Below are 72,089 nucleotides of genomic sequence, written 5' to 3'. Positions count from 1 at the left end.
AAATCTGACACATTGTAGGTGGCCAATCCAAAAGCTTGGGAGATGGCAAGTTGAGAGGCTCCCAGTGAAAGCATTAGCAATCAAGGTGAACATAACTTGTGAGCATGGTGCTAAATCTAAATTCCATTCATAAGTAATCTTAACTTCGCACATGAGTATCTCCAACTTTACACATGCCTTTGAAAGGATGAGGCTCTCCTATTTATACAAAAACAGAAGAAACTACCTTGTTAATGGAGGTACATTATTCTCTCCCTAGATCCCTAGAAAATCTCATAGAGTTACAACTCAAATAGGTAATGATGAGACACATATCCTCTTTGACCTTTATCCAAATCTTCTTCTATATCTTCAAGGAAATTGGAATTTGAGGATTGGAGGCCACATAATGGTTCTTTGGAAGCTTCCAAATGACTTACACGTGTCATGAAACTCAAGCCACTTTTAACTATTAGCAAGTATATGTATTTTTTCTAAGTGTTAACCATTTAATTCACTTCTAATACTAGAAATCATTAACTTTAGGAAAACACAAATGGAACCCCTATAATTATGAAAATGGAGGCTAATGAAAGGTTATATGGTCATGGAGTTGTGACATGTGAGTGAAATGGTGGCAATAAAGGTGAAAGTGGATGATATTTTGAATACATTTTGCAGGCTCTATAGTATTTATCATAATAAATGTTTAAAAATGTTAATTAATTGTTTTTTTGGTAGGGTGATTTTTTTTTTTGTTTTTTTTTTCTCAAGGGACATTTTAGTTGTAGAGATAACCAAGTCAGCAGTTGATAGTTTCTCAGTCTAGACCTCATCTAAATGTTTATGTATTACATCCATGTGGACCTAGAGACATGTAAGGTCATCGTTCAACTTTGAATTCTTCTTAGCTAAAGCCACTAATCCTGCTTCAGCAATATCAACTCTGCTTTCTTCAACCACAAGTTTTCCTTGAAGGTTTTGTAGTACATTTTTCATATCAGACAACTTGCCATACAATACCTGCAATTCATCCCCCATTTCCATAGATGATACATCAAGCTAATGAGTAGAGAAAATGGTCTAAATATGGAATTAACACCTTAACTTATCAACTTTAATAATTGCAGGTAGTTGGGATTTAGAATCTAAATTTAATACCAACTTGACAATTGTTTGTAGGTGGAACCAAAATCAATCCCATTGAAGGAGTAGGAGTAAGTAGCTTTTAAACAAACCTTCATTATTGTTGGCCTTACCTAGTATGTTCATCTCTATTTAGTCTTAACACCAAATTGCAATCAAAATTGGTTAGATCCCTTGGGCATGCACATTGCTGAGAAATACCATTAAGTGTTATTCGATAGGGTGATTTATTTATTTATTTATTTTGTCTCAGGGGACATTATAGTTGTAGAGATAACCAAGTGAACAGTTGATTGTTTCTCACCCTAAACCTCATCTGAACACTTTTGTATTTCATCCATGTGGACTTAGAGACATGCAAGTTCATCATTCAAATTCAAATTTTGTTTAGCTAAAGCCACTAATCCTGCTTCAGCAATATCCGCTCTGCTTTCTTTAGCCACATGTTTGCCTTGAAGGTTTTGAAGTACAATTTTCATCTTAAACAACTTGCCATACAGTACCTGCAATTCAACCTCCATTGCCAAAGATGATACAACAAGCTAATGAGCAGAGAAAATGGTCTAAAAAGGGAATTAACATCTTAACCTATCAACCTTAACAATTGGAGGTAGGTGCAGTTTAGAATCTAAAATTAATACCAACTCGACAATTGTTTGTAGGTGAAACTAGAATGAATCCCATCCGAGGAGTAGAAGTAGCTTTTAAACCGACCTCCATTGGTGTAAGGGATCACTCGTGCTCTTAGTATCCCCATTGCTAATGTTTTGAAAGATGAAGGCAAGGTGTAATTTAAAAAGAAATTGTAGACAAATACTTGGAAATGGATTGCATTTCGAGTGCGGAAAAACTTTATGAGCTATGCTTTTCAAAAACAAATGTGTTTGCCTAATTTCATGGTTCCTATTCAACCAAATTTGTACATGATTGGATTCTAGTTACTATTCAAACAAATTTGTACATGATTGGATTCAAACTTTTAGTTAAACTGATGATAATGAAATTGTCACTATTCTATGATAATCAAAGATACAAGAATGGGAAAATTCTCATTATTTGATTTTCTTTTTGTTGGTAAATATGAATCTCTATCACACCTCACGACAAGCTGGCTAACTACCAAAACCGCCTATGTCTTGATTCTCTCTCTCTGAGCTCAGAGCTCCACCTTTGGCTATCCTTAACTCCTCACTATTGAGCTACTTGATGGTGTCTTTGAGTAGACATGTCTATGCCTTTTTCACGCTTTGATCCTCTGTGAAATCCACTCCTCATAGTTGACTGTATTGATTGGGTTAAATTCCTTACCAATCATTATCTCTCAATGTATAAGTATATATGTTATGGTCTCTTTGCTCATTATTAATCACTTGGAATGGAAGCATTAACATAGATACATCAAGTTGCATTTTGATGAAAATTTATTAGTACTATAAAAAATATATAATTTTGATTTTTGTGAATAATGGAGAAAGGTTATGCATTCTTTGCTAACATTAAAGATCTGAACTTTTTTGTTTCTATTTTTAGTAACTAATTATTATCATGATGTGGCACACAATTCCATCCTGAACGGTTAACCTCGGAGTAATACAAGTAATGTAGTTGACTTACAACTGTCGAACTGAAATCCTTCAGTGATGAGGCCATGAGCAGGGATTTGTTCTGTGAAAGTCACCAAGGACTTGCACATGGACCCAAATGCAAGCATAAGCACATGTTTCCCATGAGGGGAAAACATGTTTCTAGGGAGATATGAACCTTTTTAGGGACAAAATTGGCTACCTACTTTCATTAAACAAACAACCCTCCATTGACTAATTTGTAGCATCCAAAAATACATGTCTCCTTATTATGTATATGTATGTATGTGGAAGTTCGGAGTTTGATTTGAGGGGAAATAATTTTAGCGCCTGAAATACTTAGTCAATGCTTGCTATTCATTTATAAATTTGTTTGGAATAGGTTTTTGGGAATAAAATCCATAGAGAATAAGTAACACTACTTATAGGGTCCTGGTTCTAATCTGACTCATTCTTCAAGTTCTAGTTGTAATAGCAAAGGTAAGGGCCCTATGATTGGGGAAGTTGCTGGTGGGATTATAACACTAGCATTTCTTCTTGTTATCTGTTGCTATGTTCATCAACGTCGTAGTGGGTTAGCTAGTGACAAGAAACTTGGATGGTTTCCCCTACCATTCTATGTTGGTAATTCACACATCATTGGGAGAAAAATTTCAACTACTTTTGGAAAGAGCGGTACTGGGAGTTATGTGTCATCTACACCTTCCAGTTTTTGTAGACATTTTACCTTTGCAGAGATACAAGAGGCTACCTAAAACTTTGATGACTCACAGATTCTTCGTTTTGGTGGTTTTGGGAAAGTTTATGAAGGAGTGATTGATGGTGGTGGTGTCAAGGTTGCAGTTAAGATAGGAAACCCGCTAGCAGAACAAGGTATCCATGAATTCCAGACTGAAATAATGATGCTTTCTAAGCTCAGGCATCATCATTTGGTGTATCTTATTGGTTACTGCGAAGAAAATTATAGCTTATAAAGAATCTCTATTTCTATTTGGAATTCATGTATACCTTGTTCTTCTATCGGGTTTCCTCTCTTAACTACAACCTTGATAGCACCACCATCAATCTCTCCTTCATAAACATTCCCAAAACTACCAACACCAGGAATCTAAGATTCATCAAAGTTTTTGGTAGCCTCTTGTATCTCTATAAATGTAAAATGTCTACAAAAACTGGAAGGTGAAAATGACACATAGCTCCCAGTACTACTCTTTGCAGAAGTAGTTGAAACATTGCTCCCAATGGTTTGTGAATTACCACCATAGAATGGTAGGAGAAACCATCCAAGTTTCTTGTCACTGGCTAACCCACTACGACGTTGATGAACAAAGCAAGAGATAACAAGAAGAAGTGCTAGTGTTGTAATCCCTCCAGCAACTCCCCCAATAATAGGACCCTTACCTTTGCTACTACAGCTAGAACTTGAAGGAGTCACATTAGAACCAGGCCCCTGTAAGCAGTGATACTTATTAGATTTGGATTTTATTCCCAAAAACCTATTCCAAACATATTTATAAATGAATAGCAAGCATTGACTATGTATTTCAAGTGCTAAAATTATTTCCCCTTAAATCAAACTCCGAATTTCCACATACATACATATACATAATAAGGAAACATGTATTTCTAGAATGCTACAAACTAGTCAATGGAGGGTTGTCAGTGCAGTGAAAGTATGGAACCATTATTGTCCCTAATAGGGTTCATATCTCCCTGGAAACATGTTTGCCCCTAATGGGACACATGTGCTTATGCTTGCATTTGGGGCCATGTGCAAGTCCTGGGTGACTTTCATAGAACAAATCCCTGCTCATGGCCTCATTGCTAAAGGATTTCAGTTTGACAGTTGTAAGTCAACTACACTACTTGTATTACTCTCAAGTTGACCATTCAGGATGGACATGTGTGCCACATCATGATAATAATTAGTTATTGAAAATAGAAACAAAAATGTTCGTATCTATACTCCTAGCAAAGAATACATAACCTTTCTCCATTATTCACAAAAATCAAAATTATATATATATATATATATATATATATATATATATATATATATAACTAATAAACTTTCATCAAATTTCAGCTTGATGTCTTTGTGTTTATGCTTCCGTTCCAAATGTTTAATAGCGAACAAAGAGACCACAACATAGAGACTTATACATAGAGAGTTAATGATTGGCAAGGAAGTTAACCTATTTAATACAATCAACTATGAGGAGTGGCTTTCACAGAGGATCAAAGCCTGAAAAAGGCATAGGCATGTCTACTCAAAGACATCATGAAGTAGCTCAATAGTTAGGAGTTAAGGATAATTGAAGGCGGACCTCTGAATTTTAGCTGAGAGAGAGAATCAAGACTTAGCCAGTTTTGCTAGTTAGCCAGCTTGTCTTAGGCCTGATAGAGCTTCATATTTACCAACAAAAGGAAAATCCAATAATGAGAAATTTCCCATTCTTGTATCTTTGATTATCATAGAATAGTGACCATTCCATTACCATTAGTTTAACTAAAAGTTTGAATCCATCATCCATCATGTACAAATTTGGTTAAATAGGATTGCCAGTTGCCAGGGTTGCCAGAGGAGATATATCAAGAGACATTGATAAAAGGTTTCTACGTGTTGATTTTCAATGAGAGAGAAGGAAGAAATTGGAAACAGGAGATTGGTTAGACTAAACAGTGTTTGCCCAGCCAAGCCAACTCAACTCTATAGATAAAACGCCAACTCTATAGGAAAAAAAAAAAAAAACCTTTTTGACGTAATGATAATTAATCATTAACTTATTTCAATGTGCTTAATATTATTTTACAAATATATACAAATATGCAAAATAAAAACAATAACAATAACAAAAAAACAAAAACACAAGGTTGTCTTTTTAAAGTGCAAGTGTGGATAAACAATTACTTTAAAAGAAATTGGTGCTTACACTCGGATGTAGAATCGTTTGAATTTGATCCCCATCATGGATCTATATATCCGCGTTTAAAATGAATCTTTGAATTTGATCCCTATCATGGATCTATATATCTGCGTTTAAAATTAATCTATGCTGGTGTATTCGGGGAAAATAAAATGACATTGCAGAAAACTGAGCCTTATCACTTGAATATTCATGAAATGCTTATTATAAAGGTGGATGAAATGCCTATTGTAAAGGATGATGAATCTGATCAATGCATAAGTGAGTAATTGTGTTATGTACTGCACAAACAATAATTACCTGTCTACCATTTCAACTACTCGTTGAGGCTCTTTCACGTATTTCGTTGAAGGGTGTTGCCCATGTTTTGTCTTAGGTACCACCAACGGCTGTCCAAGAGCAGCGCCTGTCAAATTCTTGACAATTCGAAAGCTCCTGCCTGCTTCGCATCGAATGCAAAAAATCCAAAGCAAAACAAACAATGACAGTACACTTCGATAGCCACACATTTTGGTTACAGAGGGCATTCGACCGTTCAACGCTATAACAGTCCGCATATTATAAGACGATTCAGCTGTGATCGTATCTATATCACTTTTCACTAATACGGGATCTCTGAGCAAATATTAAGCAAGATATGATTCTGTACTTCAGGGTATGAAAATGCAAGAAGAGTTGCAGAAGGTCATAGATGAAATGTTGCGAGGTTAATTCTTACAAATTAAATTATAACTGCAGCGAGGAATCTCGCCTACAGTCGACTGCACATGGCAAGACCATGACCAAGTTTGTATAGAACTCAGGTCGTGTTCAGTGTGCACAAATATGCATGAGTGCTTGGCCCCTTTCTATATAAGAAACAAATTGTTATTAAAAGAAATAAAAAGCAGAGGTGGGGATTAATCTTCATACATAGTCAACTCAATTAACTGTGCCAACATGTGGGTGAGAGCACGTTACAAAGAAAACGGTAAACGATAACTATTTGATGAATGAGATAGCCTAAAATCACAGCTGTCCAGAACCACCATTGCTGATGTGGAAAAAGTCTGAACTCTTGCATAGTTATAGGAATCATAATATATCAAGGACTTTACGAAGGTAAGTAGGTTTCCTCTGGTGCTAAAGCCTTTTCCATATCTACCAACAATACAAACAATTGTCATGGCCTTTTCCACCGTCTGAATCCTTCGTCCAGACTGAACAGAATGTATATATACGTACATTCGCCATCCAATCCTTGAACAGAATGTGTATATACATACATTCGTCGTCCAAACCTTGAACGTCAGAATGTGTATATAGATACATTCGCCATCCAAATCTTGGTGAACATTGCGGGGTATCTTTATATAGATTATAGATTTCTGAATCATGATAGATCCTAAAATTATATCATGATGAACATTGTGGTGGTATTTTTAGATGGATTATAGATTTTTAGAGTATTTCAGAATTGAATAGATATGAGTGCGTCAATTGTTTAACTTCACACTCATATTTATTAGATTTTAAAATATTTCATAAATTTACAATCAATTTTAATTTAAAAAATAAAAATTCACAACAAAAACAAGAAATCACAATCAATTTAAACAATCAACTTAAAAGAAATTATGGTACAATTATAGTACAGTGCACAGAATTGAAATTACATGAAATGAAAGCAAAAACAAAGAAAATAAAAACAATTGCTCTTAACTTCTAGGTAGAAAGCAAATAGAAACAATCATTCTTAACCTCTCACACGAGAAAATGTATGAAAGAAATAAAAACAATCACTCTTTACCTCTCATAAATCTTAATCTATGAAAGCAATAAATCTTAATCTATGAAAAACAATAAAGCTCACACATTGTAGGTGGCCAATCCAAAAGCATGATAGATGGCAAGTTGAGAGGCTCCCAGTGCAAGCATTACCAATCAAGGTGAACATCACTTGTGAGCATGGTGCTAAATCTAAATTCCATTCATAAGTAATCTTAACTTTTGACCTGAGTATCTCCAACTTTACACAAGCCTTTGAAAGGATGAGGCTCTCCTATTTATACAAAAACATAAGAAGCTACCTCATTAATGGAGGTCCATTATTCTCTCCCTAGATCACTAGAAATTCTCATAGAGTTACAACTCAAATAGGTAATGATGAGACACATATCCTCTTTGACCTTTATCCAAATCTTCTTCTATATCTTCAAGGAAATTGAAATTTGAGGATTGGAGGCCACATAAGGGTGCCTTGGAAGCTTCCAAATGACTTACACATGTCATGCAACTCAAGCCACTTTTAACTATTAGCAAGTATATGTATTTTTTCTAAGTGTTGACCATTTAATTCACTTCTAATACTAGAAATCATTAACTTTAGGAAAACACAAATGGAACCCATATAATTATGAAAATGGAGGCTAATGAAAGGTTATATGGTCATGGAGTTGTGACATGTGAGTGAAATAGTGGCAATAAAGGTGAAAGTGGATGATATTTTGAATACATTTTGGAGGCTCTGTAGTGTTTATCATAATAAATGTTTAAAAATGTTAATTAATTGTTTTTTTGGTAGGGTGATTTGTTTTTGTTTTTTTTTCTCCGGGGACATTTTAGTTGTGGAGCTAACCAAGTCAGCAGTTGATTGTTTGTCAGTCTAGACCTCATCTAAATGTTTATGTATTACATCCATGTGGACCTAGAGACATGCATGGTCATCGTTCAACTTCTAATTCTTCTTAGGTGGGATTATAGCACTACCACTTCTTCTTGTTATCTGTTGCTATGTTCATCAACGTCGTAGTGGGTTAGCTAGTGACAAGAAACTTTGATGGTTTCCCCTACCATTCTATGTTGGTAATTCACACATCATTGGGAGAAAAGTTTCAACTACTTTTGGAAAGAGTGGTACTGGGAGTTATGTGTCATCTACACCTTCCAGTTTTTGTAGACATTTTACCTTTTCAGAGATACAAGAGGCTACCAAAAACATTGATGACTCACAGATTCTTGGTGTTGGTGGTTTTGGGAATGTTTATGAAGGAGTGATTGATGGTGGTGGTGTCAAGGTTGCAGTTAAGATAGGAAACCCGCTAGCAGAACAAGGTATCCATGAATTCCAGACAGAAATAAAGATTCTTTCTAAGCTCAGGCATCATCATTTGGTGTATCTTATTGGTTACTGCGAAGAAAATTATAGCTTATAAAGAATCTCTATTTATATTTGGAATTCATGTATACCTTGTTCTTATACCAGGTTTCCTCTCTTAACTACAACCTTGATAGCACCACCATCAATCTCTCCTTCATAAACTTTCCCAAAACCACCAACACAAAGAATCTATGATTCATCAAAGTTTTTGGTAGCCTCTTGTATCTCTATAAAGGTAAAATGTCTACAAAAACTGGAAGGTGCAAATGACACATAGCTCCCAGTACTACTCTTTGCAGAAGTAGTTGAAACTTTACTCCCAATGGTGTGTGAATTACCACCATAGAATGGTATGGGAAACCATCCAAGTTTCTTGTCACTCGCTGACCCACTACAACGTTGATGAACAAAGCAACAGATAACAAGAAGAAGTGCTAGTGTTGTAATCCCTCCAGCAACTCCCCCAATAATAGGACCCTTACCTTTTCTACTACAGCTAGAACTTGAAGGAGTCACATTAGAACCAGGTCCCTATAAGCAGTGATACTTATTAGATTTGGATTTTATTCCCGAAAACCTATTCCAAACATATTTATAAATGAATAGCAAGCATTGACTAGGTATTTCAAGCGCTAAAATTGTTTCCCCTTAAATCAAACTCCGAATTTCCACATACATACATATACATAATAAGGAAACATGTATTTCTAGAATGCTACAAACTAGTCAATGGAGGGTTGTCAGTGCAGTGAAAGTATGGAACCATTATTGTCCCTAATAGGTTTCATATCTCCCTGGAAACATGTTTGCCCCTTGTGGGACACATGTGCTTATGCTTGCATTTGGGGCCATGTGCAAGTCCTAGGTGACTTTCACAGAACAAATCCCTGCTCATGGCCTCATTGCTAAAGGATTTCAGTTTGACAGTTGTAAGTCAACTACACTATTTGTATTACTCTCAAGTTGACCATTCAGGATGGACATGTGTGCCACATCATGATAATAATTAGTTATTGAAAATAGAAACAAAAATGTTCAGATCTATACTCCTAGCAAAGAATACATAACCTTTCTCCATTATTCACACACACACACACACACACACACACACACACACACACACACACACACACATATATATATATAACTAATAAACTTTCATCAAATTTCAGCTTGATGTCTTTGTGTTTATGCTTCCGTTCCAAGTGTTTAATAGCGAACAAAGAGACCACAACATAGAGACTTATACATAGAGAGTTAATGATTGGCAAGGAAGTTAACCTATTTAATACAATCAACTATGAGGAGTGGCTTTCACAGAGGATCAAAGCCTGAAAAAGGCATAGGCATGTCTACTCAAAGACATCATGAAGTAGCTCAATAGTTAGGAGTTAAGGATAATCGAAGGCGGAGCTCTGAATTTTAGCTGAGAGAGAGAATCAAGACTTAGCCAGTTTTTCTTGTTAGCCAGCTTGTCTTAGGCCTGATAGAGCTTCATATTTACCAACAAAAGCAAAAACCAATAATGAGAAATTTCCCATTCTTGTATCTTTGATTATCATAGAATAGTGACCATTCCATTACCATCAATTTAACTAAAAGTTTGAATCCATCATGTACAAATTTGGTTAAATAGAATTGCCAGTTGCCAGGGTTGCCGGAGGAGATATATCAAGATACATTGATAAAATGTTTCTACGTGTTGGTTTTCAATGAGAGAGAAGGAGGAAAATGGAGCGAGGAGATTGGTTAGACTAAATAGTGTTTGCCCAGCCAAGCCAACTCAAGTCTATAGAAAAAACGCCAACTCTATAGGAAAAAGAAAAACCTTTTTAACGTAATGATAATTAATCATTAAATTATTCCAATGTACTTAATATTATTTTACATATATATACAAATATGCAAAATAAAAAACAAAACAATAACAAAAAAAACAAAAACACAAGGTTGTCTTTTTAAAGTGCAAGTGTGGATAAACAATTACTTTAAAAGAAACCAATGCTTACACTCGGATGTAGAATCGTTTGAATTTGATCCCCATCATGGATCTATATATCCGCGTTTAAAATGAATCTTTGAATTTGATCCCTATCATGGATCTATATATCTGTGTTTAAAATTAATCTATGCTGGTGTATTCGGGGAAAATAAAATGACATTGCAGAAAATTGAGCCTTATCACTAGACGATTCATGAAATGATTATTATAAAGGTGGATGAAATGCCTATTGTAAGGGATGATGAATCTGATCAACGCATAAGTGAGTAATTATGTTATGTACTGCACGAACAACAATTACCTATCTAGCATTTCAACTACTCATTGAGGCTCTTTCACGTATTTCGTTGAAGGTTGTTGCCCGTGTTTCATCTCAGGTACCACCAATGGTCATCCAAGAGCAGCGCCTGTCAAAATTTTGAAAATTTGAAAGCTCCTGCCTGCTTCGCATCGAATGCAAAAAATCCAAAGCAAAACAAACAATGACAGTACACTTCGATAGCCGCACATTTTGGTTGGAGAGGGCGTTCGACCGTTCAACGCTGTAACAGTCCACATATTATAACCCGATTCAGTGGCGATCGTATCTATATCACTTTTCACTAATACGGGATCTCTGAGAAAATATTAAGCAAGATAGGATTTTGTACTTCACGGTATGAAAATGCAAGAAGAGTTGCAGAAGGTCATAGATGAAATTCTGCGAGGTTAATTCTTACAAATTAAACTATAACTGCAGAGAGGAATCTCGCCTACAGTCGACTGCACATGGCAAGACCACGAACAAGTTTGTATAGAACTCAGGTCGTGTTCAGTGTGCACGAATATGCATGAACGCTTGGCCCCTTTCTATATAAGAAACAAATTGTTATAAAAAGAAATAAAAAGCAGAGGTGGGGATTAATCTTCATACATAGTCAACTCAATTAACTGTGCCACCATGTGGGTGAGAGCACGTTACAAAGAAAATGGCAAACAATAACTGTTTGATGAATGAGATAGCCTAAAATCACGGCTGTCCAGAACCACCATTGCTGATGTGGGAAAAGTCTGAACTCTTGCATAGTTATAGGAAGCGTAATATATCAAGGACTTTACGAAGGTAAGTAGGTTTCCTCTGCTGCTAAAGCCTTTTCCATATCTACCAACCATACCAACAATTGTCATGGCCTTTTCCACCGTCCGAATCCTTCGTCAAGACTGAACAGAATGTGTATATACGTACATTCACCTTCCAAACCTTGAACAAAATGTGTATATACATACATTCGCCGTCCAAACCTTGAATGTCAAAATGTGTATATAGATACATTCGCCATCCAAATCTTGATGAACATTGCGGGGTATCTTTATATAGATTATAGATTTCTGAATCATGATAGATCCTGAAATTATATCATGATGAACATTGTGGGGGTATTTTTAGATGGACTATAGATTTTTAGAGTATTTTATAATTGAAAAGATATGAGTGCATCAATGGTTTAACTTCACACTCATATTTATTAGATTTTAAAATATTTCAAAAATTTATAATCAATTATAATTTAAAAAATAAAAATTCACAACAAAAACAAGAATTCACAATCAATTTAAATAATCAACTTAAAAGAAATTATAGTACAATTATAGTACAGTGCGCGGAATTGAAATTACATGAAATGAAAGCAAAAACAAAGAAAATAAAAACAATTTCTCTTAACTTCTAGGTAGAAAACAAATAGAAACAATCATTCTTAACCTCTCACATGGGAAAATATATGAAAGAAATGAAAACAATCACTCTTAACGTCTCAGAAATCTTAATCTATGAAAGCAATAAATCTTAATCTATGAAAAACAATAAATCTCACACATTGTAGGTGGCCAATCCAAAAGCATGAGAGATGGCAAGTTGAGAGGCTCCCAGTGCAAGTATTACCAATCAAGGTGAACATCACTTGTGAGCATGGTGCTAAATCTAAATTCCATTCATAAGTAATCTTAACTTTTCACCTAAGTATCTCCAACTTTACACATGCCTTTGAAAGGATGAGGCTCTCCTATTTATACAAAAACATAAGAAACTACCTCATTAATGGAGGTCCATTATTCTCTCCCTAGATCCCTAGAAAATCTCATAGAGTTACAACTCAAATAGGTAATGATGAGACACATATCCTCTTTGACCTTTATCCAAATCTTCTTCTATATCTTCAAGGAAATTGGAATTTGAGGATTGGAGGCCACATAATGGTTCTTTGGAAGCTTCCAAATGACTTACACGTGTCATGAAACTCAAGCCACTTTTAACTATTAGCAAGTATATGTATTTTTTCTAAGTGTTAACCATTTAATTCACTTCTAATACTAGAAATCATTAACTTTAGGAAAACACAAATGGAACCCCTATAATTATGAAAATGGAGGCTAATGAAAGGTTATATGGTCATGGAGTTGTGACATGTGAGTGAAATGGTGGCAATAAAGGTGAAAGTGGATGATATTTTGAATACATTTTGCAGGCTCTATAGTATTTATCATAATAAATGTTTAAAAATGTTAATTAATTGTTGTTTTGGTAGGGTGATTTTTTTTTTGTTTTTTTTTTTCTCAGGGGACATTTTAGTTGTAGAGCTAACCAAGTCAGCAGTTGATTGTTTCTAAATCTAGGCCTCATCTAAATGTTTATGTATTACATCCATGTGGACCTAGAGACATGCAAGGTCATCGTTCAACTTCAAATTCTTCTTAGCTAAAGCCACTAATCCTGCTTCAACAATATCAACTCTGCTTTCTTCAACCACAAGTTTTCCTTGAAGGTTTTGTAGTCCAGTTTACATATCAGACAACTTGCCATACAATACCTGCAATTCAACCCCCATTTCCATAGATGATACATCAAGCTAATGAGGAGAGAAAATGTTCTAAATATGGAATTAACACATTAACTTATCAACTTTAATAATTGTATGTAGGTGGGGTTTAGAATCTAAATTTAATACCAACTTGACAATTGTTTGTAGGTGGAACCACAATCAATCCCATTGAAGGAGTAGGAGTAAGTAGCTTTTAAACAAACATTCATTATTGTTGGCCTTACCTAGTATGTTCATCTATGTTTAGTGTTAACACCAAATTGCAATCAAAATTGGTAAGATCCCTTGGGCATGCAACATTGCTGAGCAATACCATTAAGTGTTATTCGGTAGGGTGATTTATTTATTTATTTATTTTGTCTCAGGGGACATTTTAGTTGTAGAGCTAACCAAGTGACCAGTTGACTATTTCTCAACCTAAACCTCATATGAACACTTTTGTATTGCATCCATGTGGACCTAGAGACATGCAAGGTCATCATTCAACTCCGAATTTTGTTTAGATAAAGCCACTAATCCTGCTTCAGCAATATCCGCTCTGCTTTGTTTAGCCACAAGTCTGCCTTGAAGCTTTTGAGGCACAATTTTCATCTTAAACAACTTGCCATACAGTACCTGTAATTCAACCCCCATTGCCAAATATGATACAACATGCTAATGAGCAGAGAAAATGGTCTAAAAATGGAATTAAAATCTTAACTTATCAACCTTAACAATTGCAGGTAGGTGGGGTTTAAAATATAAAATTAATACCAACTCGACAATTGTTTGTAGGTGAAACTAGAATCAATCCCATCTGAGGAGTAGAAGTAGCTTTTAAACCGACCTCCATTGGTGTAAGGGATCAGCCGTGCTCTTGGTATCCCCATTGCTAATGTTTTGAAAGATGAAGGAAAGGTGTAATTTAAAAAGAAATTATAGCCAAATACTTGGAAATGGATTGCATTTCGAGTGCTGAAAAACTTTATGAGCTATGCTTTTCAAAAACAAATGTGTTTGCCTAATTTCATGGTTCCTATTCAACCAAATTTGTACATGATTGGATTCTAGTTCCTATTCAAACAAATTTGTACATGATTGGATTCAAACTTTTAGTTAAACTGATGATAATGGAATTGTCACTATTCTATGATAATCAAAGATACAAGAATGGGAAAATTCTCATTATTTGATTTTGTTTTTGTTGGTAAATATGAATCTCTATCACACCTCACGACAAGCTGGCTAACTACCAAAACCGCCTACGTCTTGATTCTCTCTCTCTGAGCTAAAATTCAGAGCTCCACCTTTGGCTATCCTTAACTCCTCACTATTGAGCTACTTCACGGTGTCTTTGAGTAGACATGTCTATGCCTTTTTCACGCTTGGATCCTCTGTGAAATCCACTCCTCATAGTTGACTGTATTGATTTGGTTAAATTCCTTACCAATCATTATCTCTCTATGTATAAGTATATATGTTATGGTCTCTTTTCTCATTATTAATCACTTGGAACGGAAGCATTAACATAGAGACATCAAGTTGCATTTTGATGAAAATTTATTAGTACTATAAAATATATATATAATTTTGATTTTTGTGAATAATGGAGAATGGTTATGCATTCTTTGCTAGCAGTAAATATCTAAACTTTTTTGTTTCTATTTTTAATAACTAATTATTATCATGATGTGGCACACATTTCCATCCTGAACGGTTAACCTCAGAGTAATACAAGTAATGTAGTTGACTTACAACGGTCAAACTGAAATCCTTCAGTGATGAGGCCATGAGCAGGGATTTGTTCTGTGAAAGTCACCAATGACTTGCACATGGACCCAAATGCAAGCATAAGCACATGTTTCCCATGAGGGGAAAACATGTTTCTAGGGAGATATGAACCCTGTTAGGGAAAAAAATGGCTACCTACTTTCACTAAACAAACAACCCTCCATTGACTAATTTGTAGCATCCTAAAATACATGTCTCCTTATTATGTATATGTATGTATGTGGAGGTTCGAAGTTTGATTTGAGGGGAAATAATTTTAGTGCCTGAAATACTTAGTCAATGCTTGCTATTCAATTATAAATTTGTTTGGAATAAGTTTTTGGGAATAAAATCCAAATCTAATAAGTAACACTGCTTATAGGGGCCTGGTTCTAATGTGACTCATTCTTCAAGTTCTAGTTGTAATACCAAAGGTAAGGGTCCTATGATTGGGGGAGTTGCTGGTGGGATTATAGCACTAGCACCTCTTCTTGTTATCTGTTGCTATGTTCATCAATGTCGTAGTGGGTTAGCTAGTGACAAGAAACTTGGATGGTTTCCCCTACCATTCTATGCTGGTAATTCACACATCATTGGGAGAAAAGTTTCAACTACTTTTGGAAAGAGTGGTACTGGGAGTTATGTGTCATCTACACCTTCCAGTTTTTGTAGACATTTTACCTTTGCAGAGATACAAGAGGCTACAAAAAACTTTGATGACTCACAGATTCTTGGTTTTGGTGGTTTTGGGAAAGTTTATGAAGGAGTGATTGATGGTGGTGGTGTCAAGGTTGCAGTTAAGATAGGAAACCCACTAGCAGAACAAGGTATCCATGAATTCCAGACAGAAATAAAGATGCTTTCTAAGCTCAGGCATCATCATTTGGTGTATCTTACTGGTTACTGCGAAGAAAATTATAGCTTATAAAGAATCTCTATTTCTATTTGAAATTCATGTATACCTTGTTCTTCTACCGGGTTTCCTCTCTTAACTACAACCTTCATAGCACCACCATCAATCTCTCCTTCATAAACTTTCCCAAAACCACCAACACCAAGAATCTATGATTCATCAAATTTTTCTGTAGCCTCTTATATCTCTATAAAGGTAAAATGTCTACAAAAACTGGAAGTTGCAAATGACACATAGCTCCCAGTACTACTCTTTGCAGAAGTAGTTGAAAATTTGCTCCCAATGGTGTGTGAATTACCACCATAGAATGGTAGGGGAAACCATCCAAGTTTCTTGTCACTCGCTGACCCACTACGACGTTGATGAACAAAGCAATAGATAACAAGAAGAAGTGCTAGTGTTGTAATCCCTCCAGCAACTCCCCCAATAATAGGACCCTTACCTTTGCTACTACAGCTAGAACTTGAAGGAGTCACATTAGAAGCAGGCCCCTGTAAGCAGTGATACTTATTAGATTTGGATTTTATTCCTGAAAACCTATTCCAAACATATTTATAAATGAATAGCAAGCATTGACTAGGTATTTCAAGCACTAAAATTAAATCAAACTCCGAATTTCCACATATATACATATACATAATAAGGAAACATGTATTTCTAGAATGCTACAAACTAGTCAATGGACGGTTGTCAGTGCAGTGAATGTATGGAACCATTATTGTCCCTAATAGGGTTCATATCCCCCTGGAAACATGTTTTCCCCTCGTCGGACACACGTGATTATGCTTGCATTTGGGGCCATGTGCAAGTCCTGGGTGACTTTCACAGAACATATCCCTGCTCATTGCCTCATTGCTAAAGGATTTCAGTTTGACAGTTGTAAGTCAACTACACTACTTGTATTACTCTCAAGTTGACCATTCAGGATGGACATGTGTGAAACATCATGATAATAATTAGTTATTGAAAATAGAAACAAAAAACTTCAGATCTATACTCCTAGCAAAGAACACATAACCTTTCTCCATTATTCACAAAAATCAAAATTATATATAGATATATCTATATATATATATATATATATATATATATATATATATATATATATATATATATATATATATATATATATATAGATATATATATATAGCTAATAAAATTTCATCAAATTGCAGCTTGATGTCTTTGTGTTTATGCTTCCATTCCAAGTGTTTAATAGCGATCAAAGAGACCGCAACATAGACAGTTAATGATTGGCAAGGAAGTTAACATATTTAATACAACCAACTATGAGGAGTGGCTTTCAGAGAGGATCAAAGCCTGAAAAAGGCATAGGCATGTCTACTCAAAGACATCATGAAGTAGCTCAATAGTTAGGAGTTAAGGATAACCGAAGGCGGAGCTCTGAAATTTAGCTGAGAGAGAGAATCAAGACTTAGCCGATTTTCCTAGTTAGCCAGCTTGTCTTAGGCCTAATAGAGCTTCATATTTACCAACAAAAGGAAAAACCAATAATGAGAAACTTGTCATTCTTGTATCTTTGATTATCATAGAATAGTGACCATTCCATTACCATTAGTTTAACTAAAATTTTGAATCCATCATCCATCATGTACAAATTTGGTTAAATAGGATTGCCAGTTGCCAGGGTTGCCGGAGGAGATATATCAAGAGACATTAATAAAATGTTTCTACGTGTTGATTTTCAATGAGAGAGAAGGAAGAAAATGGAGCGAGGAGATTAGTTAGACTAAACAGTGTTTGCCCAGCCAAGCCAACTCAACTCTATAGAAAAAACTCCAACTCTATAGTAAAAAAAAAACCTTTTTGATGTAATAATAATTAATCATTAACTTATTTCAATGTACTTAATATTATTTTACAGATATATACAAATATGCAAAATAAAAAACAAAACAATAACAAAAAAACAAAAACACAAGGTTGTCTTTTTAAAGTGCAAGTGTGGATAAACAATTACTTTAAAAGAAACCGGTGCTTACACTCGGATGTAGAATCGTTTGAATTTGATCCCCATTGTGGATCTATATATCCGTGTTTAAAATGAATCTTTGAATTTGATCTCTATCATGGATCTATATATCTGCGTTTAAAATTAATCTATGCTAGTGTATTCGAGGAAAATAAAATGACATTGCAGAAAACGGAGCCTTATCACTTGAAGATTCATGAAATTCTTATTATAAAGGTGGATGAAATGCCTATTGTAAAGGATGATGAATCTGATCAATGCATAAGTGAGTAATTGTGTTATGTACTGCATGAACAACAATTACCTGTCTACCATTTCAACAACTCGTTGAGGCTCTTTCACATATTTCGTTGAAGGTTGTTGCCCATGTTTCATCTCAGGTACCACCAACGACCGTCCAAGAGCAGCGCCTATCAATTTTTTGAAAATTCGAAAGCTCTTGCCTGCTTTGCATCGAATGCAAAAAATCCAAAGAAAAACAAACAATGACAGTACATTTCGATAGCCGCACATTTTGGTTGCAGACGGCGTTCGACCGTTCAACGCTGTAACAGTCTGCATATTATAAGATGATTCTGCTGCGATCGTATCTATATCACTTTTCATTAATACGGGATCTCTGAGTAAATATTAAGCAAGATAGGATTCTGTACTTCAGGGAATGAAAATGCAAGAAGAGTTGCAGAAGGTCATAGATGAAATGCTGCGAGGTTAATTCTTACAAATTAAACTATAACTGCAGCGAGGAATCTCGCCTACATTCGACTGCACATGGCAAGACCACGACCACGTTTGTATAGAACTCAGGTCGTGTTCAGTGTGCACGAATATGCATGAACGCTTGGCCCCTTTCTATATAAGAAACAAATTGTTATTAAAAGAAATAAAAAGCAGAGGTGGGGATTAATCTTCATACATAGTCAATTCAATTAACTATGCCAACATATAGGAGAGAGCACTTTACAACGAAAACAACAAACAATAACTGTTTGATGAATGAGATAGCCTAAAATCACGGCTGTCCAGAACCACCGTTGCTAATGTGGTAAAAGTATGAACTCTTGCATAGTTATAGGAATCGTAATATATCAAGGACTTTACGAAGGAAAGTAGGTTTCCTCTGCTGCTAAAGCCTTTTCCATAACTACCAACAATACAAACAATTGACATGGCCTTTTCCACTGTCTGAATCCTTCGTCCAGACTGAACAGAATGTGTATATACGTACATTGGCCGTCCAAACCTTGAACAGAATGTGTATATACATACATTTGCCGTCCAAACCTTGAATGTTAGAATGTGTATATAGATACATTCGCCATCTAAATATTGATGAACATTGCGGGGTATCTTTATATAGATTATAGATTTCTGAATCATGATAGATCCTGTAATTATATCATGATGAACATTGTGGGGGTATTTTTATATGGATTATAGATTTTTAGAGTATTTCAGAATCGAATAGATATGAGTGCGTCAATTGTTTAACTTCACACTCATATTTATTAGATTTTAAAATATTTCAAAAATTTACAATCAATTTTAATTTAAAAAATAAAAATTTACAACAAAAACAAGAATTCACAATCGATTTAAACAATCAACTTAAAAGAAATTATAGTACAATTATAGTACAGTGCGCAGAATTGAAATTACATGAAATGAAAGCAAAAACAAAGAAGATAAAAACAATTGCTCTTAACTTCTAGGTAGAAAGCAAATAGAAACAATCATTCTTAACCTCTCACATGGGAAAATGTATGAAAGAAATAAAAATAGTCACTCTTAACCTCTCATAAATCTTAATCTATGAAAGCAATAAATCTTAATCTATGGAAAACAATAAATCTCACAAATTGTAGGTGGCCAATCCAAAAGCATGAGAGATGGCAAGTTGAGAGGCTCCCAGTGCAAGCATTACCAATCAAGGTGAACATCACTTGTGAGCATGGTGCTAAATCTAAATTCCATTCATAAGTAATCTTAACTTTTCACCTAAATATCTACAACTTTACACATGCCTTTGAAAGGATGAGGCTCTCCTATTTATACAAAAACATAAGAAACTACCTCATTAATGGAGGTCCATTATTCTCTCCCTAGATCCCTAGAAAATCTCATAGAGTTACAACTCAAATAGGTAATGATGAGACACATATCCTCTTTGACCTTTATCAATATCTTCTTCTATATCTTCAAGGAAATTGGAATTTGAGGATTGGAGGCCACATAAGGGTGCCTTGGAAGCTTCCAAATGACTTACACATGTCATGAAACTCAAGCCACTTTTAACTATTAGCAAGTATATGTATTTTTAAGTGTTAACCATTTAATCCACTTCTAATACTAGAAATCCTTAACTTTAGGAAAACACAAATGGAACCCATATAATTATGAAAATGGAGGCTAATGAAAGGTTATATGGTCATGGAGTTGTGACATGTTAGTGAAATGGTGGAAATAAAGGTGAAAGTGGATGATATTTTGAATACATTTTGGAGGCTCTATAGTATTTATCATAATAAATGTTTAAAAATGTTAATTAATTGTTGTTTTGGTAGGGTGATTTTTTTTTGTTTTTTTTTTTTCTCAAGGGACATTTTAGTTGTAGAGCTAACCAAGTCAGCAGTTGATTGTTTCTCAATCTAGACCTCATCTAAATGTTTATGTATTACATCCATGTGGACCTAGAGACATGCAAGGTCATCGTTCAACTTCGAATTCTTCTTAGCTAAAGCCACTAATCCTGCTTCACCAATATCAACTCTACTTTCTTCAACCACAAGTTTTCCTTGAAGGTTTTGTAGTACAATTTTCATATCAAACAACTTGCCCTACAATACCTGCAATTCAACCCCCATTTCCATAGATGATACATCAAGCTAATGAGCAGATAAAATGGTCTAAATATGGAATTAACACCTTAACTTATCAACTTTAATAATTGTAGGTAGGTGGGGTTTAGAATCTAAATTTAATACCAACTTGACAATTGTTTGTAGGTGGAACCAGAATCAATCCCATTGAAGGAGTAGGAGTAAGTAGCTTTTAAACAAACCTTCATTATTGTTGGCCTTACCTAGTATGTTAATCTCTATTTAGTCTTAACACCAAACTGCAATCAAAATTGGTTAGATCCCTTGGGCATGGAACATTGCTGAGCAATACCGTTAAGTGTTATTCGGTAGGGTGATTTATTTATTTTTTCTCTGGGGACATTTTCGTTGTAGAGCTAACCAAGTGAGCAGTTGAGTGTTTCTCAACCTAAACCTCAAATGAACACTTTTGTATTGCATCCATGTGGACCTAGAGACATGCAAGGTCATCATTCAACTCCGAATTTTGTTTAGCTAAAGCCACTAATCCTGCTTCAACAATATCCTCTCTTCTTTCTTTAGCCACAAGTTTGCATTGAAGGTTTTGAAGTACAAACTAAAATATATATAGAGTACAAATAAAAATTAAATAATAATAATAATAATAATAATAATAATCATAACAGAAACCTATAACACAAATGTTATATAAAAAAACACTTCATAAAAAAAATAAAAAAATAAAAAGTTACGTGAGTTGAAGGAGATCTTGTCAGACAACTCAACAGGAGAAGGCTACGTCTTGGGTAAAGAAGTAAGACATTGAATATCAAGAATCTCTATACATTTCCTAAAGTCTGAAGGATGTGATAAAGTTCGATGCTTCCCCCGATTCAAGGAAGGCAATTGCATACCTTCAACTCTCCTCCATCTGTAACTATTTGAATAATGAGAAATCGTATAAAAGATGACTCAAGCTAATTTACGAAAAAAAAAATATCTCGGTGAAGAGGTACATAAGTATATGTAGGGTTCACATCTTGTGAACATTAAAAAAAATGAAGATCACATTACTGAAGCTATTTGATCTGTAGAAGACACCTCTTGCAAATTTGTGGAGAATTCTTTTGAACTAGTGGCGATTATTTGAATTTCGGAACTAAAAGAAGTTGGAACAATAACAACTTGGTCCTATGATTTATTCACAAAAATATCGATACATTTCAAGGGAAAAGAATGATGAAGATAATGTTTTCTGGTTAGTATTATGTGGTGACATTTGTGGCAATGCAATCTCAGATACTCAAATTTCTATATTTAGTTCAAAACTCATTGTGCGGACTTGTGGTAAATGATTTTTCCAGGCCAGTGATCATTTGTGCTCTCTTTTGTGGATCTATTGTAGACTACAAGAGGCTCAGAGAAATAAAAACAAAGACGCATTAATGAAGCAAATCTACCTCCTGTAAATCAAGAAAATTGGATCAGGGCCACAACTGTTGTCTATGTATTAACTGAAAATTGTTTTTTTCTCAACTAATTTACCAAGTAAGGCTCTAGAGAACCTAGAATATCTCCCAATCGGTTACGATTTTGATAAAATCGTTCTTGGGTTTTATAATTGACCTCCTTCTGAGAGAAACTCACATTTGGGTTTTTTGAAATTTATTTTCATTTGGTCATAAATAATGTTTAAAAAATGACGTTTTTAAGCTGCTACGCATTTGTAGAAAATGCTCAAGTATTTCTTCTAGAATGATTGCTAGATCTAGAGATTTGGCATGAAATGAATACTCCTCAGCAACTAACAAAGGTGGCATCCCCAATCCGTTCCTTCATGATCGATCTATCAGCAGGATGCCAACAATTGTGCCAAATGCATTCAGACAGCAACAAAAGAATTCATGGCTCCACTATGGCTATTTCGAACTGGAGATATGTGTCATCGATCATCACAATTTTGTTGCAAATGCATATTGAATTGTAGGCAGAATTTGAGCTACAGATGATTAGCCAAATATGCAACAATTTAAAGCAAGATCTAATTTTTTTTTTAATGATGAATTTTGGATTTTGATTTTTAAGCTAATGCAATTTTTATTTCTTTTACAGATCGCATGAGAGCCAGTTATTAATTTCTCAATTTCTCATTCTCTAAAAAAAATTGAAAATTTTTATTTAAAAATTTACATTTCCCTTGTTCAAAAACATGATTTTTATTTTTGTTTTGTTATTTTTTTATTGAAAATCTAACATGATTTTTTTATTTTAAAATTATTTAAAATCAGAAAATGAATTTTTTGTTGAAAATATTTGTGATGTTAATGAAAAAAATGCAAGAAAATAAATAAAAATCTAAAATATTTTAAAGTCTAAAAACTTAAAAAAAAAATGCAATGAAGCTTGATGTTATTTCCTAGTTTATCCTACTTGAAAGAATATATATATATATACATATATATATATACATATATATATATACATATATATATATACATATATATATATACATATATATATATACATATATATATATACATATATATATATATATATATATATATATATAATTTTTTAAGTATATGAATCTTTCCAATGGATCCATTTACGGATTAGACTTTCCAAAATGTTCATATCCAAGTTTGCAAAATTTACCTGATTGTATATAAGGACATGAGAAGTCATTTTGACCTTTAGATTTGCTCCAAAAATCTCTTGAAGAACGGATGATTGTCATGGCACAATCTCTTTGCGATACCATTCCTCAATGTAGTCCTTGTGCTCCAAAGAATGTTTGATCTGCATTCTAGATCCTTTGTCCATAAATGGTTAATATCGATTTTTTTTATAAACTTGATATGAAGCTAAATGATTCATGCATCTAGAAAAAAATTGAAAAATATGAACTCTAGACTGAAAGCTAGCTCCTATGCACACTTCCCAGGCAACGATGCCAAATGTTTAGGCAAATTAATTACCTATTATTTAATTGTCAAGCTGGGGGTTTCGTAAAACTTGTGAAGCATGCATGCACTATATATGCTATAAATTAACTTTCAACTTAGATCAATCTAACTTCGAAACCAAATAATGACAAACCAAATTCACCTATTTTAATTCAACAATCAACTCAAAAGAAATTATAGTACAATTATAGTAATGCGCAGAATTGAAATTACATGAAATGAAAGCAAAAACAATCATTCTTAACCTCTCACACAAGAAAAGATATGAAAGAAAATAAAAACAATTGTTCTTAACTTCTAGGTAGAAAGAAAATAGAAACAATCATTCTTAACCTCTCACACGGGAAAATGTATGAAAGAAATAAAAACAATCACTCTTAACCTCTCATAAATCTTAATCTATGAAAGCTATAAATCTTAATCTATGAAAAACAATAAATCTCACACATTGTAGGTGGCCAATCCAAAAGCATGAGAGATGGCAAGTTGAGAGGCTCCCAGTGCAAGCATTACCAATCAAGGTGAACATCACTTGTGAGCATGGTGCTAAATCTAAATTCAATTCATAAGTAATCTTAACTTTTCACCTGAGTATCTCCAACTTTACACATGCCTTTGAAAGGATGAGGCTCTCCTATTTATACAAAAACATAAGAAACTACCTCATTAATGGAGGTCCATTATTCTCTCCCTAGATCCCTAGAAAATCTCATAGAGTTACAACTCAAATAGGTAATGATGAGACACATATCCTCTTTGACCTTTATCCAAATCTTCTTCTATATCTTCAAGGAAATTGGAATTTGAGGATTGGAGGCCACATAAGGGTGCCTTGGAAGCTTCCAAATGACTTACACATGTCATGAAACTCAAGCCACTTTTAACTATTAGCAAGTATATGTATTTTTTCTAAGTGTTAACCATTTAATTCACTTCTAATACTAGAAATCATTAACTTTAGGAAAACACAAATGGAACCCATATAATTATGAAAATGGAGGCTAATGAAAGGTTATATGGTCATGGAGTTGTGACATGTGATTGAAATGGTGGCAATAAAGGTGAAAGTCGATGATATTTTGAATACATTTTGGAGGCTATATAGTATTTATCATAATAAATGTTTAAAAATGTTAATTAATTGTTGTTTTGGTAGGGTGATTTTTTTTTGTTTTTTTGTTTTTCTCAGGGGACATTTTAGTTGTAGAGCTAACCAAGTCAGCAGTTGATTGTTTCTCAGTCTAGACCTCATCTAAATGTTTACGTATTACATCCATGTGGCCCTAGAGACATGCAAGGTCATCATTCAACTTCGAATTCTTCTTAGCTAAAGCCACTAATCCTGCTTCAGCAATATCAACTCTGCTTTCTTCAACCACAAGTTTTCCTTGAAGGTTTTGTAGTACAGTTTTCATATCAGACAACTTGCCATACAATACCTGCAACTCAACCCCGATTTCCATAGATGATACATCAGGCTAATGAGCAGAGAAAATGGTCTAAATATGGAATTAACACCTTAACTTATCAACTTTAATAATTGTAGGTAGGTGGGGTTTAGAATCTAAATTTAATACCAACTTGACAATTGTTTGTAGGTGGAACCAGAATCAATCCCATTGAAGGAGTAGGAGTAAGTAGCTTTTAAACAAACCTTCATTATTGTTGGCCTTACTTAGTATGTTCATCTCTATTTAGTCTTAACACCAAATTGCAATCAAAATTGGTTAGATCCCTTGGGCATGCAACATTGCTGAGCAATACCATTAAGTGTTATTCGGTAGGGTGATTTATTTATTTATTTATTTTGTCTCAGGGGACATTTTAGTTGTAGAGCTAACCAAGTGAGCACTTGACTATTTCTCAGCCTAAACCTCATATGAACACTTTTGTATTGCATCCATGTGGACCTAGAGACATGCAAAGTCATCATTCAACTCCGAATTTTGTTTAGCTAAAGCCACTAATCCTGCTTCAGCAATATCCGCTCTGCTTTCTTTAGCCACAAGTTTGCCTTGAATGTTTTGAAGTACAATTTTCATCTTAAACAACTTGCCATACAGTACCTGCAATTGAACCCCCATTTCCAAAGATGATACAACAAGCTAGTAAGTAGAGAAAATGGTCTAAAAAGGGAATTAACATCTTAACTTATCAACCTTAACAATTGTAGGTAGGTGGGGTTTAGAATCTAAAATTAATACCAACTCGAAAATTGTTTGTAGGTGAAACTAGAATCAATCCCATCCGAGGAGTAGAAGTAGCTTTTAAACCGACCTCCATTGGTGTAAGGGATCACCCGTGCTCTTGGTATCCCCATTGCTAATGTTTTGAAAGATTAAGGAAAGGTGTAATTTAAAAAGAAATTGTAGCCAAATTCTTGGAAATGGATTGCATTTCGAGTGCTGAAAAATTTTATGAGCTATGCTTTTCAAAAACAAATGTGTTTGCCTAATTTCATGGTTCCTATTCAACCAAATTTGTACATGATTGGATTCTAGTTCCTATTCAAACAAATTTGTACATGATTGGATTCAAACTTTTAGTTAAACTGATGATAATGGAATTGTCACTATTCTACGATAATAAAAGATACAAGAATGGGAAAATTCTCATTATTTGATTTTCTTTTTGTTGGTAAATATGAATCTCTATCACACCTCACGACAAGCTGGCTAACTACCAAAACCGCCTACGTCTTGATTCTCTCTCTCTGAGCTAAAATTCAAAGATCCACCTTCGGCTATCCTTAACTCCTTACTATTGAGCTACTTCATGGTGTCTTTGAGTAGACATGTCTATGCCTTTTTCACGCTTTCTGTGAAATCCATTCCTCATAGTTGACTGTATTGATTGGGTTAAATTCCTTACCAATCATTATCTCTCTATGTATAAGTATATATGTTATGGTCTCTTTGCTCATTATTAATCACTTGGAATGGAAGCATTAACATAGAGACATCAAGTTGCATTTTGATGAAAATTTATTAGTACTATAAAAAATATATATAATTTTGATTTTTGTGAATAATGGAGAAAGGTTATGCATTCTTTGCTAGTAGTAAAGATCTAAACTTTTTTGTTTCTATTTTTAATAACTAATTCTTATCATGATGTGGCACACATTTCCATCCTGAACAGTTAACCTCAGAGTAATACAAGTAATGTAGTTGACTTACAACTGTCGAACTGAAATCCTTCAGTGATGAGGCCATGAGTGTTGAAAAGTGTGCAACAAGAAATGCTTGTTGAGAATGCAACAAGATGATGGAGCTTAGTGGAAAGGAGTCGCCTTCACTAAGTGGTACCACAGGCAAATTATGCCGCAAAGTCTATTTTTGGATCACAGCAGGGGTGATAACAGCAGGGGTGATCACAGCATGAGTGATCACAGCAGGAATGATCACAGCAGGAGTGATCAGAGTCTATTTTTAGACTGCTAGTAAAAAATACAAAAGTCAAATATTATTGTCTCATAATAATATTTAGACTATAAACTTTATCTTATCCTCTTGGAGCACTTCAGTTTGAGCTACATATGTGGCACATGCAGCTGTCAGAAGGAAATATGTTTTTCTTATGAGTCAGTTGAGCTATTGCATGCATGACATCAGTTAGAACTCATGTTGTTGAGTTCTGTGGAGTTGGATGTGGAGTTAATGGAGTTGTGTTCAGTTTGACTTAGTTGAACTAGTTGTATTTAGTCTAACTGATCAATAGACTAAGTGATGAGTTGTGTGAATTAGCTATTAATTAATTCACTAATTATTAACTCATAATGCAACTGAAGAATACATCAGTTAACTTAGTGCATGTACAGTTTAGTGGAGACAGGTGTTAGAGGTTGAGATTGCTATCAGTTGTGCATGAGATTGTGCACATGCATGGGATTGAGTTATGCCAATGATCTATGTGTAGTGTGGGCCAATACCAAGTGAAATATAGCTTGTTCTCACATGATTTACAGTGTGGGTGACTTTCACAAGGTAAAAACGAGTTTGGATCAGCCATTATCATTCATTCTCTTGCAAGATTGTGCAGAGGAGGCAGGCAAAGCAGCGAGGGAGATTTGGAGATCAAATCTGAGCTAGTTTTGTGTGTAACAGGTGGAGATAGTGCTAGATACTTGTGAGGAGTATTGTACTATGTAATGTTACATGTTCTCAATCATTAATATACAAATAGTGTGTGGTTTTTAGTGGTAAGCTTTCCCCAGGTTACATACTGTGTTAATGTGTGCATGCGATTGATGTTTCATTGTTTTTGATGCTGCTAAATTGATGATCAAAGTAGAGGAGATTATGTATTGTGCATGTATTCCGCAATAGTGTATAATTGGGATAATCTCTGTTGAATAAGTGTTTATTATTCAAAATTTCTACATGGTATCGGAGCTATTGATCATCACATCTACTATTCAGGAAGTGTTTACATTCTATTTCTTCAGGAAGAGTCTGTAATCGGGCCAGGTAGCCTCTGGATTCATCCTTCCTTTGGAAGGTGAGATATCTAGTGAATGCCCATACAGTCAATCTCTGTACGAGAAATATTGTGTTCTCACGAATTCTAGATCAGAGGCGGTTGAGTTTTTGAGCTGGTGGAATGGAGCTCAAGGATAAACTCAGAAACATTAAGTGTGAGAATGGAGACAGTATGCCCCAATATCTCAGGAAGTTCACCCAATGCCAGGATGAGCTAGGAAGTGTGGGGGTAACTGTTGAGGATGAGGATATGGTGAGTCTAGCACTCCTTGGCCTTCCTAAGAGTTGGCATAGCTACCAGGACTCGGTGAATGAAAGGGAGAAATTGCCAGGATGGGAGAGACTTTGGTCGGATCTTGTGCAAGAGGAGATTAGACGGCGCACCAGAGACAGTTCTTTATCTATGCATGATGAGGAGAACTATGCCTTAGCGAGTAAGGCGAAGAAGGGGAAGGGGAAGGTTTCTCTTTCCAAATCCAGTTCTTACAAAAATGGGAAGAAGGTTGACAAGTCAAAGGTGAGATGCTTTCTTTGTCATGAGTTGGGCCATTATGCTACTAATTGCCTAAAGAAGAAGTCTAAGAAGGGATCCGGGGAAGGATCTGAAGGTGATGCACTTGCTTCACAATTTGAGTTGGATTTCACACTCTTAGCATGCATGGTTTCATCCATGGTGGGAAGTGGTTGGTTTCTTAACAGTGGAGCTTCTTTCCACATGACCGGTGACAAGAGTTTGTTCAGTACTTTGGAGGAGGAAGATCTCCAGATACTCATAGCGATGGGTAATGATGAGAAGTATAGCGTCTCAGGTGTAGGCACAGTTATTTTTCAGAGGGAGCATGGAGCTGGCCTTACCTTGACCGATGTCAAGTATGTACCAGGACTGAAGAGAAACTTGGCGTCGATCACGATGCTGGAAGACAGAGGCTATGATGTAGTCTTTAGTAAGGGAAAGGTTTTCCTTAGTCACATCGTCACTAGACAGGTGAAGCAGATTGGTTCACGGGTCAAGAACCTGTATGCTCTTGAGGTTCAAGATGCATGCAAAGCCTTGAACAGCAAGGCAACTGATGGAGACTTGGTGGTTGAGAGGGAGCGTATATTACCTCTCAACATGCAGAGCCAGAAGAAGTCTCAGACGATTGTGGAGGAGCCACAATTGGTGCAGCAGCTTCAGGAGGTTGCGGAGCAGCCACAACAAGTGAAGCTGAGTGGAGATCGAGTAGAGACATATACTCATGCAGAGACCTCCAGTAGGGGGAAACTTCGAGCCAGGTGGGCTGAGGGATCACATGTAGCCATACCTCTAGGTAGGAGGTGGGGCGATATAGAGTGATCATTCCAAAGAGGAGGGGCAGCATCCTTGAGTTACCCAACCTCTTGGATGAGACCTTGCTACGGGAGCCCCAATGTGTAGTAGCAGGAACTAACTGATTTGGTAGAGACAGATGCGGATGGAGCGGTAGAGAGAGTGACAGTGCAGGGAATCCCAGGACACCGCATAACATGCAGGCTGTAGCAATGCGAGAGGCACAAGTGTTTTGCACAGTGCTAGGTGGCACAGAGAGGTGTGCAATGGTGCGAGATGCATGTAGATGTTGCAGTAGCGCAGATGTCAGAGAGGGAGCACTTGTCATCAGCAGGTAGAGCTTCAGCATCAGAGGGTGTTTCTAGCTCAACAGGGAGGTCAGTTGGGAGGTGCAATGCGGATGCAATGCTGGGAGATAGAACCAGCACCAGCACGGATGCAGTGAGAGATCAAAGTGACAGAGGCTAGAGTAGTCAAATACTAAAGAGCACAGAGATGCAGAGTTTTTAGTCGACAAAAGCAATAGCAGTCAGAGACTTTGATGACAGAGCAAGTGGACCGGGCAGATGTGTTGCATGCAGAACATTCCAGAGTTATAGGATCGGGTTTGAGAGGAATCCTTTCTTGTTGAGAGGGAGTGTTGAAAAGTGTGCAACAAGAAATGCTTGTTGAGAATGCAACAAGATGATGGAGCTTAGTGGAAAGGAGTCGCCTTCACTAAGTGGTCTCGCAGGAAAATTATGGCGCAAAGTCTATTTTTGGATCACAGCAGGAGTGATCACATCAGGGGTGATCACAGCAGGAGTGATCACAGCAGGGGTGATCACAGCAAGAGTGATCACAGCAGGAGTGATCAGAGTCTATTTTTAGAATGCTAGTCAAACATAGAAAAACCAAATATTATTGTGTCATAATAATATTTAGACTATAAACTTTATCTTATCCTCTTGGAGCACTTCAGTTTGAGCTACAGATGTGGCACATGTAGCTGTCAGAAGGAAATACATTTTTCTTATGAGTCAGTTGAGCTATTGCATGCATGACATCAGTTAGAACTCATGTGGTAGAGTTCTGTGGAGTTGGATGTGGAGTTAATGGAGTTGTGTTCAGTTTGACTTAGTTGAACTAGTTGTATTTAGTCTAATTGATCAATAGACTAAGTGATGAGTTGTGTGAATTAGTTATTAATTAATTCACTAATTATTAACTCATAATGCAACTGAAGAATACATCAGTTAACTCAGTGCATGTACAGTTCAGTGAAGACAGGTGTTAGAGGGTGAGATTGCTATCAGTTGTGCATGAGATTGTGCACATGCATGGGATTGAGTTATGCCAATGATCTCTGCGTACTGTGGGCCAATACCAAGTGAAATATAGCTTGTGCTCACATGATTTACAGTGTGGGTGACTTTCACAAGGTAAAAACAAGTTTGGATCAGCCATTCCCATTCATTCTCTTGCAGGATTGTGCAGTGGAGGCAGGCAAAGCAGCGAGGGAGATTTGGAGATCAAATCTGAGCTAGTTTTGTGTGTAATAGGTGGAGATAGTGCTGGATACTTGTGAAAAGTATTGTACTATGTAATGTTACATGTTCTCAATCATTAATATACAGATAGTGTGGGGTTTTCAGCTGTAAGCTTTCCTCGGGTTACATACTGTGTTAATGTGTGCATGCGATTGATGTTTCATTGTTTTTGATGCTGATAAATTGATGATCAAAGTAGAGGATATTATGTATTGTGCATGTCTTCCGCAATAGTGTATAATCGGGATAATCTATGTTGAATAAGTGTTTATTATTCAAGATTTCTACAATGAGTAGGGATTTGTTCTGTGAAAGTCACCAAGGACTTGAACATGGACCGAAATGCAAGCATAAGCACACGTTTCCCATGAGGGGAAAACATGTTTCTAGGGAGATATGAACCCTGTTAGGGACAAAAATGGCTACCTACTTTCATTAAACAAACAACCCTCCATTGACTAATTTGTAGCATCCAAAAATACATGTCTCCTTATTATGTATATGTATGTATGTGGAAGTTCGGAGTTTGATTTGAGGGGAAATAATTTTAGCGCCTGAAATACTTAGTCAATGCTTGCTATTCATTTATAAATTTGTTTGGAATAGCCTTTTGGGAATAAAATCCAAATCTAATAAGTAACACTGCTTATAGGGGCCTGGTTCTAATGTGACTCATTCTTCAAGTTCTAGTTGTAATAGCAAAGGTAAGGGTCCTATGATTGGGGGAGTTGCTGGTGGGATTATAGCACTAGTACTTCTTCTTGTTATTTGTTGCTATGTTCATCAACGTCATAGTGGGTTAGCTAGTGACAAGAAACTTGGATGGTTTCCCCTACCATTGTATGCTGGTAATTCACACATCATTGGGAGAAAAGTTTCAACTACTTTTGGAAAGAGTGGTACTGGGAGTTATGTGTCATCTACACCTTCCAGTTTTTGTAGACATTTTACCTTTGTAGAGATACAAGAGGCTACCAAAAATTTTGATGACTCACAGATTCTTGGTGTTGGTGGTTTTGGGAAAATTTATGAAGGAGTGATTGACGGTGGTGGTGTCAAGGTTGCAGTTAAGATAGGAAACCCGCTAGCAGAATAAGGTATCCATGAATTCCAGACAGAAATAAAGATGCTTTCTAAGCTCAGGCATCATCATTTGGTGTATCTTATTGGTTACTGCGAAGAAAATTATAGCTTATAAAGAATCTCTATTTCTATTTGGAATTCATGTATACCTTGTTCTTCTACAGGGTTTCCTCTATTAACTACAACCTTGATAGCACCACCATCAATCTCTCCTTCATAAACTTTCCCAAAACCACCAACACCAAGAATCTATGATTCATCAAAGCTTTTGGTAGCCTCTTGTATCTCTATAAAGGTAAAATGTCTACAAAAACTGGAAGGTGCAAATGACCATAGCTCCTAATATTACTCTTTGCAGAAGTAGTTGAAACTTTGCTCCCAATGGTGTGTGAATTACCACCATAGAATGGTAGGGGAAACCATCCAAGTTTCTTGTCACTGGCTGACCCACTACGACGTTGATGAACAAAGCAACAGATAATGAGAAGAAGTGCTAGTGTTGTAATCCCTCCAGCAACTCCCCCAATAATAGGACCCTTACCTTTGCTACTACAGCTAGAACTTGAAGGAGTCACATTAGAACTAGGCCCCTGTAAGCAGTGATATTTATTAGATTTGGATTTTATTCCTGAAAACATATTCCAAACATATTTATAAATGAATAGAAAGCATTGACTAGGTATTTCAAGCGCTAAAATTATTTCTCCTTAAATCAAACTCCGAATTTCCACATACATACATATACATAATAAGGAAACATGTATTTCTAGAATGCTACAAACTAGTCAATGGAGGGTTGTCAATGCAGTGAAAGTATGGAACCATTATTGTCCCTAATAGGGTTCATATCTCCCTGGAAACATGTTTTCCCAATCCCTGCTCATGGCCTCATTGCTAAAGGATTTCAATTTGATAGTTGTAAGTCAACTACACTACTTTTATTACTCTCAAGTTGACCATTCAGGATGGACATGTGTGCCACATCATGATAATAATTAGTTATTGAAAATAGAAACAAAAAAGTTCAGATCTATACTCCTAGCAAAGAATACATAACCTTTCTCCATTATTCACAAAAATCAAAATTATATATAGATATATATATATATATATATATATATATATATATATATATATATATATATATATATATATATATATATAACTAATAAAATTTCATCAAATTGCAGCTTGATGTCTTTGTGTTTATGCTTCCATTCCAAGTGTTTAATAGCGAACAAAGAGACCACAACATAGAGACTTATACATAAAGAGTTAATGATTGGCAAGGAAGTTAACCTATTTAATACGATTAACTATGAGGAGTAGCTTTCACAGAGGATCAAAGCCTGAAAAAGGCATAGGCATGTCTACTCAAAGACATCATGAAGTAGCTCAATAGTTAGGAGTTAAGGATAACCGAAGGCAGAGCTCTGAATTTTAGCTGAGAGAGAATCAAGACTTAGCCGATTTTGCTAGTTAGCCAGCTTGTCTTAGGCCTGATAGAGCTTCATATTTAGCAACAGAAGGAAAAACCAATAATGATAAATTTCCCATTCTTGTATCTTTGATTGTCATAGAATAGTGACCATTCCATTACCATCATCTTAACTAAAAGTTTGAATCCATCATCCATCATGTACAAATTTGGTTAAATAGGATTGCCAGTTGCCAGGGTTGCCAGAGGAGATATATCAAGAGACATTGATAAAATGTTTCTACGCGTTGATTTTCAATGAGAGAGAAAGAAGAAAATGGAGCGAGGAGATTGGTTAGACTAAACAGTGTTTGCCCAGCCAAGCCAACTCAACTCTATAGAAAAAACACCACTCTATAGGAAAAAAAAACCTTTTTGACGTAATGATAATTAATCATTAACTTATTTCAATGTACTTTATATTATTTTACAAATATATACAAATATGCAAAATAAAAAACAAAACAATAACAAAAAAAACAAAAACACAAGGTTGTTTTTTTAAAGTGCAAGTGTGGATAAACAATTACTTTAAAAGAAACCGGTGCTTACACTCGGATGTAGAATCGTTTGAATTTGATCCCCATCATGGATCTATATATCCGCGTTTAAAATGAATCTTTGAATTTGATCCCTATCATGGATCTATATATCTGCGTTTAAAATTAATCTATGATGGTGTATTCGGGGAAAATAAAATGACATTAATCACTCGAAGATTCATGAAATGATTATTATAAAGGTGGATGAAATGCCTATTGTAAAGGATGATGAATCTAATCAACGCATAAGTGAGTAATTGTGTTATGTACTGCATGAACAACAATTACCTGTCTACCATTTCAACTACTCGTTGAGGCTCTTTCACGTATTTCGTTGAAAGGTTGTTGCCCATGTTTCGTCTCAGGTACCACCAACGGCCGTCCAAGAGCAGTGCCTGTCAAATTTTTGAAAATTGGAAAGCTCCTGCCTGCTTCGCATCGAATGCAAAAAATCCAAAGCAAAACAAACAATGATAGTACACTTCGATAGCCACACATTTTGGTTGAAGAGGGCGTTCGACCGTTCAACGCTGTAACAGTCCGCATATTATAAGACGATTCAGCTGCGATTGTATCTATATCACTTTTCACTATCTGAGCAAATATTAAGCAAGATAGGATTCTGTACTTCAGGGTATGAAAATGCAAGAAGAATTGCAGAAGGTCATAGATGAAATGTTGCGAGGTTAATTCTTACAAATTAAACTATAACTGCAGTGAGGAATCTCGCCTACAGTCGACTGCACATGGCAAGACCACGACCAAGTTTGTATAGAACTCAGGTCGTGTTCAGTGTGCATGAATATGCATGAACGCTTGGCCCCTTTCTATATAAGAAACAAATTGTTATTAAAAGAAATAAAAAGCAGAGGTGGGGATTAATCTTCATACATAGTCAACTCAATTAACTGTGCCAACATGTGGGTGAGAGCACTTTACAAAGAAAACGGCAAACGATAACTGTTTGATGAATGAGATAGCCTAAAATCACGGCTGTCCAGAACCACCATTGCTGATGTGGGAAAAGTTTGAACTCTTGCATAGATATAGGAATCGTAATATATCAAGGACTTTACGAAGGTAAGTAGATATAGGAATCGTAATATATCAAGGACTTTACGAAGGTAAGTAGGTTTCCTCTGGTGTTAAATCCTTTTCCATATCTACCAACAATACAAACAATTGTCATGGCCTTTTCCACCGTCCGAATCCTTTGTCCAGACTGAACAGAATGTGTATATACGTACATTCGCCGTCCAAACCTTGAACAGAATGTGTATATACATACATTCGCCGTCCAAACCTTGAACGTCAGAATGTGTATATACATACATTCGCCATCCAAATCTGGATGAACATTGCGGGGTATCTTTATATAGATTATAGATTTCTGAATCATGATAGATCCTGAAATTATATCATGATGAACATTGTGGGGGTATTTTTAGATGGATTATAGATTTTTGGAGTATTTCAGAATCGAATAGATATCAGTGTCGTCAATTGTTTAACTTCACACTCATATTTATTAGATTTTAAAATATTTCAAAAATTTACAATCAACTTTAATTTAAAAAATAAAAATTCACAACAAAAACAAGAATTCACAATCAATTTAAAGTTAAAAACACGTTATATGTATATATATTTTGTTAATTCAGGTATGAAATGTATAATCAATGAGTAATTTGTACAAGGTAATTTTCATTAAGTTTTCTGATGAAAAAGGTTGCCTATGAAAATCACTGTGAAATATAAAAACTATATCATCAAATATCAGATTAAAAATTTCACACTTCAGCATCTTGATCCTGGATCATAACATGTCAACTTCATTCCCTCCAACATTGAAACTCAACTCTCCCTTGACACATCTGCCTCACATGCAAGTCCAAAATTCCATCCAACATTGAAACTCAACTCTCCCTTGACGCATCTGATCCTTGATCATAACATTTCAACTTCATTCCATCCAACATTGAAACTCAACTCTCCCTTGACACATCTGCCTCGCATGCAAGTCCAAAATTCCATCCAACGTTGAAACTCAACTCTCCCTTGACACATCTGCCTCACATGCAGGTCCAAAATAAATGGACTTTGTCTTTAGACTCATGTAACTTCCTTGTGAAGATATGCGGTTATTGCGGCCGAATTTTGACCCGAGAGCCGCTGTTCGTACAAATTTTGACGACACGCACTTCACGTGTTTGTCTTATATCTTCTATCAAAATATCTTATGGAAATTGGAACTGCCTTCATATCATGAAATGTCAGTCTCAGGCTGACCCGTTAACGGAGGCGATTTTTATTCATCATATATGAGTCAGAATTTTGGAAAATTTCTTCATGAGTGGACAATTATGTAGACTTGTAACTTGCACAGCTGAACATGGTTGTCAATATATAATTATAGATGATTATGGTTAATCATTTTTTAAATATGGTTGACCATTGTCAATCATAAATATATTAATATTTTTATGTGCTATTAAACTAACAATATAACATTAATTTGAAAATTGATCATGTGGGCTATTGTTGAACATGGTTGACCATGGTTAATTATGTTGGTCTTGTTAACCATGGCCAGGCATCCTTTAAACAAGTTCATCATCGTTGACCATGTTTTATGTGGATGTTTATAGCTGATAATGGATGAAATGTTGAACTCTTAAACCATGGTCAAACATTGTTGGCCATGGTTAACAAAGTATGTAAGGTCGTGGTGACTATGGTTGACTATGGTTGAATGGCTATGGTTAATCATATTTACCATCATTAACCATCGTGAACCATAAATATAACAATCTTTTTATGTGGCATTAATATAACAATGTAACATTAATCTTAACAATTGACCTTGTGGGTTATGGTTGGAGATGGTTGACCATGGTTGATTATGTTGTCCATGTTAACCATGGTGAATCATCCTTTAAACAAGTTCATCATGGTTGAGGAAGTTATGTATGGATACTTATAGTTGATAATGAATGAAAATGTTGACCTCTAAAACATGGGTCAAACATGCTTGGCCATGGTTGACCAAGTAGTATGGCCATGATGAGAATGGTTGACTATGGTTACCTATGCTCTATTATGAGTGAACATGGTTGTCAACATATAACTATAGATGACTATGGTTAATCATTAATTTACCATGGTTGACCATAGTCAATCATAAATATAAAAATGTATTTATGTGACATTAATCTAACAATATAACGTTAATGTTGGCAATTGTTAGATTGTTGCACTAATGCTGACCATGGTCGATGTTATAGTAATGTTAACATTAATATTACATCGATGTTACAAAAAAGGTTACATTAATGGTTGAAGAGGGTTGAACATTGTTGCTCAAGGTAGCCCATGGTTGATTATCGCTACTTATAATAGATCATGGTTGAGCTTTGTTTATCATGGTTACTTATGGTTGACCCCCCTTTACCATGGTCGAATTGTGTTGACCATTGTCAACCATTGTTGACCACGATTACCGTGTTCAACCATGGTGGCCATAAGTCAACATGGTTCACTATCTTTAACCATTTTTTTCATGGATGACCATGGTCATGTTAACTATGGTTTACCAGTCTCACCATGGCATACCTTGGTTGTCCATGATATCTATGGTTGAATATGGTCGTCTATAATTGACCATGGATACCCATGTTTAGCCATGTTTCCTCGTGGTTGTGATATCCCCTGGTTAATATTTCACTCTTGTTAATCATTGTAATTATTTAAATAGTTGAGAGAGGGACACAAACTCCATTACTTGAGGAAGGAGATTGCTTGAGGGAATGGTTGTTTTAAATATCAGTCCTGGTTTGCTAAGTGGTTTTAAATGGGCTTACTAGGAAATAAATTAAACTGAAAGAAGATGACAAGCCCAGGTGTTTCTTGAGCTCCAACCATAAGTAAGAAAACGATATAAACTTAAGACAAGCACGGGCTATGCTATGAAACAAATGATTGCGTGGAGCCTTGGAAAAGGATAGACAAGTGGTATGTTAGAAGAATGAAAACAAGTTGGCAATTTACGGTGAATTCACTCAGAGATTTTCTTTTGTATGTGCAGTGGAAGAGAACATGGGCGAGAGCACTACGAAAATTCCTTGAAGAGTCAAAGGTGTCATAGAGAGTCGCATAAGACCTAAACTCTAGAAAAGAGCACCATTTGAGGAATCCTTATTATGTAACACCCTCCTCCCACATCTACCCAAGCAACTGGCCAACTGAGGTAAACATGCGACGAGAGTCCATTATGATATGATTCGACCTCCTAAGTCACGTTAAGGAAGTGGAACCAACGGAAACACACCATACAAACATTCAACATCAGCCTCAGGAGCCTCAGGAACCAGCCCAACACTTCAGACAACTTGCCCTTGGGTCCCACTAAACTTTTGGAAAACTTAAGCCTCAACCGCTCTCATTCTATATGCATGACAACATCCAGAAACCTAGAGTCACTCTCATAGGCTTGCCTGCCAGCATCCAGAGACTCATTTGATCAGTTCTATGCCAGTGTCCCCGAGATTTCAACCACTTTTTCAGGTCGAGAGCCCACATCACTATCCAAAATTTCCTTATACCTTCAGAACACTAAAATAACATGGAAATGATAGTACTAAATAAAATGCTTTTTTAAGACCTTGAATAGACCCCTACTAGCCATGACAGACATTCTGTCAAACATATCATGAATATGTAAACTACAGGTGTAAATAACAAATTTGAGCATATGGGTCTCAAACTTATCCGCGATTCGCCATGAAGAATATATTCCTTATCACATTAACTACCATTTCATCCATTAAAGCATAGATACATTGTTCATTCATATACAAGGAGAAGCATGATGAGAGCTATACATAACTGTTGTGATAAAACATATACCTAACCATCATAATAGGAACATAAATGCCAATGAACACGTTGCCATATAAACCTCATATAATCCAATATAATGATCATAGAAAAGCAAGGAGAAATAACCTCTTATTGATGACGCAAAATCCAATCTTGGGATGGGACTTCAACATTCCACCCAACCATAGAATGGCCGAGTTAAATATTTCTTTAGCCATTCATCCCCGTGCAATATTCCAAAAATGAATGTGGGATCTCATCTACCACATTAATCAAAACTCATCAAGGGTTTATAGAGTCCATCCACCTCAACCCATCAAATAGTGATTCCACCTCATGGTTAGACATCAAAAAAACATCAACAGATTGGTCTCCATCCAAGCCTTCTAGGGCTTCTAGAGTGTTTGTCAAACCAAGGCTTCTTGGACTAGTAACTCAACCTACATCTTATACAGGGCTTCCAAAGCATTTGTCCAACCAGGGCTTCCAGGACTAGTAACTCAACCCACCAAGGGCTTCCAGAGCATTTGTCCAACCAATGCTTCTAGGACTAGTAACTCAACCCAAGCTATTACAAGGATTCTAGAGTGTTTGTCCAACTAGGGCTTCTAGGACTAGTAACTCAACCCAAGCTAAGGAAACAAAAGAACCAACCAAAAAAACCAATGAAAGTAAACCCACAATCACCATGGCTATCCAAGAAATGGAAAGGCTAGGGAATCCACTATCAATATAAGAAATCATCCATGCCAATGACAAGCCATGCCCAAGAATCCAGATGCAAATGCCATGCATGCCAAAACTAGTGAAGGAAATATAACTCGGTGCCTGCAAGAAAATCCCGCTATAGTTGTTAATCCTCATGCCTTCTTGCACTTTCCTACTCTTCATTTTCCTTCTTGCTTCAAGAACCCATGTATGCCACACCCTCTAGGAGTTCTCCAAGAAAACTCTAAGTATCCAAGAAAATGAGAGAGAGAAGAGAGAGAGAGGGCTTAAAAAATAAACTGACCAAGTCTGAGCCAAGAGATTACACTGATTAAGAGCTTCCCAATTGATCCTTAGAAGCCTTCTTATTAATGAGGCCTCTACTTTCTTCATTTACCATTATTTTCCTTCATTTTCCTCCTCACATGAAACCTGTGACCTTTCACCTTCCTTTTCTCCTAATTTCCTTTATTTTCATAAATAAATGTGCCAAAAATTCCATTTTTCCTTTTCCAAAGCCTTAGATATTGTCTTTGCCATTTTCCTTAGCCATAATAAACTGAATCAACACCCACTAGGATGTTTCTCCCACCATTCAGCTTGGAATACGTTTCCCATCAACCGTGGCCTTATCTATTTTTACACCGAATATTGATCAGGGTTGTTACAGAACCCTCCCCCTTGGGGGAACACCATCCTTGGTGTTCAATGACACCTATAACCAATAAGACTGCTGAAAAAGAAAACATCTCCACCCTCAAAGTAATACCAGGATTCACCTCCTTCCCAGGAAGTCTAGAATCTACTGCAAAGTCAAATCTTCTCACCTCCTTCCTCACGCAACAATCCATCACCACTTGTCCTCTCAATGAACAATTATCAACTCATTGTTCCAGGGCTCACTCCCAATGTGTATCTGATTCCATCTGGCAATGCTAATGACCAAAACAAATCCGTAATGACCTTCCCTTCTCTACTATATAGTTCCTCGGGAAATCTGGTCACCCCATTTTGTGCAATCACTAACCTTCCAAGTTCTACTGGTACCCCCATCTCGGGCAGTCCATCCCTTGGCAAGGCTTCCTTGTGTCGGAAGATACAAAACCAAAGCATATACCTGCCTCAAACCATCATACTGGTTATATCATGGTCATGGAAATCATTGGACACTATTGGGTACCAGTGTCCCATAATGACGTTGCTTCTGAAGTGTTTTACTAGCATATTGTTGCATCTTCTAGTTTCTTTTGCTGACGTTGCTAATTCTTGTAGTCAATTTCAACCACTCAACCGGGCATGCTAATGCATTCCTGCACCAAGAACATAATTTCCATTAGATTCAAAATAAATTGAAATAACTTCAAATCGTACCTCATTGGTAGCTCGTCAATAAGGTACATTTGTAATTTTGTTCGCTTCCTATCACAACAAGTCAAACTAACATCTTTGACCAAATCATCATGTATAACATATCAAATTAGGTTAGCTAGAAACACAACCATCATAGATAAAAATCATAAATCACACGTAACCATCATAAATTAGAATCATAGATCACATGTAATAACCATAGACCAAAATCATAAATCACGTGCATAATAAAATTGAAATAAAATATTGAAATTTATCCTTTAATCAATCCTTGTCTTCCACCTTGTCTTTATTCCCTACACACTCCAGATCGGTTGCCAGACTCGACAAACACTAAGTGCCTTCTCCTAAACCGTTTGCACGTACACATAGTGTGCATCACACCCATACCACCACACACGACATACAACACCATGTGATACATCCATCTACACCTAATGTACAACACAAGACAATACATACTCATACGTCTAGTGTAAGACACAACACAACACGTCTAGTGACTATGGTTGACCATGGTTAAAAGGCGTTGATGAGGTTGACCATAGTTGAAGAGGGTTGATGAGTTTGATCATGGTTGACGTGGTTGACTATGCTTAGATAAAGGGGACCAAGATTGATAATGGTTGACCATGATTAACTATTAATGTAACAATGTATTAATGTTACAATAATCTAATAATCTTACGTTAATGTTGACCATTATTACATTATTATATTAATGTTGACCATGGTTGACCATTGTTAGCCATGGTTGATAATGGAAGATGTTAGATTAATGTTAATGTTAATATTACATTAATGTTACAATTTCTTTTGCATCAATGGTGGAAGTGGGTCGATGGGGTTGACCATGGTTGAAGAAAGTTGACCATTGTGTGTCAAGGAAAACCGTGTTTGATCTCAGTTGACCATGATTGATGATGAGTACCGTGGAGGGATTTAGAGGAAATAATATGGTTGATCTTAGTTTAAATGGTTGACCATTGTTACATTGTTACAATAATGTTACAATAATGTTGACCATTGTTAACCATGGTTGATGTTACAATAATGTTATTTCTAATGTTACATTAACGTTAGAAAAATGGTTACGTTAATGGTTGAAGTGGGTTGACAAGGTTGACCATGGTTGAAGAGATTCGACCATGTTGGTCAAGTTAGACCATGGATAATGTGAGTTGAACATTATTGATAATTATTACCATGGTTTACCTTAATTTACCATGATTGACAATGATTACTATGGTTGATCACAGATTAAGGAGAAGATTATGGTTGACCTCAATTTACCATGGTTGACCAAGGTTGACCAAGTAAAGTATGTATGGCCATGGTAACCATGGTTAACTATTGTTGAGATGGTTTTATTAGGGTTCAACTTGTTGTCCATGTTTGATCATGGCGATAAATTTTTCCCATCACTAAGCTTGTTTGACCATGGTTGATTATGGTCAATACCTATGCTTTACTATGAGTGAACATGGTTGTCAACATATAACATAGATGAAAGTGATTAATTATTCTCTTACCATTATTGTCCATGTTCAACCATAAGTAAATGGTTGACCATGGTTAACCATGGTCACCCATAAATATAACCATGTTTTTATGTGGCATTAATCTAACAATGTAACATTAATGGTGGCAATTGATCATGTGGGCTATGGTTGAACATGGATAACCACAATTTATTATGTCGGCCATGTTAACCATCGTGAAGCATCCTTTAAACAAGTTCATCATGGTTAACCATGTTGTCTATGAATGTTTATAGTTGATAATGGATGAAAATGTTGACCTCTTAAGCAATGGTCAAACATTACTAGTTATGGTTGACCAAGTAAAGTATGTATGGCCTTGGTGACCATGGTTGACTATAGTTGAGATGGTTTGGCCACGGTTGAACACCTTGTCCATGTTTGACCATGTTGAGTGTGTTTGGCTATCACTAAGCTTATTTGACCATGGTTGACTATAGTCACCTATGCTTTACTGTGAGTGAACATGGTTGTCAATATATAATTATAGATGATTATGGTTAATCATTTTTTAAACATGGTTGGCCATTGTCAACCATAAATATACTAATATTTTTATGTGCCATTAAACTAACAATATAACATTACTTTGAAAATTGACCATGTGGGCTATTGTTGAACATGGTTGACCATGGTTAATTATGTTGGTTGTGTTAACCATGGCCAGGCATCCTTTAAACAAGTTCATCATTGTTGACCATGATGTCTGTGGATGTTTATAGTTGATAATGGATGAAATGTTGAACTCTTAAACCATGGTCAAACATTGTTGACCATGGTTAACAAAGTATGTAAGGCCATGGTGACCATGGTTGATTATGGTTAATCATATTTACCATCGTTGACCATGGTGAACCATAAATATAACAATCTTTTTATGTGGCATTAATATAACAATGTAACATTAATGTTAACAATTGACCCTGTGGGCTATGGTTGGACATGGTTGACCATGGTTGATTATGTTGTCCATGTTAACCATGGTAAATCATCCTTTAAACAAGTTCGTCATGGTTGACCAAGTTATGTATGGATGTTTATAGTTGATAATGAATGAAAAGGTTGACCCCTAAAACAATGGTAAAACATGCTTGGCCATGGTTCAACAAGTAAAGTGGTATGCCCATGATGAGAATGGTTGACCAAGTAAAGTATGTATGGCCATGGTTGACTATGGTTACCTATGCTCTATTATGAGTGAACATGGTTGTCAACATATAACTATAGATGACTATGGTTAATCATTATTTTACCATTGTTGACCATAGTCAACCACAAATATAAAAATGCATTTATGTGACATTAATCTAACAATATAACATTTGTTGACAATTATTACATTGTTACACTAATGCTAAACATGGTTGATGTTATAGTAATGTTAACATTAATATTACATCGATGTTACAAAAAATGTTACATTAATGGTTGAAGAGGGTTGAACATTGTTGCTCAAGGTAGCCCATGGTTGACCTTGGTTGATTATTGCTACTTATGATAGATCGTGGTTGACCTATGTTTATCATGGTTAATTCTAGTTGACCCCCCTTTACCATGGTTGAATTGTGTTGACCATTGTCAACCATGGTTGACCATGATTACCATGTTCAACCTTGGTGACCATAAGTCAACATGGTTCACTATATTTAACCATTTTTATCATGGATGACCATGGTCATGTTGACTATGGTTTACCAGTCTCACCATGGCATACCTTGGTTGTCCATGATATCTATGGTTGAATATGGTCGTCTATGATTGACCATGGATACCCATGTTTAGCCATGTTTCCCCATGGTTGTGATATCCCCTAGTTAATATTTCACTCTTGTTAATAATTGTAATTATTTAAATTGCTGAGAGAGGGACATAAAATCCATTACTTGAGGAAGGCGATTGCTTGAGGGAATGGCTATTTTAAATATTAGTCTTGTTTTTCTAAGTGGTTTTAAGTGAGCTTACTAGGAAATAAATTAAACTGAAAGAAGATGACAAGCTTGAGCTCCAACCATAAGTAAGAAAATGACATAAATTTAAGACAGGCATGGGCTATGCTATCAAAGAAATGATTGCATGGAGCCTTGGACAAAGACAGACATGTGGTATGCTAGAAGCATGAAAACAGGTTGGAAAGTTAGGGTGAATTCACTCAGAGATTCTCTTGTGTATGTGTAGTGGAAAAGAACATGGGCGAGCACTGTGAAAATTTCTCGAAGAGTTAGAGGTGCTGTAGAGAGCCGCATAATACTTAAACTCTAGAAAAGAGCACCAGTTGAGGAATCCTTTGAGAAAACCTTATTTTGTAACATCCTTCTCCCACATCTACCCAAGCAACCGGCCAGCCGGGGCAAACATGTGACGAGAGGCCATTATGATATGATTCGACCTACTAAGTCATGTTAAGGAAGTGGAACTGATGAAAACACACCATATAGACGTTCAACATCAGCTTCAGGAGTCTCAGGAACCATCCCAACACTTCAGACAACTTTCCCTTGGGTCGCACTAAACTTTTGGAAAACTTAAGACTTAATCGCTCTCATTCTATAGGCATGAAAACATCCAGAAACCTAGAGTCACTCTCACAGGCTTGCCTGCCAGCATGCAGAAACTCATTTTATCAGTTCTATGCCAGCATCCCCAAGATTTCAGCCACTTTTTCAGGCCAAGAGCCCAGGTCATTGCCCAAAATTTCATGATACCTTCATAACAATAAAATAACATGGAAATTACAGTACTAAAGAAAATACTTTTTTAAGACCTTGACTAGACCCCTACTAGCCATGACATGAATTTTGTCAAACATATCATGAATATGTAAACTACAGGTGTAAATAACAAATCTGACCATATGTGTCTCATACTTATCTGAGATTCACCATGAATAATTGATTCCTTATCACACTAGCTACAATTCCATCCTTTAAACCATAGATACATTATTCATTCATATACAGGGAGAAACATGATGAGAGCCATACATAGTTGTTGTCATAAAACCTATACAAAACCATCATAATAGGACAAAAATACTAGTGAACTCGTTGCCATATAAACCTCATATAATCCAATATAATGCTCATAGAAATACAAGGAGAAATAACCACTTATTGATGATGCAAAATCCAAGCTCGGGGTGGGACTTCAATGTTCCACCCAACCATAGATTGGTTGCACTAAATCTTTCTTCAACCATTCACCCCATACAATATTCCAAAAATGAATGTGGGATCTCATATACCACATAAATCAAAACTCATCTAGGGTTTCTAGAGGCCATCCACCTCAACCCATTAAACAGTGATTCCACATCATGGTGAGTCATCACAAAACCATCAACAAATTGGTCTCCAGCCAAGCCTTCCAAGGCTTCCAGAGCATTTGTTAAACCAAGGTTTCTAGGACTAGAAACCCAACCCATAACTTATACAGGGCTTCTAGAGCATTTGTCCAACCAGGGCTCCCATGACTAGTGACTCAATCCACCAAGGGCTTCGAGAGAATTTTCCAACCAAGGCTTCCAGGACTAGTAACTCAACCTAAGCTATTACAGGAATTCTAGAGCGTTTGTCCAACCAGGGCTTATAGGACTCGTAACTCAACCCAAGCTATGGAAACAAAAGAACCAACCAACAAAACAATGAAAGTAAACCCACAATCACCATGGCTATCTAGGAAATGGAAAGGCTAGGAAATCCACTATCAATCAAAGAAATCCTCCATGCCAATGACAGATCATGACCAAGAATCTAGATGCAAATGCCATGCATGCCAAAACTAGTGAAAGAAATATACATGCAACTCGGTACCTACAAGAAAATCCCACTATAGTTGTTCATCCTAATGTCCTCTTGCACTTTCCTACTCTTCATTTTCCTTCTTGCTCCAATAACCCAAGTATGCCACACCCTTCAAGAGTGCTCCAAGAAAACTCTATTCCCCTTGGACCTTGTTTCTGAGAGAACTAGTGTCTACTCTTTAGGCACACTGATAGGGATAGACTCAACATCTCCAACACTTTGAAGAATTGGAGGAAAAACTTCTCAGGAAATGAAATCATTAATAAAGCCTGGACTTTGGTTCCATGCTTTATCATCTGGGATGTTTGGAAAGAATGCAATAGTCGGATCTTCAAGAAGAAATCAAGCAAGCCCCAGCACATAATTGACCAAATTTTAAGGCAGCTCAAAGACACAGTCAGAAGCTTGTTGAGGAAAATTTCTAAGGACCCTCCTCTGCCCCAAGATGTGTGTATTCTACTGCATTTGGGTCTCTAGTCTATAGGCCCACAGAGCATAATCAAGGGTGTGAGCCACACAAATTTAGATATAAATATTTGGAAGCCTCCTCCACATTGTTTCTTAAAGGTCAATATAGATGGAGCATCTAAGGGCAACCCAGAGTTAGTTGGTCGTAGGGGTGTTATAAGAGATGAACAGGGTCAAATAAAGGAGATCTTCCATGGCCACTTGGGGAAGGCCACTAATAACATGGCGGAACTCATGGGCATAGAGCAATGCTTGGAAATCTTGGTGGATTCAAATTCACACAATGTCATCATTGAAGAATATTCGGAATTGATTATTAAAGTGGCCAAGAAAATATGCAATGGTACATCACCAGATAGAGTGTCAAAACACTAGAGGCTATCAAAGGCCTTTCACCGTATCTATACATACCTGCAAACCTTAAAAACTATAAGCTTTGTCCATGTGAAAAGAAAAGCTAACATGTTAGATGATCGTCTGCCGAATGGAGTGATTAATAAGGAAAGGGACACTCATCATGTTTGGGAGTTGTTACCCCCAGGAAAACTATTAGAGGATTGTCTCTGTCAGGCTGCCAAAGATAGGGATTGATGTATTGATAGGATGGATCGAAGAGGCTCAAGACACAGGCGGGAGGATAGGGAAGCCTAAACTATTTGCTTGTTGTTTGGCAGCAGTCCGCAGATTGTATTGGAATTAGTATTCCATTGGATCTGAGCGGATGGTTGAGATTAGCGGAAGAAGACCAAGGATGCAGTGGCATGAGGACTGATTCTGGATCGATAGATCTCGGTTGAGATAGATCTATGGTGTTCGGGCGAGGAAGTTACCTAACAGTTAACGAGCAGAAACGGGTTGGAGAAAAACACAAGTCGATTTTGGGCGGAGCAAAGTCCATAAACGGTATTTCCTTGTTGGCTCTGATTCCACTCACACAATGACAAGTAGCAGTGAGGTGAGAGAGGGAAACCGCTTTTTTTGGGCGAACTTAGAGTGCACAAGTTAACCATGCAAAATACGTGTGAGAAGTTAGATTTGGGGGAGCAAGATCGATGGTTGAGAAACGAGGAGAAAGTATTGAAGTTGGGAAGTGCTGTGACTGTTGGATCTTGAATAGATCAACGGTGGAGAAGTGTCGATGTTTCTTTGGTGGGGCAGATTTAAAACTTTGTTGAGAACTATGGAGAAACCCATGAGTGGATTTTGGGTGGAGGAATGGCAGTAAGTGGTATTTCCCCTTTGGGTCTGATTCCACTCACATAGTGACATGTAGCAACAAGGTGAGAGAGGGAAACCACTTTTTGGGCAGATTTGGGTTGCGCAAGCTAACCGTGTGAAAAACATGTGAGCTGTTAGATTTGGTGGATTGAGATCGACGGTTGATAGAGGAAGGCAAGTTTCGAAGTCGGGAAGTGATGTGACCGTTGGATCTTGAAATGATCAACGCCATAGAAGAGTCGACATTTTTTCAGAACGACGTACTTCAAACATTTTAACTGAGGTTTGTGTTACTGTCAGGTTTGGAGCAATGGTCTAGAGCTTAGCAGATGCCCTTCATTTTTCTGTGGATGACAAAGAGGCCTTGGGAGTTTAACACTCCTTCCTATTTAATAGGTTTTGAAAGTCTGAGGGAATTGGTTTGTTTCCTGTTGTTGACATTCCCACAACAGGCTAGTTCTTGTTTTGGTCTCTACACTTGCATAGATGTGTAACATATGTAATGTACTAGTTCGGTTAATAGAAGGCTCCATTCTTACTTGACCAAAAGAAAAGATAAAAAGAATTAATATATAAATTAAACATATATGCATTTTAAAAATATATGTAACAAGATTCTTACTCATGAAGATTCTTAATCTATAAATATAGTTTGTTAAAATACCTAAGGCCAATACATGGCTTATCAATATCACATGTCTAAAAAACCATAACTCATTTCATTTGACATTTGTTCATATAACATTTTTTTAATTAATGAATTTTATTAAAAGGGAAAAAAATACAACTAGTTTGGAAATAAATCTTAATCTTTGATATGTATATAATACTAAAATATTTTGTAGAAATTAAATCTGTATCATCTACCTAATAATCTGTAAAATTCCTATTCCATAATATAATAAAGATATCTATCCACATCAAGATACAAAAAAAATTACACTTACCAATTCTAATTAATGACTCTTTTGATGATTACTCAACTTATATTTATAAATAAAAATCAATATCGGGTCATTCTAAACGGAGTATTTTTTTTTCTTATAATTAATCAATATAAAAATTAATAATTGGCCATTTAATTATGATAAATTCTAGCATGTTTAAAGCTAAGAGTAGCCTTTAAATGGAAGAGTAGTGTAACCTAATTGGTTTGTGCACCCAAATTTATAAAACTACATGTGTAACTCTCTCTTCGATGCAGGATTACTATATGGAGTGATTTGAAATCTCTTGGTGATGAATGTCATGATTATGAACGTGTTGTATCATAAAATGGTTTCTACAACTTTATGGCTTGGTAACAAATATCAGAACCGGGATTATCTATGGCTATCTAGGGTTTTGGTAGCAAAGATCCTCAATAGGATTATGTCATGGCTAGCTAGTAGAAGCCTTGATAATTCAAGGTTAATGTCGGATGCTTAAATTTCCTGGAGTGCTCATAGATATGAAATTTTAGGTACCTATTGAGATTAATGATGAAATGTATTAATGGAGCAACAGTTCAACCGAACCTTAGATTAGGAGTTTTTTTATGATTTCTAGGGTGTTGTTTCAACTTCCCTAATTCTGTGTAAATTATATATTTCTCATGTAATGATTCTAATGGCAAAGTGTGTTCTGCAGAGGCAGTCTCCAGGTGGTGTCCCACACTTGTGAACTACTCTGGTTTAATACAATTAATTTGATTCTTTTGTTTCTTACATGGTATTAGAGCTACAGGGTTGAGGACTTCTTGTAACCCGCAATGGAGGAGTCATAGTGAAGGCTGGGAGGAAAATCTATGTGCCCAGGAGGCAGATCTAGGAGGCGCGTTTTTTAAGGGCAATTGGGTACGCGTTGATCACTGCACGATCCAACTCCATACTCGCGCTAATACAGTCCTACCTTACGTGATTTAATTTTTCTTGACGGTGCAGCTCTACTGCAGTCAAAGGGCACCGACCATATGAGAAGTTTCTGTTGGTTTCGCCGCCATGTGAGAAGTTTTTGTGCTATGATAGGCACTTGTGAGAATTTTCTATTGGTTTGGCAGAGGCTCGAGTAGGCATGCAACATATGAGGGGAGGTGTTGAAGGAGCGTTTAAGACAGCACACAGGTCGTAGGTTGAACGCAAGAGCGCCTTAGGTGGAGCCTGCGATGGAGTCTGTGGTGAAGAGGACGTCAGCCTTTGCAATTGAGCTGGTTCTTGGTGTGTGGAGTTCTGTGGAGGCTGTGGTGAGCTGAAGAAGGAGGTTTCAGGAAAAACCTCTGTGATTGGCTAAGTTTTTTTGCTGCCATTGAATCCAACGAATTCTAAGGAGATCTATTGCTATGATCGGTGACTGTGTGTGAGAAGAGGACGCAGTGAAGAGGAGGCCTCTGTAAATTAACAACAACAACCCTCTGTGAATTTGGTGAGTTGGCAGGTGAGTTAACGTCAATAGTGGTTGATTTATCTTCTTCATTGATCCTTCACGATTGTCGTATAAGAAGAGGATGCAGGGGCGGATGCAGCCGAGTCTACCATGAGAGTTAGATGCTACAAAAGAGAAGATAATCACAGAGATAAAGGAAAAAAAAGTGAATTTCTCGTCAGAAAATGCAAACCAATTGAATTTCCACAATGCGAGTTCGCACCTTAATTGATTTTCGAGCTTGGATAGATGCTTTGTCGATGAAGACAAAGAGGCCATTTCGTCTTCCAATTTTGGGCGAGTTCAATCAGAAAGCGATCTCCGGAGCCTAAGCCAAGTTAATCTTACCCCAGCAAAGGTCAGACTGTAAACTCTTTCTGGAAATGAGAAAGCCCCACTACTGGTTTATGTTCACGGAGGGGAACATTGGAATTTTTATAAAATTAAAAGTTTTTTTTTTTTAAATTTAATTTTTCAATTAAAAAAAGGGGGCTCATTATTTGATAAGAGGAGCGAATTTTTTAAAGAAGGAATTTGCAGTATTGGCGAAAGGATTTGGAATTTGTAGTATTTTTAAGATCTGGGGTTGTTTTTTTAATTTGCTGGGGTTGAAGTTTTCTTTTTTATTCAAGATGAATAATCAGTTAGTAGAAGCATACCTCAATGAGAATAACAGGCTGGATGGGTCCAATTATTTTGGTTGGAAATCTAAGCTACAAACCCTGCTTGAGGGACACAATGCATGGGAAATTATGAATAATGATGAGGTGAAGTCAAACGTTCTTAGAGGAGGAACAACAGTAACAATACAAGACTGGGATAAGTGGGAGACTAAGGAAAGAATGCTCTTGAAATTATCGATAAAAGATTGTATTATTCCCCATGTCCATGATTGCAAGTCTGCACCAGAAATCTGGAAGACGCTCAAGGATCTCTATGAGGTCAAGAAAACCAATTGATTGTTGTTCTTGAAGAGAAAGATTCTCTCCATCAAAATGGAGAAGAATGAGACAATTGTAGCATTTATTTTGTGGATCAAGGAGCTCAAGAAAAAGCTAGGTGACATCAGTGAAGCTCTGTCAGATACATAATTGGTGATGATTACCATGAATGGTATGACTGATGAGTATCAGATTTTCATCACTGGCTTGAATGCAAGAGAAAAATCCCCCATGTTTGAAGAATTGATAGGCATCCTCATGCAAGAGGAGGAAAAGCGGCTAACTCATAAACCTCAGAGTTCAGATCTGGCTTTAATGGCGAAGAATAAGCCCTTCAGAGGAAAGCGAAATGTAGCACAGAAGAGTAGTTCAACCCCACAGAGAAAGACTCCCCCACCATAGGGTACGTCTTTCAATAGAAATGACTCTACGACCAAATGTTTTTATTGTGGTAGAATCTTCATATAGCCAGATATTGAATGAAGAAGAAGTGTGATGAAGGCCAGAAGAGATGCAAACAACATGCAGGTCAGTTTGCTGATGAGGAACAGAGTCAGAGCCTCAGATTGTTCATATCTGACTCTGTGTTTCAGCTAAGGATGATGAAGAAGATACCTGGTTTGTGGACTCAGGTGCATCCATCCACATGATAGGGAACAAACAGTGGTTTGAAGACTTCAAAGAGATCAACAATGGAGCAAACATCTATCTTGGCAATGATAGAGGGTACAAAATCAAAGGTTATGGTAATATTCCTATTGTTTTCCTGATGGAAATATTAGACATATTCATAATGTAATGTACGTACTCTGGATAAAAAGGAATCTGATCTCTGTCTCTATGATAACTGATCAGAATCTCAAGGTAGAATTTTATAAATCATCTTCTGTTATTAAAGACCTGTTGCATCATATGAAGCCTATTCCATCAAGTATTCGTGTGGGAGGATTGTACAAGCTAAATGTCAAAAGTGCAGCACATCAGGAATTGACATCATCTTCCATGACTGCAGTGGACTTATGGCATCAGAGGTTCGGCCATATTAACTTCAATGATCTACTGCTATTACAGAAAAGATGTATGGTCAGAGGTCTTCCTATTTTAAAGCCTGTCCATATTGATTTTGATGCATGTGCACTTGGAAATATGCACAAAGATGAATTTGCTATGAATGTTGATAAAAGGAGGAGAGATATACTCAAGCTAGTACACACAGATTTATGCAAGCCTATGCAGACAAGGTCATCAGGTGGTGCATACTATTTTTTACTTTTTATTGATGACTGTACTAGATTTACTTGGGTGTATTTCCTCAGGAAGAAGAGCCATGCCTTTGAATACTTCAAGGAGTTCATAAGTATGGTTGAAAAGGAAACAGGTAAATGCATCAGGATTCTCTGCTTGGATCAAGGGGGAGAGTACAAGAAAGCTTGTGTCCTCAAATACTGCAAAGATCATGGGATTCAGCAACATTTTACAGTACCCCACACTCCTCAACAGAACGGGGTTGCAGAAAGGAAGAACAAAACCCTTGTGGTGTGTGCTCGTAGTATGTTAAAAGGTAAGAATATTTCTAATGGGTTTTGGGTTGAAGCAATTAATATTATAGTATATCTAAAGAATATGAGTCCAACAAGAAGTTTAGATATCAAAACTACTTTATTTGGCTATAATCCTGCAGTTAAGCATTTGAGAGTTTTTAATAGTAAAGCCTTTGCTCATGTCCCAAAGGAAGATAGAAAAAAACTAGATTTAAAAGCCATCAAATGTATATTTGTTAGGTATTGTACATAATTTAAGACTTACAAATTATTTAATCCCTCTACTCATAAAGTTTTTGCAAGCAGAGATGTAGTGTTTCATGAGAAGGTTAACGATGGAATCCATGAGAGTGCTAATGAAGAATGGTACATGCCCTTGTTGGTGGAAGAAGGAAGTGATGAATTAGGTGACATTAATGAGCAGCAGCAACAACAACAAAAGCAAGAAGAAGGGAAAGAAGATGATGTAGTTGTCAAGTCAAGTCCACAAAAGGATGATCAGACAAGGTTTGAAGCTACCCCACCAATCAGGAGATCAGGTAGGAATGTTCAATTCCCAACAAGATATAGGGAAAATGCTTTTAAAATTAGTATGATGAATGTTGTTGAACACTGTAGTTATAAAGAAGCCAGTCAATATAGTGAATGGAGGGCTATTATGGAAGATGAATATGAGTCAATCCTCGAAAACAAAACTTGGGATTTAGTTAAACTACCTAAAGGAAAACAACCCATAAGATAAAAATGGTTGTATAAGGCCAAATTTAAAGCAGATGGGAGCATAGATAAATATAAAGCTAGATTGTTTGCAAAGGGGTATTCACAACAAGAAGGCATAGATTATGATGAAACATTTACCCCAGTAGCTAAACTAAACACAATTAGAATGATAATTGATTTAGCTACCAAACGCCATTGGATGTTTCACTAGCTAGATGTTAAATTTGTTCTTTTAAATGGGGAATTAAAAGAAGAATTCTACTTAGTGCAACTTGAGGGGTTTGTCAAATAGGGTGAAGAACATTTGGTTTATAGGCTGAAGAAAGTGTTGTATGGACTAAAACAGGCACCCAGGTCATGGTATGAAAAAATTGATTCATTTTTCCTGCAGCATGGTTATAAAATAAGTAAGAATGACCCTAATATTTATACCGTGTTTGATAAAGAGGGAAGGATTGTTTTGATTTCTTTATATGTAGATGATCTAATCATTATAGGGAATGTTGTTAATCTCATTAAATAAATCAAGGAGCAGATGTCACAAGTCTTTGAGATGAAAGACCTTGGAGAGCTACATTATTATTTGGGTTTGGAAGTCTGGAGGGATTCTGGACAAACATTTTTGCCACAGAGTATGTCAGGAGCTTTCTGGAAAAGTTCAGAATGGATCAGTGCAAAGCTACAGTAGTACCTTTACATCAAAATATAAAACTTAGGAATGATGATGGATCTAAGGAGGTAGACGTGACTTTGTATAGACAGCTAGCTAGGAGTCTAATCTACTTGACTACAACTAGGCTAGATTTGGCTTATGCAGTTAGTTCATTAAGCAAATTTATGTCAAATCCCCTTGAGAGCCATTGGGTTGCAACAAAAGGTGTTTTAAGGTATCTATAGGGAACCTTAGATTTTAGCATTGTTTATACTGATTCATGTGATGTTAAATTGACAAGTTTTTTAGACTCTGATTGGGCTGGAAATGTAGATGATAGACGATCCATAACAAGCTATGCATTTAGCATTGGATCTGGGGTCATTACGTGGAGTAACAAAAAGTAGAACACAATATCCTTTTCTTTTGCAAAAGATGAATATCAAGCTATGTGTGCAGCAACATGTGAAGCAGTTTGGTCGAGGATACTTCTCCTTGATGTTGGAGAAGAACAAAAGGTTGTAACAGTGATCAAATGTGACAACCAAAGCTCCATTAAACTTGCAAATAATCCATTATTCCATAAGAACACAAAGAATATCGATACACAGTTTCACTTTGTCAGGGAGAAAGTTCAGTCAAAAGAAATCCATATTGAGTATTATAATAGTTGTGAAAATGCTACTGATATTTTTACCAAACCTCTTGGTAGAATCAAGTTTGAATTGTTTAGGGAAGTGTTAGGCATATGTGTGAATCAATTTCTCCATTAAGGTGGAGTGTTGAGATTAATGATGAAATGTATTAATGGAGTGATGGTTCAATCGAACCTTAGCTTAGGAGTTTTTTCTTGATTTCTAGGGTGTTGTTTCAACTTCCCTAATTGTGTGTAAATTATATATTTCTAATATAATGATTGTAATCGTAGAGCTTTTTCTGCAGAGGCAGTCTTCAGGTGGTGTCCCACACCTGTGAGCTGCTTAGGTTTAATACAATTAACTTGATTCTTCTATTTCTTACAGGACCTTCACATGCTCCATTGCATTTGTAAATCAAGTGTTACAGTCTGTAGCAGGTGTCCTGGCCTTTTGATTTAAAGGCTAAATTCTCACCAACATAGGCATAATAGAAATGAAACCACTGGGTTCCAGTCACATGACATGACTATGTTGAAAAATACTCAAAAAGGTTCTATGTATAGCTTCTATAAACCGGGTTTCCTCAGCACTGAAAAAAAGAAATAAAACCAGGAAAAATATTTACGGAAATCAGATCGATGATTTGTAGCTACTGATTGATTAAAATAAAATAAGAAAATTTTCTTATCTCAAAACAATGGTGAAGCCAAACAACAATTCTAAAAAACCTCTGCATTGGCCCATTAACCTCCTTGCACAGGAAAGGAGTGGCCATTCAAGGACATCGAGTTTGAGAAGTAGTATAGCTTTGTCATAGTTATTGACATAACATGCTCTCATAGACAAGGAGTGTTGTTATTACAAAAAGAAAGAAAATAGATCTCATTTACAGAAGGAGGAAAATTTAAGTTGGTCATTGGCATTGTGTTATTGGTGTCAACATGCAGATCTTTTTTTGCATGTCAGAAATTTGATGTTCCCTGTGAGGGAGGTGAGAAGAGAGGATGGCCTTGCTGACAGACTAGAAGTCTTTGCATAGATGGAGGATGCACCCATGCCCGACAAAACAGAGTACGCCCCGTTCAACATACTATGTCTCACATACTGCACCGCAATGCAAGGACCATTAGAAATGTGGACATTGGTGCCTCTGCCATTGATTGTCTTGTAGTTGTTCATGATAAGATCTTCTTTGAGTGGGATGACCTTGTCGCTCTGAAATATGATCCACGGAGGCTTCTTTTGAATAATAGCATGGTGCAGGGTGCCTGACCAAGGATTGACCACATCGTAGTTGTTGGGATCAGTTACAACATAGAATCTTCCATTATGCCCTCCAATGGAATTCCTCCTAAAACCAATGGTGCAGTTTGCAAGCCTCTTTAGATTGCTTTCCCAATCTGAATCACGTCGCCAACAGTCGTTAATGTGGTTCCCCATTCCATAAGAAATATAACCTAGTTCACTTATAGAACTATTAATGCTACTGTAATACATTTCATAAATAAAGTGCTAATACTTTTTCCATCTTAATTATAACTTAGTTCACTTATCGAACTGTTAATGCTATTGTAATACATTTCATAAATAAAGTGCTAATAATTTTTCCATCTTAATTACATGGATTAAACTGAGTACAACTTGAAAAGGGCATGCTTATCGGATCAATATCCAAACCAATGATTACATATGATTATATTTTGCCTTTATTTTTGTTTGTTTGTTGGAAACCACTTTTACATCTGGTTGGTTGGAAAATAATAAAACTAACAATTGCATGCAGAGGTGCAAAGGAACACCGAAAAAGGAGATTTCGTGGAATTTGGAAGTTCATAACATATCTTGTAAATGCATGAATCGTGCATTTGAGGACTGGGGTTTTTCAATTCTCTACCTAGATTGCATTATTGAATGTTGTCATTAGTTCGAATAGTGACTCCCTAAGATGAACGAAGTTCGTAGATGCATGCATCTTCACATTCTCACACGATTCCTTGTAATAAATGGTTTTGATGTCAGGCGTTAAGTCCCACAAAACCTTATAGATGTCGAGCACTCTGAAGCGCCTTTGGCTTGAATTTTTTCTCATGGCCACGGATTCCCCAACAAGCAGAAGCTTCATTGTAGGGCCCTTCACAACCTTGGCAAAACAGGAGTCCCAAATGTTATCAAGCCATAAAAAAAATCTAGTCGTAGAGCCATTTCTCGTAGACCACTAAAATCCCCACCACAATTCTCACAAAGCATTTCCTCATGACACTTTAGAGTTGTGATGAGAGGAACATTCTGAACCAATCAAGAAAAATATTGAGGGTGGGAATTTATCTTAAAATTTATAAACCTTGGCGAATCTTACTAGTCCCTAATATGCAAATTGTAAAATGTCTGGCAATATTTTTGTAAAAATATGTAGATTTCTAATGATTTTATATTAGTATATCTAATTTGTTTGCAATTTTTAAGGTAAATAATTTTATACTATAAAATATGGGTGAATCATTTTTAGAAAAAAATGAAAATTGGTGAATCTTTTTTTAGGAAAAAACATGGAAAATTAGACACCTGCGAATATTATCCCCTAAAATTTTCTCTTGCACCAATCACTCATGATAAAAAATGATCTTTTTACCAAGTTTCGTTGAACAAAAAAAGAAAACAATTGTGAAGCTAGGAGAAAAATTGAGATATGTGACGATAGTTACACCATCCACCCACTAATCAAGCTCGATACAGATAATGATACTGAATGACTTTGTGTTCCGTTGGAAAATTCTCATCCACAAGATTACAGGACCCACAGCCTGTACATGATCTACAAATAGGCAACAAAAGACACACGCAAATCTCACCCAATTTTAATCATATCGTTTTGAAGCAGAGGAGAACCTAGTACAAAGGATTTTCCTTCAAAACAAGAAAATGGGAGTTTTTGTAGCACAAGGAAAGCTCTCCTACAATACAATGGCCATGGAGCACATGATGATTCCTGGAGAAGTGATCCTTCAAGAGGTATATTTTCTCAACGTTATTGATTACTCTGCAATCCTGTTCGATGAGGCATCTAAGTTGACAGGAAATGGAGTATCCCCTATTTATCTCTTTGCATATGTTGCAACAACCGCCCAGATTCAGGAATCAATATATAACATTTTAGCAGAAACATCCAAATGTCTAGAAGAAATGAGCAAAACCATGTCCCTCTTCTTCTTTTAGGAATGGTTTTGATATACTTCTTCTAAATTATATCAAAAAATGAAGGAAAGGCAGAGCTTTTAAAATAATTCCCTTGCCTCATTGGTTAGGTGGCACCAGAATCAGTCCCATCAAAGGAGTAGGAGTAAGTAGCTTTTAAACCGACCTTCGTTATTAGTGGAAAATGACACATTATATGTTTCTTAATTTTTTATAATTAAATTACTATATTTAATGATTAAAGAATATAAGGTTAACATATATGTGATTAAATATGTAATTGAAAGTAACAATTTCAAAAAATATTTAAACTAAATAAAATATAGTTAATTATTGAATATTGTATTTGTTGAGGCAAATTAATTACCTATCATTTAATTGTCAACCCAGGGGTTTCGTAAAACTTTCGAAGCATGCGTGCACTATATATGCTAGAAATTAACTTTCAATTTTGATCAATCTAACTACCAAACCAAACAATAACAAACCAAATTCACCTATTCTAATTGAACAATCAACTCAAAAGAAATCATAGTACAATTATAGTACAACGCGCGGAATTGAAATTACATGAAATGAAAAAAAACAATCGTTCTTAACCTCTCACACAGGAAAATATATGAAAGAAAATAAAAACAATTGCTCTTAACTTCTTGATAGGAAAGTAAATAAAAACAAATGCTCTTAACCTCTAAGTAGAAAGCAATTAAAAAAAATCACTCTTAACCTCTCACACATGAAAAGATATGAAAGCAAATGAAAACAATTGCTCTTAACTTCTAGGTAGAAAGAAAATAGAAACAATCATTCTTAACCTCTTACATAGGAAAAGATAAGAAAGAAATAAAAATAATCACTCTTAATCTCTCACATAGGAAAACATGAAAGAAATAAAAACAATCACTCTTAACCTCTCACAGAGGAAAAGATATGAAAGAAATAAATCTTAACCTATGAAAGCAATAAATCTTAATCCATGAAAAACAATAAATCTCACACATTGTAGGTGGCCAATCCAAAAGCATGAGAGATGGAAAGTTGAGAGGCTCCCAGTGCAAGCAATACTAATGAATTTGAACATCATTCATGAGCATGGTGCTAAATCTAAATTCCATTCATAAGTAATCTTAAATTTCCACCTGAGTATCACCAACTTTACACATGCCTTTGAAAGGAGGAGGCTCTCATATTTATACAAAAACATAAGAAACTACCTCATTAATGGAGGTTCGTTATTCTCTACCTAGATCCCTAGAAAACCTCATAGAGTTACAACTCAAATAGGTAATGATGAGACACATATCATCTTTGACCTTTATCCAAATCTTCTTCTATATCTTGAAGGGAATTCGAATTTGAGGATTGGAGGCCAGATAAGGGTGCCTTGGAGGCATGTCCTTGTGCAATCTACTGCACTTCTTAATCATTATTTGCTTTTGAATGAGCTTGGTTTATATCAATTGTCCTTAAACTTTGCATTTGACAATTTCATTTCATTTTTCAAAGTATTCCTTGTCATCCATTGAATTGCAACATGTTTGGTTGGTTCTTGTGTGACAACCAAATCTTAATTGGTAGTGGTTCTTGTGTTTCAATACCTTCCTTCTTTTTGTTGCAGCAAGATTCGTTGAACATGTTTAAGAATGCATCTTTAAATCAACCATATAATATGATCATCATTTAGGAATTTATTTTCAAATCACATAAATTTTGAACCATAATGCAATCATAATCTATTAGGATAAGTATGTTAGGATGAAATGAAGTGAAATGGAATGAAGTGATATGGATGTGATAATAAATGGATGTTCCTTCACCCCCAACTAAAGGTGTTTACAGTTTTTTTTCAAATGAGAAAGGAAATATGGTGAAGTATTTTCCAAAAATTATAATTTTAGTATTCAAGAAATTCTATGATTAAAAGCTAGAAAAGAGCATACCTTTACTTACCTAGGAAGTGGAAAAACTATGCATATGTAGAGAAGTTGTATCTGTTGTTGGATTATGGAATAGAATGTACAATTTCATATGCTTCTTGGTTGTATAAATGGTGGATGAGGTTGTGAAAGTGGATTCTTTATTTCTGCTGCTAAATCTGTTGTATTTGCTGCAAAATTATGAAATGATATAGTCTTCACCTGCTACAAAACCCAATGGTACAATTCTAGTCATGCGAATAAATGTGTTGTTGTCGAGCATGAAGAGAAGTCGTTTGATTACCGGACATTGATGAATGTGTAGAGATTTTGAATAATATGGCACTAATTCACAGAGATTATCCTGATTATACACTATTGTGGAATGCATGCATAATACATAACCTCCTCTATGTTGATCATCAATTTTGCAGAATTAAAAACAATGAAACATCAATCGCATGCGCACATTAACACAGTATGTAATCCGGGGAAAGCATACAGCTGAAAACCCCACACTATCTGTATATTATAATGATTGAGAACATTTAACAATACATAGTACAATACTCCTCACAAGTACTCAGTACAATCTCCACCTGTTACACACAAACTAGCTCAGATCTGAATCAATCACAGGTTCAAATCTCCTCTGCTGCTTGCTTGCCTCCACTGCACAATCCTGCATGAGAATAGATGAGAATGGCTGATCCAAATTCGTATTTCCCTTGGCTGAACCATGCAATCCTCATTGGCAATACTCAGTCCATTGATTGTGCAAATCTCATGCACAACTATAGTCACAACTGATAGCAATCTCAACCTCTAACACCTGTCTCCACTGAACTGTCCATGCACTGAGTTAACTAATGTATTCTTTAGTTGCTTTATAAGTTAATAATTAGTGAATTAATTAATAATTAATTCACATCACTCATCACTAGTATATTTGCAGTTAAACTAAATACAACTAGTTGAACCAAGTCAAATTGAACACAACTCCATCAACTCCTCAATCAACTCCACCAAACTCAATCACTTGAGTTCTAGCTGAAGTCCATCATGCAATAGCTCAATTGACCCATAAGAAAAGCGTATTTCCTTCTGACAGCTGCATGTGCCACATATGTAGCTCGAACTGAAGTGCTCCAAGAGGATAAGATAATGTTTATAGTCCAAATATTATTAAGAGCTAATAATATTCGACTGTTCTATTTTTAGCTTGGCAGTCTAAAAATAGACTCCACCCATATGTCTAAAAATAGAAGTCCATCTATTTTTACCAACATGACCAATCATCCACAAATAGCATCCTGCAACTCATAGAGCATGATCCATATGTCTAAAAATAGACATAGTCTAAAAATAGACTTTGCGCCAAAAATAGCCTGCGAGCCCACTTAGTGAAGGCGACTCCTTTCCACTAAGCTCCATCATCTTGTTGCATTTTCAAAAAAATGTCATTAACCAATGCGAGGAGAAATTTCCATTAATATCAATGAGTGCCAAGATACCTAAGTAAATCTTGCAAAGTGCGAATAGATGAGCTAATGTCGAGCCACTTGCAAGATCCAATGATTAAGGGACATTAATGTATTCCCATGATTTTCGACGAGAGAACTTATCATTGATGCATACAAGCCTCAATGCACTAATAAGGACTCTAGCCCCAAACCTAGATAATGTGATGATGTTGTTAGGCCAAGAATTGTTAGAAGGGAGGCCTTAATGAATCCTCTATCATCTAACGCAAGCATAAAGCAATAATTTTGAAGGACTATGGATGATGTTTTTTTTTTTTTTTTTTGCAGTGGATCAAGGTTTATTTGAAAAAGAGAAAATGACAAGAGGGTAAACAAGTGAATGGAAAGAAAAAGGACAAATCATCATGTAAGCGAGTTGAATGTCTTTATTAATGGGTTAATGAATGGAAATTATGGAAAATGTAAGTGGAAATCATGCGACACTTGCAAGGAAAATGTTAACGATGATGTTTAGTGAAAAATGCTTGGATAGCTTATGAGTTTGGAGAGGAAAAATGATGGCATTTATGGATGATAGAAATGAATTTAATTGGTTCATGTTTCTTGAAATTGGTCATAGAAAACCAATCATGCACAATTGGCTTCCTTCAATTCTCTGATCGCCCTGGAACCTGAAAATAAACATGGCACTAACATTGCAATAATATGTAAGTGTGTTCAAAGAGAAGTGATCAATTTCTCTAGGTACATACAAAAAAATTGCATAATTAACAGGTTCATGATGTGTTTTCATTTCAAATGGTTAGTTCAATTTCCCAATTGCGATAATACATCCAATTTCTGAAAGAAAACAATTTCCTCAATCTATGTTGGAATCATAGCATTTCATAAAGATAGGGAAATATTATTCGCAAATGCTTCATGATTCCTGCAAAACAATCCTCAATAGAATTCATCAATTGATCCTGTGGATAAAGCGCCTTTATAGTTCTTCTTCTTTCCTGCATCATGCTTAAAAACATAATCATTAAACAAATCTAATAAATTTTGATCATGATTTTCTGATTAAAATGCATTGTTGACAAATAGATCATTGAGTTAAATACAGAGCTGCATAATTGTTGGTCAGCTGTAGAATTGTTGTTCAACTGCAGAATTGCGCAGTTTCTGTAGCTAAAATCCTGAACAAACATTTAAGTACACACAACTATGCATTTTTGTTATGAAAAAATAACTAGTCCAATCTTCAAATTGATTAATACCTCTTTCAGAAAAATTATCAAATAGAACATTTTCTTTTTATTTTTATTTTTTCCAACACTTGTGTAAGTGAATCATCTCAAAAGTTCCCCTTTTTTTTTTACTTTTCTCCAATCATGAGTTGAATTTCACATCAAAAATTTTTACAGCATGTTTTCATGGCATTTTTTTTTTTTTTTTGAAAAACAATAAATTAACGAAATATTTACAAAACTAAAAAAAGTAAAATAAATGTACATAAAGGAAAAAGAAAATAACATGTACAAACTAAAATATATATATACAAATAAACATTAAAAAAATAAAAAAAAAAAATAAAAATCATAACAGAAACCTATAACACAAATGTTATATAAAAAAACACTTCATAAAAAAGAAAATAAAAAAATAAAAAGTTACGTGAGTTGAAGGAGATCGTGTCAAACAACTAAACAGGAGAAGGCTACGTCTTGGGTAAAGAAGACATTGAATATCAAGAATCTCTATACATTTCCTAAAGTTTGAAGGAAGTGATAAAGTTCGATGCTTCCCCCGATTCAAGGAAGGAAATTGCATACCTTCAACTCTCCTCCATATGTAACTATTTGAACAATGAGAAATCGTATAAAAGATGACTCGAGCTAATTTGCGAAAAAAAAAAAATCTCGATGAAGAGGTACATAAGTATATGTAGAGTTCACATTTTGTGAACATTAAAAAAAATGAAGATCACATTACTGAAGCTATTTGATCTGTAGAAGACACCTCTTGCAAATTTGTGGAGAATTCTTTTGAACCACTGGCAATTATTTGAATTTTGGAACTAAAAGAGGTTGGAACAATAACAACTTGGTCCTATGATTTATTCACAAAAATCTCAATACATTTCAAGGGAAAAGAATGATGAAGATAGTGTTCTCTGGTTAGTATTATGTGGTGACATTTGTGGCAACGCAATCTCAGATACTCAAATTTTTGTATTTAGTTCAAAACTAATTGTGCGGACTTGTGGTAAATGATTTTTCCAAGCCAGTGATCATTTATGTTCTCTTTTGCGGATCTATTGTAGACTATAAGAGGCTCAGAGAAATAAAAACAAATACCCATTAATGGAGCAAATATACCTCCTGTAAATAAAGAAAATTGGATCAGGGCCGCAAGTGTTGTCTATGTATTAACTGAAAATTGTTTTTTTCTCAAGTAATTTACCAAGTAAGGCTCTAGAGAACCCAGAATATCTCCCAATCGGTTACGAATTTGATAAAATCGTTCCTGGGTTTTATAATTGACCTCGTTCTGAGAGAAACTCACATTTGGGTTTTTTGAAATTTATTTTCATTTGGTCATAAATCATGTTTTAAAAATGACTTTTTTAAGCTGCTATGCATTTCTAGCAAATGCTCAAGTATTTCTTCCAGAATGACTGCTAGATCTGGAGATTTGGTATGAAATGAATACTCCTCAGCAACTAACAAAGGTGGCATCCCCAATCTGTTCCTTCATGATCGATCTATCAGCAGGATGCCAAAAATTGCGCCCAATGCATTCAGACAACAACAAAAGCATTCATGGCTCCACTACGGCTATTTCGAACTGGAGATATGCGTCATCGATCATCACAATTTTGTTGCAAATGCATATTGAATTGTAGGCAGAATTTGAGCTATAGATGATTAGCCAAATATGCAACAATTTAAAGCAAGATCTATTTTTTTTTTTTAAATGATGAATATTGGATTTTGATTTTTAAGCTAATGCAATTTTTATTTCTTTTATAGGTCGCATGACAGCTAGTTATCAATTTCTCAATTTCACAATTCTCTAAAAAAAATTGAAAATTTTTATTTAAAAATTTACATTTCCCTTATTCAAAAACATGATTTTTATTTTTGTTTTGTTATTTTTTTATTGAAAATATAACATGATTTTTTTATTTTAAAATTATTTAAAATCAGAAAATAAATTTTTTGTTGAAAATATTTGTGATGTTAATGAAAAAAATGCAAGAAAATAAATAAAAATCTAAAATATTTTAAAGTCTAAAAACTTAAAAAAAAATGCAATGAAGCTTGATGTTATTTCCTAGTTTATCCTACTTGAAAGAATATATCTATATCTATATATATATATATATATATATATATATATATATATATATATATATATATATATATATATATATATATATATATAATTTTTTAAGTGTATGAATGTTTCCAATGGATCCATTTACGGATTAGACTTTCCAAAATGTTCATATCCAAGTTTGCAAAATGTATCTGATTGTATATAAGGAAATGAGAAGTCATTTTGACCTTTAGATTTGCTACAAAGATCTCTTGAAGAACGGATGATTGTAATGGCACAATCTCTTTTCGATACCATTCCTCAATGTAGTCCTTGTGCTCCAAAGAATGTTTGATGCATCTAGAAAAAAATTGAAAAATATAAACTCTAGACTGAAAGCTAGCTCCTATGCACACTTCCCAGGCAACGATGCCAAAATGTTCAGGCAAATTAATTACCTATCATTTAATTGTCAACCCGGGGTTTTGTAAAACTTGTGAAGCATGTGTGCACTGTATATGCTAGAAATTAACTTTCAACTTAGATCAATCTAACTTCGAAACCAAATAATGACAAACCAAATTCACCTATTCTAATTCAACAATCAACTCAAAAGAAATTATAGTACAATGCGCGAAATTGAAATTACATGAAATGAAAGCAAAAACAATCATTCTTAACCTCTCACATAGGAAAAGATATGAAAGAAAATAAAAACAATTGCTCTTAACTTCTAGGTAGAAAGCAAATAGAAACAATCATTCTTAACCTCTCACATGGGAAAATGTATGAAAGAAATAAAAAAAATCACTCTTAACCTCTCATAAATCTTAATCTATGAAAGCAATAAATCTTAATCTATGAAAAACAATAATTCTCACACATTGTAGGTGGCCAATCCAAAAGCATGAGAGATGGCAAGTTGAGAGGCTCCCAGTGCAAGCATTACCAATCAAGGTGAACATCACTTGTGAGCATGGTGCTAAACCTAAATTCCATTCATAAGTAATCTTAACTTTTCACCTGAGTATCTCCAACTTTACACATGCCTTTGAAAGGATGAGGCTCTCCTATTTATATAAAAACATAAGAAACTACCTCATCAATAGAGGTCCATTATTCTCCCCCTAGATCCCTAGAAAATCTCATAGAGTTACAACTCAAATAGGTAATGATGAGACACATATCCTCTTTGACCTTTATCCAAATCTTCTTCTATATCTTCAAGGAAATTGGAATTTGAGGATTGGAGGCCACATAAGGGTGCCTTGGAAGCTTCCAAATGACTTACACATGTCAGGAAACTCAAGCCACTTTTAACTATTAGCAAGTATATGTATTTTTTCTAAGTGTTAACCATTTAATTCACTTCTAATGCTAGAAATCATTAACTTTAGGAAAACACAAATGGAACCCATATAATTATGAAAATGGAGGCTAATGAAAGGTTATATGGTCATGGAGTTGTGACATGTAAGTGAAATGGTGGCAATAAAGGTGAAAGTGGATGATATTTTGAATGAATTTTGGAGGCTCTATAATATTTATCATAATAAATGTTTAAAAATGTTAATTAATTGTTTCTTTGGTAGGGTGACCTTTTTTTTTTTTTCTCAGGGGACATTTTAGTTGTAGAGCTAACCAAGTTAGCAGTTGATTGTTTCTCAGTCTAGAAGTCATCTAAATGTTTATGTATTACATTCATGTCCACTTAGAGACATGCAAGGTCATCGTTCAACTTCGAATTCTTCTTAGCTAAAGCCACTAATCCTGCTTCAGCAATATCAACTCTGCTTTCTTCAACCACAAGTTTTCCTTGAAGCTTTTGTAGTACAGTTTTCATATCAGACAATTTGCCATACAATACCTGCAATTCAACCCCCATTTCCATAGATGATACATCAAGCTAATGAGTAGAGAAAATGGTCTAAATATGGAATTAACACCTTAACTTATCAACTTTAATAATTGTAGGTAGGTGGGGTTTAGAATCTAAATTTAATACCAACTTGACAATTCTTTGTAGGTGGAACCAGAATCAATCCCATTGAAGGAGTAGGAGTAAGTAACTTTTAAACAAACCTTCATTATTGTTGGCCTTACCTAGTATATTCATCTCTATTTAGTCTTAACACCAAATTGCAATCAAAATTGGTTAGATCCTTTGGGCATGCAACATTGCTGAGCAATACCATTAAGTGTTATTCGGTAGGGTGATTTATTTATTTATTTGTTTTGTCTCAGGGGACATTTTAGTTGTAGAGCTAACCAAGTGAGCAGTTGACTATTTTTGAGCCTAAACCTCATATGAACACTTTTGTCTTGCATCCATGTGGACCTAGAGACATGCAAGGTCATCATTCAACTCTGAATTTTGTTTAGCTAAAGCCACTAATCTTGCTTCAGCAATATCCGCTCTACTTTCTTTAGCCACAAGTTTGCCTTGAATGTTTTGAAGTACAATTTTCATCTTAAGCAACTTGCCATACAGTACCTGCAATTCAACCCCCATTGCCAAAGATGATACAACAAGCTAATGAGCAGAGAAAATGGTCTAAAAAGGGAATTAACATCTTAACTTATCAACCTTAACAATTGCAGGTAGGTGGGGTTTAGAATCTAAAAGTAATACCAACTCGACAGTTGTTTGTAGGTGAAACTAGAATCAATCCCATCTGAGGAGTAGAAGTAGCTTTTAAACCGACCTCCATTGGTGTAAGGGATCACTCGTGCTCTTGGTATCCCCATTGCTAATGTTTTGAAAGATGAAGGAAAGGTGTAATTTAAAAAGAAATTGTAGCCAAATACTTGGAAATGGATTGCATTTCGAGTGCTGAAAAACTTTATGAGCTATTCTTTTCAAAAACAAATGTGCTTGCCTCATTTCATGGTTCCTACTCAACCAAATTTGTACATGATTGGATTCTAGTTCCTATTCAAACAAATTTGTACATGATTGGATTCAAACTTTTAGTTAAACTGATGATAATGGAATTGTCAGTATTCTATGATAATCAAAGATACAAGAATGGGGAAATTCTCATTATTTGATTTTCTTTTTGTTGGTAAATATGAATCTCTATCACACCTCACGACAAGCTAGCTAACTACCAAAACCGCCTACGTCTTGATTCTCTCTCTCTGAGCTAAAATTCAGAGCTCCACCTTCGGCTATCCTTAACTCCTCACTATTGAGCTACTTCATGGTGTCTTTGAGTATACATATCTATGCCTTTTTCACGCTTTGATCCTCTGTGAAATCCACTCCTCACAGTTGACTGTATTGATTGGGTTAAATTCTTTACCAATTAGTATCTCTCTATGTATAAGTATATATGTTATGGTCTCTTTTCTCATTATTAATCACTTCTAACGGAAGAATTAACATAGAGACATCAAGTTGCATTTTGATGAAAATTTATTAGTACTATAAAAAATATATATAATTTTGATTCTTGTGAATAATGGAGAAAGGTTATGCATTCTTTGCTAGCAGTAAAGATCTGAACTTTTTTGTTTCTATTTTTAATAACTAATTATTATCATGATGTGGCACACATTTCCATCCTGAACGGTTAACCTCGGAGTAATACAAGTAATGTAGTTGACTTACAACAGTCGAACTGAAATCCTTCAGTGATGAGGCCATGAGCAGGGATTTGTTCTGTGAAAGTCACCAAGGACTTGCACATGGACCCAAATGCAAGCATAAGCACATGTTTCCCATGAGGGGAAAACATGTTTCTAGGGAGATATGAACCCTGTTAGGGACAAAAATGGCTACCTACTTTCATTAAACAAACAACCCTCCATTGACTAATTTGTAGCATCCAAAAATACATGTCTCCTTATTATGTATATGTATGTATGTGGAAGTTTGGAGTTTGATTTGAGGGGAAATAATTTTAGCACCTGAAATACTTAGTCAATGCTTGCTATTCATTTATAGATTTGTTTGGAATAGGTTTTTGGGAATAAAATCCAAATATAATAAGTAACACTGCTTATAGGGGCCTCGTTCTAATGTGACTCATTCTTCAAGTTCTAGTTGTAATAGCAAAGGTAAGGGTCCTATGATTGGGGGAGTTGTTGGTGGGATTATAGCACTAGCACTTCTTCTTGTTATCTGTTGCTATGTTCATCAACGTCGTAGTGAGTTAGCTAGTGACAAGAAACTTGGATGGTTTCCCCTACCATTCTATGCTAGTAATTCACACATCATTGGGAGAAGAGTTTCAACTACTTTTGGAAAGAGTGGTACTGGGAGTTATGTGTCATCTACACCTTCCAGTTTTTGTAGACATTTTACCTTTGCAGAGATACAAGAGGCTACCAAAAACTTTGATGACTCACAGATTCTTGGTGTTGGTGGTTTTGGGAAAGTTTATGAAGGAGTGATTGATGGTGGTGGTGTCAAGGTTGCAGTTAAGATAGGAAACCCGCTAGCAGAACAAGGAATCCATGAATTCCAGACAGAAATAAAGATGCTTTCTAAGCTCAGGCATCATCATTTGGTGTATCTTATTGGTTACTGCAAAGGAAATTATAGCTTATAAAGAATCTCTATTTCTATTTGGAATTCATGTATACCTTGTTCTTCTACCGGGTTTCCTCTCTTAACTACAACCCTGACAGCACCACCATCAATCTCTCCTTCATAAACTTTCCCAAAACCACCAACACCATGAATCTATGATTCATCAAAGTTTTTGGTAGCCTCTTATATCTCTATAAAGGTAAATTGTCTACAAAAACTGGAAGGTGCAAATGACACATAGCTCCCAGTACTACTCTTTGCAGAAGTAGTTGAAACTTTGCTCCCAATGGTGTGTGAATTACCACAATAGAATGGTAGGGGAAACCATCCAAGTTTCTTGTCACTGGCTGACCCACTACAACGTTGATGAACAAAGGAACAGATAACAAGAAGAAGTGCTAGTGTTGTAATCCCTCCAGCAACTCCCCCAATAATAGGACCCTTACCTTTGCTACTATAGCTAGAACTTGAAGGAGTCACATTAGAACCAGGCCCCTGTAAGCAGTGATACTTATTAGATTTGGATTTTATTCCTGAAAACCTATTCCAAACATATTTATAGATGAATAGAAAGCATTGACTAGGTATTTCAAGCGCTAAAATTATTTCCCCTTAAATCAAACTCTGAATTTCCACATACATACATATACATAATAAGGAAACATGTATTTCTAGAATGCTACAAACTAGTCAATGGAGGGTTGTAAGTGCAGTGAAAGTATGGAACCATTAGTGTCCCTAATAGGGTTTATATCTCCCTGGAAACATGTTTTCCCCTCGTGGGACACATGTGCTTATGCTTGCATTTGAGGCCATGTGCAAGTCCTCGGTGACTTTCACAGAACAAATCCCTGCTCATGGCCTCATTGCTAAAGGATTTCAGTTTGACAGTTGTAAGTCAACTACATTACTTGTATTACTCTCAAGTTGACCATTCAGGATGGACATGTGTCCAACATCATGATAATAATTAGTTATTGAAAATAGAAACAAAAAAGTTCAGATCTATACTCCTATATATATATATATATATATATATAGATATAGATATATATATATATATATATATATATATATATATATATATATATATATATAACTAATAAAATTTCATCAAATTGCAGCTTGATGTCTTTGTGTTTATGCTTCCGTTCCAAGTGTTTAATAGCGAACAAAGAGACCACAACATAGAGAGTTAATGATTGGCAAGGAAGTTAACCTATTTAATACAATCAACTATGAGGAGTGGCTTTCACAGAGGATCAAAGCCTGAAAAAGGCATAGGCATGTTTACTCAAAGACATCATGAAGTAGCTCAATAGTTAGGAGCTAAGGATAACCGAAGGCGAAGCTCTGAATTTTAGCTGAGAGAGAATCAAGACTTAGCCAGTTTTTCTAGTTAGCCAGCTTGTCTTAGGCCTGATAGAGCTTCATATTTAGCAACAAAAGGAAAAACCAATAATGAGAAATTTCCCATTCTTGTATCTTTGATTATCATAGAATAGTGACCATTCCATTACCATTAGTTTAACTAAAAGTTTGAATCCATCATCCATCATGTAAAAATTTGGTTAAATAGGATTGCCAGTTGCGAGGGTTGCTGGAGGAGATATATCAAGAGACATTGATAAAATGTTTCTACGTGTTGATTTTCAATGAGAAAGAAGGAAGAAAATGGAGCAAGGAGATTAGTTAGACTAAACAGTGTTTGCGTAGCCAAGCCAACTCAACTCTATAGAAAAAACGCCAACTCTATAGGAAAAGAAAAAACATTTTTGACGTAATGATAATTAATCATTAACTTATTTCAATGTAATTAATATTATTTTACAGATATTCAAAATAAAAAACAAAACAATAACAGAAAAAAACAAAAACACAAGGTTGTCTTTTTAAAGTGCAAGTGTGGATAAACAATTACTTTAAAAGAAATCGGTGCTTACAGTCGAATGTAGAATCGTTTGAATTTGATCCCCATCATGGATCTATATATCCGCGTTTAAAATGAATCTTTGAATTTGATGCCTATCATGGATCTATATATTTGCGTTTAAAATTAATCTATGCTAGTGTATTCGGGGAAAATAAAATGACATTGCCGAAAACTGAGCCTTATCACTTGAAGATTCATGGAATGCTTATTATAAACGTGGATAAAATGCCTGTTGTAAAGGATGATGAATCTGATCAACGCATAGGTGAGTAATTGTGTTATGTACTGCAGGAACAACAATTACCTGTCTACCATTTCAACTACTCGCTGAGGCTCTTTCACGTATTTCG

The sequence above is a fragment of the Pinus tabuliformis genome, chromosome 3_2, assembly GCF_031772625.1.
Source record: "Pinus tabuliformis cultivar Carrire ecotype Pingquan chromosome 3_2, CPIR1, whole genome shotgun sequence".
NCBI lineage: Eukaryota > Viridiplantae > Streptophyta > Pinopsida > Pinales > Pinaceae > Pinus > Pinus tabuliformis.
This window is presented reverse-complemented; position numbering follows the sequence as displayed.